The 72,089-nt window shown below is 39.2% G+C and overlaps 3 pseudogenes; 1 reads left to right on the top strand and 2 right to left on the bottom strand.

The window, feature by feature from the left end:
* Nucleotides 1-4,101: 4,101 nt before the first annotated feature.
* On the top strand, nucleotides 4,102-5,211 carry LOC101414240 (GTPase NRas pseudogene; annotated as a pseudogene).
* Nucleotides 5,212-36,584: 31,373 nt separating this feature from the next.
* On the bottom strand, nucleotides 36,585-41,590 carry LOC101415562 (thyroid receptor-interacting protein 11-like; annotated as a pseudogene).
* On the bottom strand, nucleotides 41,589-54,598 carry LOC139436168 (thyroid receptor-interacting protein 11 pseudogene; annotated as a pseudogene).
* Between the last annotated feature and the right edge of the window lie 17,491 nt (nucleotides 54,599-72,089).

Here is a 72,089-nt window from a genome sequence, read left to right as displayed (position 1 = left end):
ACTATCATCTGGAAGTTTGATTTCTGAGGCTTGGAATTTTCAGAATCAGTTTCTGTTTTCTTTGTGTCCAACAGTTCAGTCCTTGGCATCTTTCTCTCATCTAGCATTTTGCGATAAGGTGCAAGGAGAAACCAAGTCACATTCTCTGGGTTTACTTTGAAAAGTTCTTCAGCTAAATGCCCAGGCTCACCATTTTCAAATTCTCCCTTCCATAAAACATCAGGAGTTAATTGTGCTAAGTTCTCTGCCACTTGAAAACATGGATTGCCTTTCTTCTAGTTTTCAATAAGTTTCATCATTTACTTCTAAGGCATCATAAAAAGTCTGTAGTGTCCATATATTGCTATCAACAGTCTCTTCAAAGTGACCTAGGCCTTTTCCATCAAGCATTTCACAATTCTTCTGAAAAATATCCTTTACCCATTTATAAAACTGTTCCAGAATTTTGGTTATTGAAAAAGTACTTCCCCACTCTCAGTACCAGATTCTGTATTAGACAGCCAAATGGGTGCTGATGCAAAATACTAGAAATTGGTTGGTTTTTATAAAGCTATTTGTGGTAGAGGCTTGTAGTTACCAGGCTGTAAAGCATAAGTTACTTCCCTCACTAAAGTCTTTTGCCATGTGTTGGAGCAAGATGGCTGCTGATGTCTGCCAGGGTTCAAGCTTCCTGAGTTCAGGTTTCCTGGGTTCCTCTCTTCCCAGGGCTTGCTTCTCTTTCCTCACAACCAAGCTCCTCTGTGTGCTTACTTCCCAAGGCTCCAGCTCAAAGACTCCAGCATCAAAACTCCAACATCAAAGCTCCAACTCTGTCCTTTGCCCCACCAAGGGGTGGGGGCTCAACACCCTATTGACCCACTCAGTCAAAGTCCTAATCATAACTTAATCACACCCAGGTATAGACCAGTTTATAAACATAATCCAATATCTACTTTTGTAATTCATGAACCATATCAAAGTGCTGCAGATACATACCTCACTGCTGTTAATTATGTGTACAGTGTTGAACTACCATTACCATCATCCATTACCAAAAATTTTCCATCATCCCAAATAGAAACTCTGTACATTTTAAGCCTTAACACAACTCCCTATTCCTTACCCAGTCCCATCCTCTGGTTAACCTATGTTCTAGATTCTAACTCTATTCATTTGCTTATTCTAATAATTTCATATCAATGAGATCACAGAATATTCGTCCTTTTTGTCTGGCCTATTTCACTCAACACAACATTCCATGTTGTCACATATTTCAGAACTTGATTTCTTTTTATGGCTGAATAATAATCCATTGCATGTATGTACCACATTTCATTTGTCCATCAGCTTATGGACACTTAATGGATGCTTCCTTCTTTGACAACTATGAATAATGCCACTATGAACATCAGTGCACAAATATCTGACCAAGTCCCTTTTTTCAATTCTTCCGAGGTATGTTATACTTTGTAGAGGGACTGCCAGGTCATATGGTTATTCTATACTTAACTTTCTGAGGAACTGCCAAACTGTCTTCCACAGTAGCTGAATCATTTTCTAGCACAATGTATGGCTGTTCCTATTTCTCCATATCCTCCCCAACACTTGTGAGTTTCCATTTTTTCATAGTAGGCATTCTTGGGTAGTGTGTGAATTAATATCTCATTGTGGTTTTATTTTGCATTGCCTTAGTTGTTCACGATGTTGGGATCTTTTAATGTATCTTGTTTATATTCTATTTGTGTATGTTCTATGGAGAAATGTCTATTCAAGTCTTTTGCCCTTTTTTAAATTGGGTTTAAAAGTTATTTGCCTTTTTGTTGTTGAGCTGAAAGATTTCTTTATATATTCTGGATATTAAAGCTTTATTATTTATGTTTTTCTTCCCATTGTGTCAGTGGTTTTACTGTCATGATAAAGACCTTTGAGGCAAAGAAGTATTTTTATTTTGATGAGATCCATTTATCTCTTTGTTTCATTTGTTGCTTGTGCCTAAGATACCATTTCAGACCATACAAGGTGCTGAAGATGCTTCCTACATTTTTTTCTGGGCTTTTTATAGTTTTGGTTCTTGTATTTATGTCTTTGATCCATTTTGAGCTGATTTTTGTATATTGTGTGAGTTGAGGGTCCATCTGTATTTCTTTGACCAGAAAAGTACATAATATTGATCTAGTGGTTGCCATGAAAAGCTGATCATTTGCCTAGATGTATTGATGACATAATTTACCTTATTTTTAATTAAATTAATATATTTCAACTTCAGTGGGAACTAGAAGTCACAAATTAATACAAGATTCAAGGATGGCATTCAAACAATATTACTTTCAGTAAACATTTTATAATCTTAAAATGGTTATGTGTTATCTGCATTTTGTACACTCATGGAACTGACTGACAAGAGGCAGGTAGTTTATTGCTAAGATCCTGCAATGACATTGATAGTTTTTATTTGAAAAAGATACATATATACACATACACACATATATATATTCATGCATATTTTAAAATAAAATGAGTATTTATATTATTTTTTGACATTTATGGGTGATGAAATAAAATTACACATCTGTTTCCTTAAACAGTTCTTTTCTTCTTTGAATTTTTAAATCATATGTATTCCTGGGTATATTCAAGAATCTCACATATAAATTTACTGAATATCTGAATCTTTTCTAGATATAGGATTATTGTATCCATTCTCAAATTTGGAAATGGTAGGCTTTAAACTTTCAGTTACCAGGTGACAAAACTCTCCATGTATAATTTTGTATGTCATTGAAGGAATCCACTTTTAAGCATTAAAGGAATGGACCTGGCACCACCATTGTTGTGGAAACAGAGATTTAATACTCGCATATTGAAGGCCAGGACTCAGGAACATTCTTGAGAAGGAAAAATTTATTAATGACCGCCAGGCCCGGGGACTCCTGTCCAAAACCTGAGCCCTGGATAGGATTTCTGGGTCCCTTTTATACAGAAGATGTAGGTGTGGGGGAGTCAAATGGTACTTTTATGAAAAAATGACTTTTCTATGTTAGTATCTTAGAGTTTTAAGTGTTTGCCTGAATACCAGATAGGTTTTGAATTACCATATCCCCCACATTCCAGGTAAGCTTGAACTAACATATGGTCTACATTCCAGGTAAACTTGAATTAACATATTGCCCACCTCCTATCTGGATGTAACTTTGAATACACATTCAGTCTACATCCTTTATGAAAATTAAAGTCTACAGGGTCTGTATTACTTAATTGCCTTTCTAGTAACTAGGTACACTTGGATACAGAATTAGATAATTTTGAATTCATGCACAGGCTTTATTATACCATGTTAACTTTTGCCCTTGATTAATGTGATGTTGCTAATATCTTTGCTTCAGCTAAATTGGTATATGGAAATTCCTTTTAAAGGATTTGCTAGCTGTCCCTATTGGAGTTCAGTTAATACAAAATGACACAGAGGAGAGTTATTATCTCTTCTAAATGCTGAGCTCTTACTACAAACCTAATGACTTTATATTAACTTCTGGCTGTTAAGATTGATTTTAAGATTGTACTTTTAAGTTAGACTTTCTGGAACTTGTCTTGATTTGTACTGTCACTTCTACTTTCAAACTCCTATTAAGCTTTATACTTTTCTGTGTGTTGATGTAATTCTCGAATATGCCTTAGGCTTATGAATGCCACATTTGACTTTTCATCCCTTACCTTCTAAATTACTCAGTTCTCGCCAGTGTATGTTTTTATATGCTGTTTACTTGTTGGAAGAGATAAGTTTAAAGCTCAGTAGGCTGCAGCCTACTTGCCCTAACAATGTGCTCTTCTTTATGTAAAGTGTGCTGCTAACCCACTTAGGCCTGTCTCTTTGAGCCATTTTCTCCTTAGCAGTGAAGGGCTTTTACTGATACTCCACAACATAGGTTGGTTTACCTAACTTAAATGTTTCTCAGGTAGTTCTCTGAAGGAGAGAGCAATAGTCTGTGTGCCTAGAGTAGAGTTTAGCTGTCTAATCTGCTATTTAAAATAGGAACAGGCGGGGCCGGAAGTGCCGCTCCCTGGTGGGGGCTGTTCATGGCGGTTCCGGGGTCTCCAGCACTTTTCCCGGTTGTAGTCCTGAACCCGTCCCAAGCGGAGGCAGTGGAGCTTGAGATTCTTGCTGGTGTGAAATGACTGAGTACAAACTGGTGGTGGTTGGAGCAGGTGGTGTTGGGAAAAGCGCACTGACTAGCTAATACAGAACCACTTTGTAGATGAGTATGATCCCACCATAGAGGATTCTTACCGAAAAAAGGTGGTTATAGATGGTGAAACCTGTCTGCTGGACATTCTGGATACAGCCGGACAAGAGGAGTACAGTGCCATGAGAGACCAGTACATGAGGACAGGCGAAGGTTTCCTCTGTGTGTTTGCCATCAATAATAGCAAATCATTTGCAGATATTAACCTCTACAGAGAGCAGATTAAACGAGTTAAAGATTCAGATGATGTACCTATGGTGCTGGTAGGAAACAGGTGTGATTTGCCAACAAGGACAGTTGACACAAAACAAGCCCATGAACTGGCCAAGAGTTATGGGATTCCATTCATTGAAACCTCAGCCAAGACCAGACAGGGTGTTGAAGAGGCCTTTTACACACTGGTAAGAGAAATACATCAGTATCGAATGAAAAAACTCAACAGCAATGATGATGGGACTCAAGGTTGTATGGGGTTGCCGTGTGTGGTGATGTAACAAGATACTTATAAAGTTCTATCATCAGAAAAGAGCCACTTTCAAGCTGCACTGACGCCTGGTCCTGACTTCCCTGGAGGAGAAGTATCCCTGTTGCTATCTTCAGTCTCACAGAGAAGTTCCTGCTACTTCCCCAACTCTCAGTAGATCAGTACATTATTCTCTCTTTGAGAAGTTCTCAGAATAACTACCTCCTCACTCGGTTGTCTGACCAGACAAATGCACCTCCTCTTACTCCCCAGTATTTTTCTGTCCTGGGAGTTCCTCCTTTCTCCCACCCCACCCCAGGTTTTTCATCTGAAAAGAAATTCATCCTCTGAAACAGAGAACCAAACTGTAGACATGAAATTCTGTTGAAAACAGTGTCTTGAGCTCTAAAGTAGAAACTGCTGGTGACTTTTTTTTTCTTTTTACTGTTGAACTTGGAACTATGTTGGTTTTTGGAGAAATGTCATAAATTACTGTTTTGCAGAGAATATAGTTAATGTTGCTGTTTGGTTTTGTTTGTACGTTGTCAGCTACATTCCCTAAACTGGCACCTGCTCTGTATTCATAAACACAAAAGTGAATGCTGACTTTTGAGTCTATCCTAGTCTTCTCAACTTTCATGTCATTAAATCCAACTTTCATAGCAAAGTGCCTTTTTCCTAGAAAACTTGCTTTACAATAGACTCCCTTTCCAATACTTCAATGGAGTCAGTGTCTCAAAAACCTTTATGAAAATGAATGTCTGAGATATATTTATGATCATTCCATCCTTTGAGGGAAAGCTACATCTGTATGGTAGCAGATGCCATTTCTTACATATATTAAGTAGATTTTCCAGAAGCCTGTTCTTGGCCTCTCCAATGAGAAGGTTGAAACTGGAAATAATTATGAATGATTTCACTTAATTTTTACCTTATCTCCACTTTTTTTTTGGTAAGTTACTACCTATAAAATGTATATTTCTTTCTTCTAGCTTACTGACAAACTTACGTTTGATGAATTTCCACTTGTATTCTAATTTGGGCCACACCAGAGAGCTGTATATTTGCAGATGTTCAGATTTTGTAAAAATTTGGGTGCAGTTTTAATAGATGTGATCAATTATTTTCAACCTGTAAAGCAGTGTACTAACTAAATTTTCACTGTGTATCATGGTATCTTGATGATGTATATAACTATTGTCCTAAGTCTCCTCCTCATCCCATCCTGCGCCCCTCAACCCACATCAACTTGATTAATTATTTCAGTTGAGTAAAGTATGGTGCTAATGAACCAGGGTCATAGTTTCAAAACTTGAATGAGCCAGTTAGCATCACAGAGCGAAATTCTTCCACAGTAGCACAGTGCACCAGTAATTCCAGCTAGTAGTTTTGCCAGATGCATGCTGTTGGCCCTGAAAGGAAAGAGGCCATACCATGACTCAGTATGCTAAGGAGGGTCAGCCTAGAATTCCTTATGAATAAAGTATTTATACTTTCTTTTTAGCCACATAAAAACTCTAAGCCAATAGGTTTTCTCATCAAATATTTTTTTGAGAATGATGATGCCGCAAATCAAAACTAAAATTTTTTTCTTCATACATAATGTTCAATGAAGGATTTAAAATAGGATTTTGATTAGTCTGTGCATTCCAGATAACCAAAGCTACTTGTTGAAAATAAATAGTCTTTGAATTGAAATTGCTGTTTGAAAAATGAATAGAAAATCAATAACAGACTTGGATAACTTTTGATAAAAGAATGATTCTAAAATGACCACTCTTTCTTCTGGTCTTCTAATTCTAAATACTTACTGAGATCCTCCATTTTCTAGTGTGAATCCTCATTTGTTAAGCAAACTTCACATTATCTTGAAATGAATTCAGAAGAGGGGAAGAAACATACTGTGTCCAGAGTATAATAAACAGGGAGTTATGTTCCTCAGTGCTGATTCTGGGAGCTTTCACAGTATTGTCATCACTTGGGAACAAAAGCTCTCTCCTTTGTTTCTTCGCCTTTTGAACATTGCTCTGATGTTTTCCTGAGGCTAGACTGAAGCTTATCACCTCAATGAATCTTCTGTTTTTAAGTGTCCATATTACTGGTAGTTTGATTCTTCCTAAAAAGTCTGTTAAATTTACCATCAAATTAGGAAGGAGATAGTTCCTCATCTCAGGCTCTTGTGCCCATATCTCCTTATAGCTTTCTCAAGTATGTTCTAAGCACAGATGTATCTAAACAGGGCCAAAATTCAGACTTAAAATATTCTTTTATTATCATCTTAAGAAGTTGAGCTTAGGTTTGCGTTTTGGCACAATAATGTGACAAAACTACAGTTCCAAAAAGAGTGGAATAACTTCAGTGTGTTATAAAGAGTGATTTTTTTTTTTTTTTAGAATATGTTTCTGATTGCTGAAAACAATTTTAGGTTACCTCAAAATCTGAAAGTCTCTTTACCCAAGTTAAATGCCTGGCCAGCTGTCATAAATTACATATTCCCTTATATATGTGGTGGTGTTTTTTCTGTTTGTGTGTGTGTGTGTGTGGTTTTTTTTTACAGTTGCAAGTTAAAGAGTGAAAATAAGATGTTCTGTCTGTCTAAGGGCTACCATGACTAATCTGTAAATGAATCTGTCAAGTGCTGTATTTGCTCAAAGCTTACTGTAGAATGTTAACTTGATAATAAAATATCATACTTAGGACAATTAGCACTTTGGGAGTGTAATAGGGAAAATTAATCACAGTTTTATTTTAGTGGGCCCCATAGTCTTTTACCATCTTTATTAAACTGCTGTGAATTTTTCGTCTTGACTTGAAAGCAAGGACAGAGAAACACTTTAAAAGATAAATTTTGGGTTTTTTTTCCATTCTATAGTTTGTGAGCATAATCATAGTTTGTTTCACCTTTACAGTCACGAACACATTAGCTGGCAGCTACAACTGAAAACCAAAAAATGGTGCATTCTGCTTCTTGTAATTCATCCTTGCTAATAAATTGCAGGAAGCAAAAATAATTAGGGAAAATATTTTTTTGGCTGGTTGCTATAAACAAGGGACTTTAATTTTTGTACATTAATTTCCATCTTTGCTAAGTTTCTTTAAGCCATCTAACATACTACAAAATTAGTTTTAAGATATTTTGTTTGCTATAAGAATTGTTTAAAAAATGTTCTCATTATCAGAGTAGTTGTAGAGATATTTCAAAGTATAACATGATTTTTTAAAATATAAGAAGTAATTGTATGAATTCTATTCTGAAGGAGGCTCTCAATGAAAGTTGTTTGACTTTTTTATTTCTGTGCCATCAAATGTAGGTAAAAATACCAGTTGTGCAATTCTGTTTAAATGGGAACAATTAGCCTCCTTGGCCCTAAATAAAAGAGCTGATACTTTAGGTTGACTGTTTTATTGTAAATTAATCCATTCTGGTTTTTTTAATTTCGTTGGATATTTTTCTTATCAAATTTCTACAAAATAAAAACTGGAAGTTCTTTGCTTACTCCTAATTCTTTTTCCCCTGAAGTGCCTTTATTGAAAGTTAATATTAATTTCATACTTTGGATGTATCGTTTGGACATTTTTAAAATATCTGAGTTCCTTATTTTCTCTCAATATAAAATATGTCAAATATGTTAAACTGTAAAAGAAATAAAATAGGAACAGCCTCTTTCTTTTTGACCCTCTCTGTTAAATCTATATTAAAAACAGGTTAAGGGTAATATTTAGGTAGGGTGCACTACTCTAATACAATTATTCTTATGGATTTCTTCTTATTTTTTATGCAGAAGGAAAAAATATATTATTAGCATTTTTGTGTCTATGGTGCTTGATCGTTCTAACCTATGGCCGGGGCACTGGTAGGGCAGAGTTTATCTAGTGTCCTGTCACTCTTTAGCATTCTTAGCATATTGTCAGTCAGTCCCTCTTTGAACATTTCCAGCAACTCAAAACCAAGTACTTCATGGCTCATTCTGGTTTGCTCAGAAGTCATTCAGTATTGTACCCAAATATCTCTCGTTGTATCTTCTCATGGTCCTAATTCTGCCATCTAGCAATACAAACTAAATCCTATTTCTTCTTCTAGTCATATATATCAAGAAATCAGTTACTGAGTACCTACTATGTGCCAGGTGCTGGGCATAGAAGGATACGTGTGCACTGTCCCTGAGTAGAGGGTGATCTTTAAGGCGTTCAAAGTCAGCTTCTCCTGCCAGTCCTTCCTTCTAGTTAAATGCTTCTGTTTTTAATCTGATCCACATGAGATTGTTGTCAATTCCCTCACCTTCTTAGAAGCCCACTTCTCAAAGACAGAGTTAGTCAATTTCTTCTGAAAAAGCATATTCAGACATAACCACAGTGTTTTAGTATGTATCTTCTTTATAGGACAGAGAAAATTGAGTTTTACAAAAATAACCTTTCATAGGGGAGAGATTAGCTTGGTATAACTTGTTCTTAGTGAGCCCGTGTAACCTTCTAATGAGCATGGTAGGATCTTCTAAATAATATTCATGAGCATTTAAATTATTTTATTATGTTAACATACCCAACATAAAATTTCCCATTTTAACCACTTTCAAGTATAGAATTAAGTAGTATTAATTTCATTCACAATATTGTGCTAATAACATCACTACCATCTATTACCAAACCTTTTTCTATCAACCCAAATAGAAATTCTGTACCCATTAAGCATTGACTCCCTATTCCCCTTCCTTCCCATTCACTTTTTATTAACAACAAACTAACAAATCATTTTTTTCTAGAATCCACCACTTCTTTCTTTCTGTGTATCAAAGCAGGACTTAACATTCTTAAATTTTCTATAACTTTTCCTCTTCTGTGTTATTTGGGGGAGGGGGGGTGTAGGAGCTACTCAGATACCTTTTTTCCTTGTTATTTCAACATATTGGGATGTAATTTACTAGGTGTGGAGACAACAGGGTCTTTGTAGTCTTTATAATCTTGATGCTTTGATTTATTGTTTACACATTATACTTTCGTTCCAATTTGAAGGCCATTCTCCTTACCAGGCTAGGTCAATGCAAAATAGGAATCAAGTATTTTTGCCGTTCTGTCCTTGTTCATCTTTCAAATGTCTAACTGTATGACTTTGATTCATTTACTATTTACCTGCTGTCACAATCAGGAAAGTGATCATTGAATGCTGGGTTCAATAGTAGAATCAGTAAATTAAATTTTATCTGTCTCTCAGGCTTTTATCTGCTCTTTGCCAGAGAAATGCTGCATTTCCTTTACATCATTTCCATTTGCAACCAGCTATTTGCTTTTCACAGTTTTATGTTGTAATGTGTTGAACAATTCTGTGTAATTATCTAAACTTTATGTCCCTGATAGTTTTAATTAGCAGATATAAATCTTTAAACTGTGATTTTGCTGATTTGGTTGGAGGAGGAGGAGGAAGATTTAAGGTCATATATAAACTTCAAATAGGTGCTCAGTCCTTTAATTATAGGTTATAGTACAGTGCTACTTGAGAGCAAAAGAAGACAACAAAATTTAAATATGTTATGTTTTTATATATATTTGTCTATACTATATCCAAACTAGACTTGGTGACTTTTTTTCCCACTTTTTTCCCTCACTTTTTTATTTTTTAAAAGATACTTCAATTACGTAAGTGTTACGGAGAATATATAGGGGATTCCCATATGACACACTCCCCGCACCGCCCACATTTTCCCACATAACATTCTTATCAGTGTGGTACATTCATTGCCATTGATAAACACATTTTGCAACATTGCCACTAAGCATGGGTTATAGTTAACATTGTAGTTTGCACTCTCTCCCATTTGACTCTATAGGTATGGCTAAATATGTAATGGCCTGTATCTGTCATTGTAATGTCATTCAGATGATACCCAGGTTCCAAAAATGCTCCCATATTACAACTGTTTTTCCCTCTCCCTAACCCCAGAACATCTGTGGGTCACTGCCTTTACAACAGTGCCATTTCTCCCATTGCTAGACTCACAAGTAGTCTACAGTAGAATACTGGTAAGTTTATTTTAGTCCATAATTGTTTCCCAATTCTGAGTACTCTGGGATGGTGATACCCACTCCACCAAGGATTAATGATAGATATGTGATAAAGCAAATATAGCAAACTTTTCAGTATACTTGAAATTTTTCATAAGCTATATTGGGGAAAATATGAGGAAAAAAGAGGTGAAATAAGATATTCTAAGGATTGGAGAAAAAAATGGTACCTGTAGAAGATAGGTAAAAAGATCCTATAAATGATAAAGGACCATAATGAAGAAAATCAAATTGTTGAAACAGAACAGGTTCAAACAGTTTGTCTCTACTGAGATTAACCTAGAGAGTTGTTTTCATCTAGGATTTCAAATTTACTTACAAATAGTTGCATAAAATATTTTATGATCTCAAAAATTTCCTGTTTTGGTTATTTTCTCTCTACAATTTTAAATTGGACATTTCTCCTTTCTTTCCTTTCCCTTGATTGGTTTAGCCAGTGACTGCTTGTTTTATTATTTTTTTTCAGTGAATTACTTTTAGATTGTGTATTAGTTCTACTTTCAATTTATTACTTTAAAATTTTATCTTGGTTTCCCTTTGTTTTCTTTTTTGTTTCTTTTCCCTTTTTTATTGTCTTTTTAAAAAATATAAATAGATCACGCAAAATTTTGTGTTAAAAATATAAGAGGTTCCCATATATCCCACTCCCCACCCCCCCACCCTACCCATTGCTAGAGTCACAATAATTCTATAGTAGAATACAGTAAGTCCACTCTAATCCATATTTTATTCCTCCATCCTGAGGACCCTGGGATGTTGATGTCCACTCCACTTATAAATTGAGAGGGGGATTAGATCCCTCATGGATAATGAATGGGATTCTCCTGCTTTTGGTTGTAGACTCTTGATTTCCTAGTGTGGTGGTTGACCATCCTCACCTCCTTGTTAGCTACCTGGGTATGTCCAATGAACTGGAGAGTAGGTGTTCCAACTCTGCTGAGGCTCAGGGCCCACTGACACATGGGCAGTCCAGAGATTCAAGTCTCCTGAGCATACACCAACCCCAGCACCAACCACAGGTTCAGTAAAAGTGACAGAGAGGCATGTGTAGAGAGATCACATCTGAGTCCAACTCCATCACACTCAGGAGCACAAATTCCAAAATAGGGCCTGCTGTCATGGCACTGAATTCCAGAGCCATTTGTCATGACATAGCACCTCCTCCTTCTCGCCCTCCCCCTCCTCCTCCTCCTCCTCCTCCCCATTTCTTATTCTCACCTGGAAGCTGGAATCAGGATGCCTCTCTAGCCTAAGGCAAGTATGAAAGACCTGGTTTTATAATCATCTGGATTTTTTCCTCAAAAAGTGAATGATTGCAAAATACAGACCCTTTTCCCTTGCTCCTGAGGTGACCTGCAATTAGAGAAAGAAAACACTGAGAAGGAGGAGGAGGCCTCCAAAAAAGGAGGAGGAGGCCTCCAAAATAGGGCCTGCTGTCATGGCACTGAATTCCAGAGCCATTTGTCATGACATAGGACCTCCCCCTCCCCCTCCTCCCCCTCCTCCTTCTCAGTGTTTTCTTTCTCTAATTGCAGGTCACCTCAGGAGCAAGGGAAAAGGGTCTGTATTTTGCAATCATTCACTTTTTGAGGAAAAAATCTAGATGATTATAAAACCAGGTCTTTCATACTTGCCTTAGGCTAGAGAGGCATCCTGATTCCGGCTTCCAGGTGAGAATAAGAAATGGGATAACCAGGTCCTGAGCCTCAACAGACTCCAGCACCTACAATCTGATTTATTGGACTTATCACACTCAGCTAAGATGGAGTTGAAGAAGGACAATCACCACACCATGGAGCCTAGAGTGATTACAACCGAAAATGGGAGGATTGCATCCAGCATCCATGTGGAATCTGAGCCTCCTCTTGACATAGAGGTGCAATGGACACTACCAATCCAATGTCCACAAAGAAGAGGTGGCATTGGATTGGGAAAAGTGGACATGGTGGACGATGGGTGTGGGGAAAGGCAGGAAGAGATGAGAGGTGGAGGCGTCTTTGGGTCATGGAGCTGCCCTGGATGGTGCCTCAGAGGTAATCACCGGACATTGTAAATCCTCACAGGGCCCACTGGATGGAATGGAGGCGAGTATGGACCATGATGTGGACCATTGTCTATGAGGTGCAGAGGTGCCCAAAGATGTACTTACCAAATCCGATGGATATGTCATGACGATGGGAACGAGTGTTGTTGGGGGGGGAGAGGGGGGTGGGGGGGGTGGGGTTGAATGGGACCTCACATATATATTTTTAATGTAATATTATTACAAAGTCAATAAAAAAATATAAAAAATAAAAAAATAAATAAAAAAAAACAAATCTCAGGAAAAAAAAAAAGAAATGGGGAGGAGGAGGAGGAGGGGAGGGGGAGGGGGAGCGGGAGGGGGAGGGGGAGAAGGAAGTGACTTGTCCACCTTCCCTCCTTCCCTTGGTCCGCAAGTCAACAGTGTCATATAAGTGTTACCACTTAAGTCAGTGGAACATTCCAGAGCTTCATGAAGACGGGAAGATTGGAAAGGAAGAGCTTCTACACAGGAATAAGGAAAGATAACATGGAGGAGTGTGACTGCAGTGTGGTGACAGGGCATAGCTAGCCGTCTGGAGCAATGGGTGCTGAGAGAAGCAGTGCCACCCTGGCCATGAAGCCCTGAGGCTCTGTCCTGGGTTTGGTCCTTTTCAGGGGGACAGGTCAGCGGGACTGTGTGAGCCAGTGTGTGAGGCAATCCAGTAGCGCCTTCACACACATCCTCCAGAAACTATGCTAGGACTTGGATGGTGTTGAGAGGCAACTGGACATAATCTTCTATCAAATGGAAGCAAATTCAGGTTTTATTCCTAATCCCAAGATTTGTATTTGGGTGAAAAACAGAAACTAGAAGTTTGTTCGAGTATATGATCCCTACTGCACATCATTAGGACATGGGAGCATGTGTAGTAAACCTAGAAAACCAGAGGGTTTGAGGATTGGCAGTGATCGACGCATGAAAGATCAGGTTTTTTGGGAAAGATACTCTTAAATAGTAAATCAAGAAAAGAAGACTGCAAACACAAACACTCAAAGGCCATGGTCCTATTACCTCTATTGTAGAATTAAAATATGAAAAGAACAAAGCAGACCTCCATATATGTTTCCCCTACTTTCTGTGTTCACACCCTGTTGCTCAGTCTACAAAGTAGCACATGCAATACAACTGCTCCTGGGAACCCTCTCCCTTTGCATCCTTCAAGTATTATCTACCTAGATTGTCATCCTCATTACTCCTGATGGAGTCACACCACTGATCTGCAAGCCAATCTTTAGGAACACAAACATCTGTAGGAAGTTGTTAGAGATGGTGGCACACCCATCCTTCCTTTCTTCAGTTGAGACCGTGCTTATCACCCAAGATCACCAAGCTCTTTCTCCTGGGATCTCAGGCCTTCCCTGGGCTGTGTGGAGTCAGAGGCCTTCAACAAGACAAATAGTTTGCCAAGGAGAGAGAGGAGGTGAAGCAATCCCTTCTACACTTCTAACTTCCACATTAGCTGGACCATCACAGCACTTGCCTGATCACAAGAATGTGGGCTTTCCCTGTGAATTTCATACTATGTCAAGGCCACAGTCTGTGGTAAAAGAGACCTGCAACCTCCTTGTGTCATGAGACCACTGAGGCTCCTTATAATGAAGAACAGGGATTAGGGTTTCTGCAGTTTGGATACTTCCAGGAATACAAAGGGATGTTCAGTGTCTCTTGCATGGTGTACAATGTACCCATGGCTGACTGTGGGCATAGATAGTGGCTATTGGCATCAGCATTGGGGCCACATGCCTGATTTCATAAATAGGTTCCTGTACTTAGGAGTTGGAAATGTTCGGCTAATTGTCTCTGAACCTCAGTGTTTCTCCATGAGGGTGTGGATGTAGAAAACAAGCCCCAGGTATGGTAGTATTGAGGGTGAGCAAGTAAATATACATGAAGTGTTTAGTGGTGATGGAATATTTTATTTTGAGAAGTTGACACTGGCAATTGTGCTATGTGTGTGAAAAATAACTTCAGGGCAAACATACCCCTATTCCCACCTTCACAATCACACCACGGAGACTCACACATAGAGACCTCCCCCCCACACACACACACACAGGCCCTCACCACCTAAAGGGAACATAGCTGTTTACAAAGACTGTAGAGCATGGCCATTTTCCACATCCCCATTTCTCATTCCCACCTGGAAGCTGGAATCAGGATGCCTCTCTAGCCTAAGGCAAGTATGAAAGACCTGGTTTTATAATCATCTAGATTTTTTCCTCAAAAAGTGAACGATTGCAAAATACAGACCCTTTTCCCTTACTCCTGAGGTGACCTGCAATTAGAGAAAGAAAACACTGAGAATTAAAGGATTATACAGTGTAGTTTTTGCACAGGTCTTTTGCTCTTGGTCCCTTAGAAAAGCAGAAGGGAAACAGTGGATGGGTCAAAGACCCCTTAATTAGACAAGGGCGGGGGGCACAAACTTTTCCTGAATGATACATCTTTGGGAATTAAAATTTTTTCATCCTAAGAGAAAAACCTTTTACTACGGAAAAGGTGCCATACTCGCTGATCTCCTCATCAGTCAGGGATCAGTAAGTAATAGGATCCCAGTGAACATTCCCCTACCAAGGAAATCATAGATATCATCTGTAATTATGTTTGGAGATTTTTATATCTGAACTCACTTAAAAAAAAAAACAACTTTACAGACCATTACATCTCAAAGTAAGATGATCTTCCCCTGGAATTAGATGGAGCCTTGTCATCTGCCCTGTGAAAAGGAGGTTCCTCCAGCAGGCCCTCAGGAGCAGCCAGGAGGACACAGTACAGCTCGCTGGGGTGTTGCTCATGGGTTAGTTGGGGAGCTGCACATGACTTGGGAAGGGGCAAGAAAATATGGAGGCAGAAGGATAATAAGTCTGGAATACTTTTTTGATGAGCCATCATCTTATTTAGAAGAAGAAGAAGAGAAATAAGATTCTTTGGCTGTGTAGCTAAAGGCATCCTAATGAAAAGTGATTCAGCATACAAATGGTACTAAAATACAAGCTTTGATTTACTGACAGAATCCCATCACTCTCCTGCCTATTTTGAAGCTAGACAAATATTGTCTTACTGAACTTTCCAATATCATTTCAAACTCTCCAATTTCAAAGTGCTGCTCTATAGTATTTTTTCTCTTTAAATTTTAAGCAAACTTTTATTTGTGGACTGGATTTAATTCTAGGCAAAATAGTTTATTGTGTTGAGTCACTAATCTTTTTTTATAAAGATAATAATTATAGAGATTTTGATTACACCGATATCTTACCATATTAAAAATAGTGAATTTGACCTTGTAATATTTTTCCTTTCAGTGTTCTTTTTCATTTTTAGGTAAGTGTATTCACTGAGTGATGTGACTGTCCATGATGACACAAACCATCCCACAGTGGGACAGTTAATTAGGAAGGAGGCTCTAAGCTCCACAAGAGAGTTTCAAGAAGGAATGACTACTAGGCTAATGACTAATTGGGACTTTGAGTTCTTATTGATTACTGTCGCTTGAGTGTGTAGCTCACAGATTTAGTCATTTATAGATCTTGAGGTGGTGAAGTTATCCAATAGTTCAAAATGCCACTCTGGGGAAGCAAACTTGGCCCAGCGGATAGGGCATCTGTCTACCACATGGGAGGTCTGTGGTTCAAACCCTGGGTCTCTTTGGCCCGTGTGGAGCTGGCCCATGCGCAGTGCTGATGCGCACAAGGAGTGCTGTGCCATGCAGGGGTGCCCCTGCATAGGGGAGCCCCATGCGCAAGGAGTGCACCCCATAAGGAGAGCTGCCCAGCATGAAAGAAAGTGCAGCCTGCCCAGGAATAGCACCGCACACATGGAGAGCTGACACAGCAAGATGATACAACAAAAAGAAACAAAGATTTCCGTGCCGCTGACAACAACAGAAGCAGACAAAGAAGAACATGCAGCAAATGGATACAGAGAACAGATGACTGGGGTGGGGGGGGGGGGTGCAGGGAGGAAGGGGAGAGAAATAAATAAAATAAACCTTAAAAAAAAAAGTCACCCTGATTCTTGTTTGCTTGGACCATGTGCTGAGCAGTGACTGACTCTTGGCAGAGATTGACCAGCTTACCCTCCTGCTGGTTCACAGCTCTCAGAATCTGTGACCTTGCCAGAAACATGGGAATTTCTATGTGCTTTTGACACTAATCCCTATGTCTAAATATCTGCTGTTTTAATACTAATAACTTTGTCTAATATCTGGTAAAATGCACTGAATGGTAACTTGGATTATGGGACCCCCGAGGCTACCTAATAGAGAAGAGCAGTGTTTAGGAGCCCTGTAAGCTGGGCACTTCCAGGCACACACATGGGTGATGGGCATCCCTTGTGTGGGCACTGATGAGTTGTGGCTGTGAGATTAGTGAAACAGAAGTTCAGCATATCAGCATGTGAGATGCTGTGGCCTTGGTTAAGGTGCAGTTATTATCTGGGAAAAGGGCACAAAGAATGATGATCCAGAAAATAAAAGTGGGTGTACTTGAGATTAAGAGGAACTCAGCATTCTCCTAATTCCTGTTCCATGCCCAAGAGCATGAAGGAGAGGAAGTGGGAGTAACATTGCCAGAGCCAGACAAGTAGAATTTATTAGACAAGTAGGTCAGCAAAAGATATAATAGGACAGTTTAATAAAGAAAAATTGCCTCATTTCTTTAGAGATGATGGCCCCCTGAACCCCATTGTGTTGTGTCTTTCTTTTCACCTCTGTGTTCATACAGGTTCTCCTACAACAAGTGGCACCTGAACAGGGACCTGAATGATGGTGGAATCCAGGGATTTCCAGATGAGCTGGTAAGACAGATGGGCTGTCCCCCATAGCATCAGGGTAATGGGGAATTCCCAGTCACAATGGAATGAATATATACAGTTGTTGCATATGCTTTTAGAAAGTACTGGAATAAAAACTAAATTGAAAATATTTAGAGAATTGTTTGTTTTGTTACAACAATATTGCCCCTGGTTTCAACCTCAGGGATGACATTTGTTGGATGAAAAACAATGGAAACTAGTTTTAAAAACTCTACAAAGAGTGTATCAAGATGGACATGTTATTCCTTTAAAAGTCTGGTCATTAACAAATTCTGTTACATTAGCTTTGCAACCATTATGAAGTGAGACTGAGAATACTGATTCTGATATTACTTCTGATTCTGAGTCTAGTTCTTCTTCAGATACTTCTTCTGATGAGGAAAATAAATTGCTCAATACTGCTGACCCTCCTTGTTTTATTTCTTCACTAAGGATATGCCCTCAGGCACGATATAAATCTTGCAAATGTGAAGAAAGACAAACAGAGACAGTGAATGAACCAAAACCTACTAATAATTATGGGACTTTTGCATTAGATAATAACAAGGAGGAAGAAAAATGGCCTACCCCTCCTCCAAAAGAATATTTTACTGCATTACTTCAACAGGATATGAATACTCCTCCAGGTTATTCCGTTAGAGTAGATCTTGCTCAAGGACAAACAGGGCTTATGAAGGGAATTTCTCAAGTGGCCTGAGAAGGTGGTCTTCATGCAGCTTAATTAATGAATGCTTTTCCTATTAGAGTTACCCAGCAACCACCTGATGCACAGCACCCTCAGGATTGGGTGCAGTTTAATCATGAACCTATCAATTTTAAAGTCATGAAAGAAATGAAAACTGCTGGTGCTAATTCCCCATATACTGTTGGGCTATTACAAGGAATGGCCGAGGCTGATAGATTCCCTCCGTGGGCTTGGGATATGCTTGCATGTACAGTGTTAACTTATGCAGAGTTTTTACGATTTAAAACCTGGTGGTCTGATGAGGCTCAAATTGTGGCTCATCGCAATGCACAACAAAACCCAGGCATACCCATCTCTTTTGAACAATTAACTGGTACAGGGTCTTGGTTTGGAATTCAGCCACAGTTACAATATAATGATATGGCCATAATTCAAATATGTATGTGCTGTTTAAATGCATGGAAGAAAATTTCTGCACCAGGAAAAGTTTCACAATATTTCTCTAAGGCTATTCAGGGAAACTCTGAACTTTATGTTGAGTTTTTAGCACCTTGAAGATGTTATAAATAAAATGGTCACAGAACCTGAAGTAAGAGATATGGTGATGCAAATGTTGGCCTTTGATAATGCTAATGCTGAATGCTAAAAGGCTTTACAACCTATAAGGCAGCAGGAGGAAAAATAGCGGATTATATAAAAGCCTGTCAGGATATTGGTTCAAACATGAATAATATAGCAATGCTTGCTGCATCCATTCATAATAAGCCTAAAAATAATAAGACTGGCTTGCTTTAAATGTGGTAAACAAGGACATTTTCAGAATGAATGTCCTCGGCCTGATATGTACCATACCTTTGCATTTAAAAAACTTTCTTCAAAATTGTGTCCCATTTGTTTTAAGGGCTTTCATTGAGCCAATGAATATAAATCCAAATTTTGTAAAGATGGCAGTCCTATTCAGTCAGGAAGCTTTTACATGGGCCCTCCACAGGGCCTGAGAACAAACAATTTGGGAAACTCTCTGAGGAAAACTTACCCAGTCAGCAATGGCCTGTTACATGCAACTCAATCAGACAATTAACTGCAGCTACACGTAGTAGGGCTGCTGTTGACATTCCTGCTGCAGAAACTAGACTCATTTCTCCAGCTTTAGGGGTGCAATTAATTAGTACACAAATTTTTGGTCCTATACCTAAAGGATCAGTGGGTTTATTGTTAGGAAGACGTAGTTTAACACAAAAGGGAATATTTGTTCATACTGGAGTGATTGATGAAGATTACACAGGAGAAATTAAAGTTATACTATCCACTTTACAAAATTATCACATTGAAACAGGAGCTAAAATAGCTCAACTACTTGTGCTACCTTATAAAAAAACCTTTGAATCATGATCCTATTGTTAGAATTGGAGGCTTCGGGTCTATTGAAAAAAAACATATATTGGCAAGCATTTATAGGGGATGAGTGACCTGAAATATCTATTCTCATTAACAATAAACCTTTTATTGGGCTTGTTGATACTGGAGCAGATGTATCTATAATTGCTAAAAGATTTTGGCCAAAATGATGATTGATTGTTACAAGTATCTTCTGTTTTCACAGGGGTAGGCACCATATCAGATGTATATCAGAGTACAGAAATATTACCTGTTGTGGGACCTGATGGACAAAACAGCACTCTGCAACCTTTTGTTGTTGATGTTGCTCTTAATTTATGGGGAAGAGATTTATTCTCTCAATGGGGTACTACTCTTTCTGTACCCTCCCCATCTCCAAAGTTGGATGCAGTATTAACTCAAGACATTCATCTACGTGGAGACAGAACAGGTTTAGGATATTCTTTAAACTCATAGGGGCTATTGCCACTTCACACTTGGCATTACAACTGGAATGACTAACTGAAACACCTATGTGGGTAGAGCAATGGCCCCTAACCAAAGAAAAATTAAAAGCTTTGCAAACTATAGTGCAAGAACAATTACAATTAGGACATATCGAAAGCTCAGTTAGCCCTTGGAATTCACCTGTATCTGTTATAAAGAAAAAAATCTGGCCCATGGCAAATGTTCACTGACTTGCAAGCTGTTAACAAAGTGATGAAACCTGTGAGCCCTTTGCAACCAGGATTACCTTCTCCCACCATTGTTCCTTGAAATTGGCCTATCATAGTAATAGATCTGAAAGATTCTTTTTTTAACAATTCCTCTGCATACACAAGATAAAGAGAAATTTGCCTTTACTATACCAGTACCTAATAACCACAAACCCACACCTAGATATCAATAGACTGTGTTACTGCAAGGTATGAGGAATAGCCCTACACTTTGTCAGTTTTATGTAAATATACCATTAGATAAACTGAGAAATCAATATCCGTCAATTTACATTATACATTATATGGATGATATTCTATTTGTCCATAATAATAAATATTAAATTCTATGTATTTAAAATATACTGAATTATTAAAAAGCTTTGGGTTATCTGTAGCAGAAGATAAAATACAAAAAACTACTCCTGTTAAATATCTTGGATATAAGCTAGAAGATATTGCTGTCCACCCTCTTAAATTATCTATTCACTGAGATACCTTACACACACTGAATGATTTCCAAAAATTGCTAGGAGATATAAACTGGTTAATCCTTCTTTAGGAATACGTAACTCTATTGGTATGGACCATTGACCATGAGGTGCAGCGGTGCTCAGAGATGTATTCACCAAATGCAATGAACGTCTCATGATGATGAAGGAGGTTGTTGTTAAGGGCAGAGGAGTGGGGTGAGGGGGGTGGGGGTTATATGGGGACCTCATTTTTTTTAATGTAACATTAAAAAAATAAAGAGAAAAAAAAAAACCTATTTGATACCTTGATACCTTAAAAGGAGAGTCAAACCTAGACAGCCCATGAACTTTTAAGTGCAGCAGCAAAAAAGGAATTATGATTAGTAGAATCGAAACTTAATCAATCAACAGTAAAGCGAATAGAACAGGATCAACCCGTTACATTAATCATACTGCTAACTGTGCATACACCTACAGAAATAATTTGACAACCCAAAGATATAGTAGAATGGATATATTTACCTCACAAAGATCAGAAAAAATTTTTCACTTATACTGATGAAATTAGTACTTTTCTAGGAAAAGGTCGCTGGTGAATTAAACAATTACTGGCTAAGGATCCAGAAAAAATTATCATTCCCTTGGAAACAAAAGTATCTACTGAATTATGGCAAAACAATTTATTATGGCAGGCTGCTTTTTCTAATTTTATTGGGATACTTGATACACATTTACCATCAAATAAATTTCTATCATTTTTTCAAAACACAGCTTTTGTCATCATTGTAATAGTGATGTGGGCTATGGGTAGAAGGCTCTTTGTCTCTTCAGAGATAACCTAAGCTGTTTGACTTGTGGGTGTGGAAGGTAAGAGGCTGCAGTCCTGCCCTTAGTGACAATGGCAATGACTCCAGTCCCAGGAAACAGTTTAACAGTGCAAGGTCTATAAACTTTAAGTATGTAGGGGAAATGCAAACCAAATATGCTAAAAACTTATCTAGAATGTCTGGAGTCCATGCTAAAAGCTTACCTAAGATGTGGAAGATATATATGCTAATTCAAGCCTATTGAGAACTGAAACAAAGGGACCATTTGGCCTTTCCTCTCTGTATAAAAGAAATTTAAAAATCTTGTTGGGGGCTCGGGATTGAAACAGAAAGCTCCCGAGTCCGGCCAGCCATCAATAAACCATTTTTCCTTCTCAAAATCATTCCTGAGTCCTGGCCTCTCTATATGCAAATAATTGAACCTCTCTCAAATTCTACAGCAATAGTATGGGAGCAACCAATAAAAAATGCTAGTATATATTTTGCTGATGGAAATGGAAAGGGGAAAGGTGGATATTATGGGCCCACTAGAAAAATTATTGATACTAAACAAACCTCACCCTAAAAAGCAGAGGTGTCAGCTGTTATTCAGTTACTTTCTGATATACATGAACCCATTAATATAGTAGCTGATTCTGCCAATGTTTGCTATACTGTCAAACATATTGAAACTGCTTATCTTTCTGAAAGTTTGGAGACTGATTTATTTTTTGGCTAAATTACAAAATCTTATTCATACTCAGTCACAACCCATTTATATTACACATATCTGATCACATTCTACTCTCCCTGTACCACTGGTTCATGGAAATAAATAATATTGTAGATTCTTTAATTGGAAATGTTTTACAAGATGTGCTTCATTTTCATCATATGACACAAATGATAAAGGCTTAGAGGCATGCTTTCCTTCACTCATTACAGAACAAGCAAAATATATCATCCATCAGTGTTCTCAATGTAATCAACATACTCATCCCTCATTAAATGAAGGTGTTAATCCACAAGGTTTAAGTAGTGGTCAGTTATGGCAAATGGTCACTCATTTTCCTCTTTTGGCAGATTAGCATATATACCCACGTAAGTGTAGATACATGTAGTGGATTTACTTGGGCTTCTGCTATGACAGGAGAAACTGCAAAACATGTTATTCATCATTGTCTTGCCACTATGGCTATTATGGGTGTGCCTAATAAGATTTAAACTGGTCCTGCATATACTAGTAAGTCATTTCCTAGTTTCTGTAAAGCATGGAATATCCAACATAGTACAGGAATTCCCTTTAATCCCCAAGGACAAGCTACTGTAGAAAGAACTAATGGTATTTTAAGAAACTATTTATATAAATTTTTAAATAAAAAAGGGAAATGAAGGGACATCCCCCATAGACATAACAGAGATGGGTTTAATTAATGATTTTCAGCCAGCAGTTATATTAAGCAAAGCCCTTTGCACTCTGAACATTCTTAACATTCAGGCTAACACTCATACATCAGCAGCTGAATGATTCTGGGGAGGAAAATCAGGACATTGTAAAAATCTTCAACAACTGATATAAGAAGCTTTTAGATAATACATGGTACCCTGCTATGGTAAAAACGTGGGGTCGATGGTTTGCTGTTGTTATTACAGAGGATAGAGAAGAATGTTGGATACCTTCCAGTCACATTAAGCCTTGTGATTGCTCTGCATAAAGAAAGTACAAATGAAAATTTTACATATTGGGCCTACACTCCAAATCCTCCCTTATTGGAAGCTCTTACATGGGCAGATACTTCTTATCCTGTATATCTCAATGATTTGGGTTTTCTGGGACCTATTGATCATCGTTTACCATTACATCCCAAAGAGGAAGGGCAAACTTTAGAAAATGCTACATTTCCTTTTATACATCATCCTTCATGTATCGACCCTTCCCCTTGCTTCATGCCCCACAATAGAAGTTTAATTACTATTGAAGATACTGCATTATTTGTCATTACTTACTTAACTGTACCATTTACTAATATCAGTTGGCTTAATCATTCTTGTGAGTCATCTCTAACATCTGCAGTCAATGACTGGGTTTATTGTCATGGTATTAATGCAGTTCAGTCTTTTAATGATTCATCTGGAATAGTATGGGATCGGGCCCCTGTGGGAGCTCAGATACCAACCAGACTGAATATCTCTTGAGACATTGGTACCAATAATACTACCATCATTACCACTGCTTCAAAAATATATCCTTGGATAACTGTGGAAAATATATCAGCCAGCAGTTATAAAATAAAATTTATTTTATTTTATTTGGGAAAATATATCCCTCAACCTTGGGATGATTCTGTTAATGTCACTCAACACAACTTATGGAAGTGACTTTTTGGCTTTACAACCTATTTTAGTGCATAAAGGATATCATAATGACTAATCAAGTAAAATTGGGAAAAGGAGAGGAAAAGTTTTTGGTGGCGTGTGTTGTGTTAGGGATCCTTTGGTTTTTGTGACTGGTACAATGAAAGGTTTCAATGCTCTAACTTTTCTCTCAGAACTGGTGTGTCTTCTAGTAGCTGGATGTTGCAGAATGAAACCATCTTGTTAGCCCACCAACGATGACAAATATGGTTACCAGTTCAAATTCCAAGACCTTGGCAGCTTAATCCTGAATCACAAATATTATGGAATTTTAAAAATCATTATAAAAAGGACTAAATGATTTGTAGGATTGTTGAGTACAGGAATTATTGGATTGATTGGGATTATTACTGCTGCTTCTGTTGCTGAAGTAGCTTTGCATAGTTCTATTAATACAAAAGAATATGTAAACATTTGGCACAAAAATGCAAGTGAAATGCTGTAGTCAAACTAAAGTAGATTTATAATTAAGTAATTGTGTTAATGACTTAGAAAATGATTTTATACATCTAGGAGATACTGTATATAATCAACTGAGGCAAACACTGAATTTGATTGGAATGAATCAAATTTTTGCATCACTCCCTTGACTTATAGTAACAATGAATATAATTGGACTGAAGTGCAAAATAACATTTTAGGATATAGACATATTTTAACTCCAGATATTCTAAAATTACAAAAACAAGCTTTAGAGATGTCTCAGAATACTTTAAATATTCTATCTTCTGACTTTGAGGATGAATTAACCACTAATCTAAATAAATTGAATCCTTTGCATTGGTGGAGTGATACAATATTCCAAACTCCCTCTCTGGTGATGATTGGAGGACTCCTATTATCTGTGAGTCTCATTATTATGTACAACTCCATAAAAAAGTGGCTGTGAGCACATCTACAGTCCTTACAACTGATCCAGGCTGGTTTGACACAAAAGTACTCCTAAAATAATAAGAGCTCGGCTGGTAGTCAAAGACGGGTAAGACTTTCAGAGGAAAGCAACCTAAGACAGGCACAGTCACTTGATTAAATAAAAAAGGGGGGAATTGTGAGATGCTGTGGCCTTGGTTAAGGCACAGTTATTATCTGGGAAAAGGGCACGAAGAATGATGATCTGGAAAATAAAAGTGGGTGTACCTGAGATTAAGAGGAACTCAGCATTCTCCTAATTCCTGTTCCATGCCCAAGAGCATGAAGGAGAGGAAGTGGGAGTGACAATCATTGCCAGAGCCAGACAAGGAGAATTTATTAAGTAGGTCAGCAAAAGATATAAAAAGACAGTTTAATAAAGAAAAATTGCCTCATTTCTTTAGAGATGATGGCCCCTGAACCCCATTGTGTTGGGTCTTTCTTTTCACATCCACGTTCATACAGATTCTCCTACAGCATCAGCACATGGGTCACATGATTGGGTTCACATTTTGGCTCTTTTCCTTAGGGACTTGAAATCTTGGGTCACTAATCTGTGGACCTCAGAATCCCCGTGTAAAGGATGGGGAGAGTAAACATAGCCCCAGGAATGATTGTGGTGAGGATTTTAGGAGTTAATATTTGCAGTGTTTGCAGTGGTCATCAGATTATTTTTGAGAAAGGGTGCAATGGCAATTGGCCAGTGTTATGTTGGACACATCTCTTGGGGAAACAGACACACTCACTCCCTCTCCCTCCACCACATTCACAGTCACACCACATAGACTCCCACATACACATCCCCTGATCCCCATACACACAAATCCATGGCCCTAAAGGGAACACAGCTACTTTCAGCACATGCCCATGGTCCTTCCCCTGGAAAATCACTTTCTTTAACCACACCTCCATCCTTATTCTTACCAAGAGCTGGAACCATGGGGAACTCTACTGTATTTTCTGAAAGTAATAATGAAACTAACTTTCTTTTGGTCCATGTTTTTATGGTATATATTTATTCAAATCCTAATTTTTACCTTTTGATGGATTTAAACTTAAAATGGCTTTTTAAAAATAGCATATTGTTGGAATAAATGTCTGATGCTACAAAGAACAGTATTAATGTTCAGTTTTTTAAGCTTTCTTGCTTCCTTGTTTTTATAAGAGTACAGGAAAATGTTCTCAGATTTCTATATGATCAAGCTTAGCAGTAACCTTTCTGTAAAAGCTGAAAACTGGAAACTTTCCAAATTTCTAGAGATGACTAATCACATTGTGCTGTAAGTAAACATTGGAAAACTCAGCATCAAAATCAATGACTGTCTCATACCCATTAAAGATTGTGCAAATTGGAACAGTAATTCTGAGAGGTAGAAACTTAAAAGTACCCACTCTACAATTCAATTTGCATAAACTCTGGAAGATGAAGACTAAAAAAAAAATAGTATCAGTAGATGCCTGACAGAGTGTGAGGGGTGAATGCTTTTGAGGAATGAAGTAAATATAAGAAGAAATTTTGGAGGCTGGTGGATTTGTTCACGATCTTGCTTGTGGCTATAATTAATGGGCACAAACATAAGTTGTTACTTACCAAAATGGAAACAATAAATGTTTGCAGTTTTTTGCATGTAAATTATGCTTCAGTAGGGCTGTTGCAAAATAGCACAGATGTATTTTTACAGAAGAAGTAATAGAAAGGTAATGATGTGAAATACCAGGGACTCCTACAAATTCAGCTACATGAAACCTGGTAATATATGTATGTCCTTTATGTTAATCTTAGAATGCCACAAACTGGTTTTCTGAAAACCTCAGAATGTCATAGTCCTGTTGCTGGTTCAGGGAAGCAGTTGTGTCAAGGATGAGGAGCACAGGCCCAGACCCTAGGGCTTTCACCAGATCTGAGCTCTTGGGCACATCTCACAACTCCCCTATGCTTGTGTTTGGAGATTGACATCTGTAAAATGGAGGGAAAATTGCCACCTACTTCACATGTTTTGTGGGCTTTTGTTTAAAAAAATACAAAGAGTATCATATTAACCATCAAGATGTTAAATACTTTTAAAAAATATAATTTACTTCCAGAATCTGTATCATATATTATGCTCCTTCTAATAGTTTGTACATTAAATTGCTTTCCTGCTCTTTGATTTACCCTAAAATTTTTGTTGAATCTAGACCTGTTGCCTAAGACAGTAGACATTGTTGTAGTTCTTTTCTTTACTTGTAATTTTTGTTATAATTGATTCTTCCTGCTTTGCTCCGATCACACCCTCCCTTCTCTTAGGCCTATATTGTGGGAGTTCCATGTAAGAAGAGCTGACTTGGTTTACTTTCACCATGCCTACATGAGATTAATTTTTTTCTGCTCTGGGCACCAAAGTGTTAGTTGCTACTACTGATGCCTTGTTTTTTTCTGCCTTTTAGGCTTGGGATCTTTCACTTGCACTCTTTGCAGAGAGCATTCCCCCTTCAGCTCTCCCAGCTGAAAGCTGCCCTCCTATTTGCTTGCTGGCTGTCCTGTGGGGGAGGCTGGGTCTGGGGTGCCTTCTTTGACCTTCTTTCTGAGCCTAACTCCAGGCAGGCCTTGAGCACCTGGGGCTGGGGCATGGCTGGCCACATGTCCCTGTCCCTCCACCTCAGAGGCAGTTTTGGGATTACTGTGAATTCTTGCTTCTGAGGGTAGCATGCTGTTTTTCCCATCTCTTCCTTCCAGCAGTTGGAATGGTTTTCCCTCTACCAGTGTCTTTTCTGACTCATTTTGGCCCCTTCCCTGGAGATAAGGCTTTTATTCCTGGGGGAAGACAGAGGTGGTGCCTAGAGCATTTTGGTAGTAGAATCTCTTCCTTTCCCTATTTCTATAGGATTTCACCTGTTGGATACAGATTGTGGTGGTTTCCCTTTTCTGATGAGTTTTTCCATCTGTAGTGAGTAGGGGAGGTGGGTGTCTGTGCATTTTAGCAGCAGCTGCTGTTCCTCTCCCCCAGACAGCATCACCACAGGAAGGTGGGGGCCCTTTTGTGGATTCTCCCGAGCCCTGGAGGAAAACTCTGCAACACTGTAGAAATCCATCTGCACATCAGGTGTTTGGAAACTCCACTTATGCCTTGACCACATCCTGTCTTTTGAAATTGATGGCATTGTCTAGTTTGGTCTTTTGGTAAGGTATATCCCCAACTGTGGGCATCTCCCCCAGGCAGGCTAAGGTTTGGGTCCAGTTTCTCCCTGCAGGTATCTGCTTCTCTCCAGCTTACAAGTTTGTTGTTTGTCCAGTGACTTTATTTACCTGATGTGTTGAACTGCAGTTTGTCCAGTTTTTGTTCTTGTTTTGTTGTAGGAATAATATAGTCCCTTTTTTCAGAGTATCAGTCTTCTTTCTAACAGCTAGAAACTAGAAACAGTCCTACTATATATCAGCAGGTGAGTAGATAAATGCATTGGTGTATATGCATACATCATAATACTAGGAATACTGCTCAGCATTAGAATAATGCTTGAAATTCACAACAACATAGATTATACTGAACAAATTATACTGAATGAAGAAGGTAAAGAAATAAAAGCACATACATTATGATTCAATTTATATAAATTCTGGAAGATGCAAACTAATCCAGTGTAACTTAAAGTAGATTGGTTCTTACCTGGGGACACAATGGGAACTTGGAAGAGGTAGGAGGGAGGAATTACAAAAGGACAAGAGAACACTTATAGGGTTGTTGGATTTGCACACTCTTGATTATGGTGCTGGTTGCATGAGTATATGCTTAAAGAACTTAAGTACATAAAGAATTTAACAATTTAAATATATGCTGTTAATCAAATATCAATTATCCCTCAATAATCTGTTTTTAAAAGGTAGACATATTGGTGAGGAATTAGATATGGAGACATAAATAAGAACTCATGATATGTCAGACTCCAGCATAAAAGTTCCTGAACCCTGGTCCTCTACACATTATTCTGGTAAACACTAGAATTCACCCACAACAACACTTTTTTTTTTTTAAAGATTTATTTTTTTTTACTTAATTCTCCCCCTCCCCCAGTTGTCTGTTCTCTTGTGTCTATTTGCTGCGTCTTGTTTCTTTTGTCCGCTTCTGTTGTCGTCAGCGGCACGGGAAGTGTGGGCAGTGCCATTCCTGGGCAGGCTGCACTTTCTTTCGCGCTGAGTGGCTCTCCTTATGGGGTGCACTCCTTGCGTGTGGGGCTCCCCTACGCGGGGGACACCCCTTCGTGGCAGGGCACTCATTGCGCGCATCAGCACTGTGCCTGGGCCAGCCCTACACAGGTCAAGGAGGCCCGGGGTTTGAACCGCGGACCTCCCATGTGGTAGACGGACGCCCTAACCACTGGGCCAAGTCCGCTTCCCACAACACAATCAGTTCTAACTGCACAAAGGCAGCTGTGGAGGGTGTAAACCTCACTAGATTTGTCACACTCTGTCCTGGAGATGGTTCAGGGAGAAGTCTAGTGGTAGATATGGGCTCACATATACCATAGGCATGCCACTCAATTCCTCTATTAAACTTTTTGTAGTTTTATGTCTTTGAAGTAGAGGTAATATTGATACTTATTTCCATGTTTAGTGTGCTTTTGTGAAAATGAAATAAAATGATTGGTATGAGTTTTAGCTCAGCACAACCATATAATAAGAAATCACATTTTCCTGAATGATACCATGGCCAATGCCACTAGGACACTCATATCTGCTCTGTGCACTTTCCCTATTGAAGGCTTCACCCCCACACCATGCTATATGATAGGAAGAAAGTAAAACTGGGCCCCTACCAAAGCTGATTAAAACCAGCCCAGCCCTGACCCTGCAACTCTGGGACAGGAGCCCCAGCCCTGCAATTCTGAGGTGTTCACCTTCATTGATGGGAACTGAAAAGAGACAATTCACCATGGAGTTTGAGCTTAGCTTGATCTATAATATGGCAAGTTTAAAAGAAATTTTCTGGATAAAAATAAATACATTGATTATGTGACTGCATTGTGAGAGAGGAAGATTGACATTGTGTGACAGTTTAATGAAGATGTTCAATGTTGGGGTACAGATGGTAGAGTCTGGGGGAGACTTGGGTAAGGCCTGGGGGTCTCCGAGACTCTCCTAGAAATCCTATCAATTCTCCAGTAACTACAAGGTGGGCTGTTTCCAACAGAGTTGCTTGAGAGGTCTGGAGTGATGAAATGAAGATATACTATGTAGACTCTGTGAAGGGCAAGCCCATCATGCCAAAGAAAAATGCCTAGAGCATACTGTGTCTGCAAATGGACAGTCTGAGAGCTGAGGATATGACCTTGTTTTCTGAGTGAGAACAAGTGAAGAGAGGTAGTGTGAGCCCAGAGTCAAATCTCCCCTGCAGAATGGCTTCCAGAGGATGCTCATGGCCCCACAGTGCCAGAATCATGTGCAAAGGCAGGAGAGGTTCCCTTTTATCATCTGGAGTACGCTCTAAGGGTCTGTGTTTCTCCTGTCCCGGTGGACAGCTGTTCATACTAGTAAAATTGACCCTGTGGATACCTGGAGGGTCCAGCAGCTGAGAGCAGAGTGAGCAGCTTTGATGACCAAGGGTTCTGTTTGAACCAAAGGAGCCTTTCAAGGGGCTGCAGATGCTGGCTAGCTACAGTGGCCATACTGACCCCCAATTGTAGCTCACCTATTCATGTCCAGAATGCCTGCCAAGGACAGTTCCAGCTGCCACCTACATCCATCAGCCTGTATGATCAAAACCAAAGAATGTATGCTGTGTAGACCTACATTAGAGAAGAATCAGACCCATAGCTCTACAGGACCAGAAGGACTGACTGCAAGGGGCTCTCAGTAATACAAAACACAGAGTTCAGGACTAGGGTGTGCAGGAGGAAGTCAAGAAAATTCAACTGAGGTCAAAGGGAAGGTGAGAGGAGGGTTGAGACCGCTGAACCAAGATGCAGTACAGGGCAGGTGAAGGGGAACTCAGGATCATTGAGTCCAGGGATATGAACTTGGGTGAGGTGGAGGGAGAGGTCTGGACCACTGAGACCAGGGACCAGGACCAGAGATAAGTGCAGGGGAGCTCAACACTACTGTGTGCCAAGGACAGGACCTGGGACAGGTGGAGGGAAAGTTTGGAACCACGGAGCCCAGCCTTTAGAGCCAAGGCAGGTGCAGGGGGAACTCAGCAACATGGGCCCAAGGCCCAGGATTGGCTCAGTACAAGGGGAGATCAGGAAGACCAAGGCCAAGGCAAGGTGCAGGAGAAACTGAGGACCATGGAGCCAAGGGGCAGAAAGAGAGTAGGTGGAAGCCAGAAGCACTCATCCCAGGGTTGGAATTTTGAATATCCACTGGGGAGATGGCATCAAATTACAACTTATTGTTTTTTAGGCATACTTGTGCAGCATCTGAGTTTTTGTTGGAAATTTAGGAACTATTATGAAGAAACATAAGGTCCTGTCCTTTAATAAAATCATCCAATTACTAATGGGATAAAAGACACAAAACCACAATCACACTTACGCCAATGTACACATAGATAAACATGTAAGAATAGAGACACTAGTGTCCATAAAACACAAGTTCACTGCCATAAGCACTAACAGAATCACACACTAACCCACACTCAGACACACACAGGAACAACCACAACCTAACACATATAGTAAGATTCATGTACACTACTACACCCAAATTAATACACACTAGCTCACACAATAGTAAACATAGGTGCACACACTGACTCACACATCAGCACCCAGAGAGTAAGACATATCTACTCACATGCTAATGGGAACACATGCAAATATATATACAATAACATGCATGGTGTACACATTGACACAAAGTACCACACACAGATTAGCATCTGCAAACATATTTGTACATATTAGAAAGGAATATTGTGTTGGTAAGATGCTAAAGCATGTTCTGGAAGGGGGTTCCTGTCTTTGTGCTTGGCGCTAATGGTGCACTTGGGCCTTCACTACCAGTAAGAGGAACTCTTAGTCCTTAAGCGCAAGTCACACTGATGAGAAAGCCATTTCCCACAGGGCAGGCGGGGCAAGGTGCTGGCAGTTAGAGCATGCTGGACTTCACACACACATCTCCGAGGAGGTCTGGCCTCTCTGTGAGGCCTCTCAGTTAAGCGCAGCCTTCAGAACTTGTGGCTGTGCAGCATGCATAAGGAATGGGACATGATCTTTTTGCTGATCTATTGGCATTACAATACACTATGACAGGGAGCTTGACATCACATTTATATTTAAAATATGAACTCAGGGAAAAATAATATGCTAATGAATGATTAGTATATGCTTGAAATATTAAGAGAAATTTCTAAATTTAATGGTATCATGAATGCAGTTTAGAAGAAAAAATCATACATTATTATTCTGCTGTTTTTATCTTTTATATCTACTATACATTTTTGAGACCTGCATGTTTGTGTGTGTAACAAGCATGACACAAATTTAATGGTCTTTGCATAGAATCATATTTTATAAGGGTCTTTAAGTGTGTGAGCCTGTTCCTTGATGCCACATGAGATAGTGAAAAGAAGGCAAGGTCCTTGGATGATGCACCTATGTCCATGTCAGGATTACCCATTTCCTCCTTTTCCCTGAGAACATGAGCATCTATGTGGTGGTAGGTGGTTACAATTTGGTCTGGGAATTCTCAGACTTGAGCTGAGAGAAAGACCTTTACAGAGACAGTAAATGTACATTCTGTTCACACTTGCTGGCACATTCGGAAGAAGGAGAAAATATCCCACGTACGTATATCACTTATAATATATGCAAATGTATATATGTATGTTCATACAGAGGGAATAACAATAAAAATATGTTCTCAGCTTGAAACTTGGATACATCTTAGTGGTACCTAGAACTGATGAACTTGAATGCAGACTTTTGCTAGGTGGTTATTTAATAATATTAATTTAATTAAAAGGGAAAATATATAAGCCAGATATTCAGTCTCCCACTTTGGTGGCAGAGTTTGGGAATTAAGGACAATATCTGGAGCCAGGTGATAATCATGGAAGCCTGGGAGAGAAGGTTGTGTGATGGAAGGGGAAAGACAGAGGGGCCTAGCTGCATGGGGTAAGCCAGGAACTTACCCTAGAGACCATGGGGCTATCGGATAAATATTTTGTAGTTTCCTTAAAAAAGCATGAGACAATGAATTCTGTAGCTTGGGCATGAGAACATAATTTTCTTGAAGGAATTGGACCAGTATCTGAGTAAAGACTTGAAAGATATATGAAGATTCTTAACAATGGAAGTGGTTTCTAAAATTACAAATAAATTCTGTTAATGGTAGAAGAGCATGGTATACAGAATTACTTTGGGGAGGACAAAGCACAGGGCATTGTGAGAGGATGGAAGGACTGGAAAGTGTACCCTTGGAGGATGTGCTGATTCACCAGATCTCCATGGGAATAGATACTCAGTTGTGGAGTGCTGTGTAATCAAAGCTACCCATAGAGCGAAGGCCTATTATGAAGACCTACAGGCTGAGACCACGGACTCACCAATGATTAAATTCATGCCCACCAGTGGGAAGTCATTGACAGTCACAGTTCCAGAGGTTCCTGGTAGAGAGGAGAAGCAGAGATTTCATGAGAAATCCAGATCCAGAAACATGGGTCTGTTCTTTGAGTGTTTTCATCCAAGATGTGCCAGGAAAGGAAGCTCCGTGGAGACAAGCACCTTCAAGGTGAACCTGAATGGTGCTGATGCTTCAGTATTTAATGCACAGTGTAGCAGTTTCATATTGCTTATGAATTCCAAAAATAGATATTGGATATGTTTGTAAACTGGTCTGTTGGAGATTTCATTTTACTTGATTAAATTATGATTAGGGCTTTGATTGGGCCGTGTCAGTAGGGCACCCTGCCCATCAAGGGACAGGGATTCACAGAGAAGAGACATGACAAAGGACAGAGTTTTGGATACTGGAACCCTAGGAATTAAACACACTGGAGAAGAACACAGAGGAATAGAGATGGCTCCTTAGACATGGCAGAGGCCCTGGGAAGAGAGACAAGCCATTCTCCTGATAGTTTGCAGGTACAGAGACTAGAGCCCTGATCCCAGAGTGAAATGAGCTCCATGAGAGAGACCAGAGTTATCCCAGCCTACAACTGATAATGGAAGAAGCTGGGATCACAGAGCCTCAAAAGAAAGAAGAAGCCTGAACCCTTGTAGATGTTGGCAGCCATCTTGCTCCAACACTTGGCAACAGACTTTAGTGAGGAAAGAACTTGTCCTTTATGTCTTGGTAACTGTGGGCTTCTACCCCAAATAAATATCCTTTATAAAAGCCAATAGATTCTGTGTTTTTTTTTTTTTACATTAGCACCCCTTTGACTGAGCAATACATACATCTAACTTTCTATTTCATATTGAGAAATGAGCCATGGATGGGTGTTTCTAAACATGATGTACCTGAACCAGCCCAAGTGCCATTTAATTCAGCTCCCCAGGGTGTGTCTATTTGGTGAGTGCTTTGTCCCTCAGTGGAGATGATTCACCAGCCAGAGATTTCCCAGAAGTCATTTGGACAGAAATAATTTTCTGAGTTGATCTTCATGCTTTAAGTTCTCCTTATCTCACAGGACTAACTCCACTGTCCTCACTGAGTACCAACCATGATTAGGTTATGAAACATGAAAATCCCTTAGAAGAGCTGTCTCTGTGTTAAAGGATGCCTTCACTGTTATTAAAATTGTAGCATTAGGAAGTTTTAAGGGTGTGAAAAATACCACCATAGGAAATGTAAAAGTGATTGTGTGATATCAAACCACCTTTCTGTAAAAAAAAGTGTGTAAATATTTATCATAAAATTGCTAATATTTTCTAGGATCTGAACCAGTAATACTACCAGAATGAAGATGTTTTGAGGCAAGCATTAGTGATAATAACAAACAAAAGTCATTTTGTTGTGCAGTCATTTTGCTACTTTTTCTATCGAGGTATTCCATGTTTCTACCTTGAAGAAATTGTAAAGAAAAAATAGTTTTTATTCTGATCAAATACATGCCATTTTATTTGAATGCTGGGACTGTGTCACTAATATTTGATCTATCTAGCATTCTGATGTTTCAGTTTCAAATCTTTGCCTTCCAGACTTTTGGAAATCATTTACACTGAAATAAAAGTCTGGGTATATTTTCATTCTCTGAACGAATCTTTGCAAAATAACTTTACATTGTATGACAGCAGAATGCAACTTGCTTGCTTCTGGAAGTGGAGTGCTGGATAAAACACATTCCTTCTCAGGGGCTCAGAATCAAATTTAGCTTATAAAAATATAGTGTCATGATCTATAGGATGGGGGGGTCAAAGAAGGGAAAGTCTTCTTTGCATGAAAGAAGAGAAAGACAGTACTTAAGAGTTAATAAATCATGAAATATGGAGAAGGAAAAAAAAATATCAGGTGAAACATTACCAGCTAATAGTAAATGATTGATTAATAAACCTCATAGCTAGAATTCTCAGAAACCTTTAGGAAAAAATGTCCACAACTTGACCAGGATCAGTGCCATGCAGAAATTTGAGTTAAACGGCTCAAGCTAACACCAGGATGTTGGAATTACCTGTGAGAATACCAGAAGTGCAAGAGGCTGTTTACCTTCTAAGCAACCCCTATGTTCTGTACATGACTTTTCTGTAACCTAAAACTTCTTTAAAGACAAAATGAAAAAAATAAGACACTGGGGGTATAAACTGAAGAAAATGCCACTGTTCATACAAGACAACAGATCTCATGGTGATGAAAGCAATAATGTCAAAATTTTTTAAAAATATTTTTTCATTTTTTATTATTCCAAATTTTTCTTAATTTTATTTAAATTTTGTATTTCATTTCTTATTCTTAAAACTATCATTATTTAATTTTCTTATTGTATTTTGTTACTTTGGTGGCTTCATTTTTTAAGTAGTTTCAGAGAAAGAAGGGTTACAACCATGATGGGGGGGAGGGTCATTGGTGTGGGGTGTCAATGAGGGGATCTCAATGAGGGGTGTCATAGGTGGATCTGGAGGGGTGGCATGTGGGAATGGGGGAAGGGAATTGAGGGGCACTGAGGAGCAGACAAGGGTTATGACATCAACAAGACTGTCATATCTTTCTGTAGCTAAAGTAGATGGTGTCTTGATGGAGAGGGTGGTGGCAATGGCCTTGCCATCACTGGGTTGGGGCCCAGGGGTAGGGGAGCACAGGAGTGCAGAGTCAGGACAGAGAGGAAGGACCATGGGTTTGGGATCCTAGTGCTAATTCTGAAGGGAGCAGTTTCAGAAGCATATTCTTATATCTGCTTGCCTGGGCTTCCATCAAGGTACCGAATATATTCATCAGAGTGAAAAGTTGATGTGGCATGTTCTTAGGAGAGGAAACACTGGACCCTGCCAGTAATTCTGCCTGACAATCACTCTCCCACCCCACCTATCCTCCTTAACCTGTAGCTTGGATTTCATCACCCTTGTCCAGCAGTGGGAGCCAGAACAGAATACTCAGGAATTCTCCCTGACACATTTAATTAAATCATGTAAGTCATAATTTTTATTTAGGATAAAAACTTACAGTGAAATGTCCAAATCAAAACACCAGCAAAGATGCTTTCTTGCCAATATCAGGTACTGGGGATCCTCAGGTTCTGTCACAGAGCAAAGATGGCTGCCTATCTCTGCCAAGATCTCTGCCTTCCTCTCCAGAGACCACTGTCTCCTGGAGCTCTGCTGTGGGCAACTAGGCATAGGGCTTGTCTCTTATAAATAATGACACCATTTTTCCTTCCAGATATTCTACCTTTGTCTTCCATTCACCTACAAGCTGATTTTGCTTTTCTAGTTCAGCAGAATACATTGCTTTTTCCTCTTGCTGGAAATGCTCTAGTACCACCTGCAGGTTGGCTAGTGATAGAGCATACTGGTCTACTTGTTCTTGTGAGATGGAAAGCTGATGTGCAGTTTCATCCCTCTGCATGGAGACTGCATTCAGCTGGGCCTGCAATGATCCTCCCTGCCTGCACACTGGCTTGATGACTTGCATTCATCACTGCATTAGAGGATGAAAGTAGCTTCTCCTTCAATGCTGTGACTTCCTTTCTTAGGCTAGTCTCCCTACCTTCTGCAGCCAAAGCTTCAGGAGTAGAAGAGTCTTCTGATTCTAAAACATGGTCATGCAGGCTCTCTAGCTCCTGGGTTAATTGTAATTCCTTGTTATGGAAATGCTATACCTCATTCTGTAGGGCACTGATTTCCATTTATTTCTGTTTCAGGGCCAACATGACTTGGTCTCTGTCCTGTTGAAACACATCTGCCTTCTCTTAATGTGGGCTATGGGTAGGAGACTGTACGTCTCTTCATAGATAACATATGGGTCCTGGAGCTGTGGGTGTGGGACAGTGAGAGGCTGCAGCACTACCCTTGGTGATCATGGCAACAACCTCAGTTGTGGGAGGCAAATTAGCAATGCAAACACTATATACATACCAATCAGTCCAGGGAAAGCTTAAGTGGACTTGGACTTGGCCTCAAATGGGGAAACATAATATAGCCTGCATGAATTCAAAATTATCTAATTCTGTGTCCAAGTGTGCCTAGAAATTCAATTAAGTAATATAGGTTCTTTAAACTTTGAATGTTCAGAAAATATGTGTATTCCATCCAGATGGAATGTGTGCAATATGTTAATTCAAAACCTATCTGGTACTCAGACAAGCACTTAACTAACAAAGTCATTTTCCTTCATAAAAGCACCATTTGACTCCCCATCCTGTATAAAAGGAACTTAAAAATCTTGTTGGAGGCTCGGAGTTTGGAACAGAAAGCTCCCGAGTCCAACTGGCCATAAATAAATCTTTTTTTTCCTTCCCAAAAGTATTCCTAAATCCTGGTCTTTCTATACACAAATAATTAAACCTCCCTCAACTTCTACAACACTCTTGCATTGACTTAACTGCATTTAAAAGCTCGTTTAACTCCCCAGTCTTGCCCTGTTCATTTTCTTTCAATAGTTGCTCAAAAGCAAGTCTTCTCCTTCATTGCCTGGCATTCAAACTCCTTTTCTTGCAGCATCATAGGAAACTTTGTATTATTTTGTAATGCTTGATATTTTGTTTCCTTTACCCTGGATGTTTCTACAGTTTTTTCCATTTTCCACTTTTAGCTTATAAATGTCCATTTCTAAAATTAATATCCTCTACTTCAGGTTTATCACTGCCTGCCTCAAATTTTCATTTTCCTTCATTGTTAGTGTAGTTTTCATTTAAACAAACTAACTGATCACTTTTAGATTTGATTAAGAGTTCTTTTTCTTTAAGTAACTTTTGTAAAACATCTCGTTTCTCCTTTATCTGCTTAATTTCTGAAATATTTTGTTTATTCTTTTCTTTTAGCTCTGAGGTGGCAGGAATTGAGTCAGATAATCTGTGATTATTTTCCTGTAGAGTTCTAATTGTTGCATCTTTTTTCTGCAGTGATTTTCTTAATGCTTCTATCTCTTGTTTAAGTAATTTAGAAGACTCACTCAGTATGTCAGACTTAACTGCTCCAAGAGATTCTGCTGACTGTGAAACTAATGATGGACCAGAGGAGAGCTGTGGTAAAATAATATCGGGTTTTCCTAAAAGAAGGTCCGTGATGTTGCAAAGCTGCACTATGATGTGCTGAACTTGTGCTAATTCCTGACCAACATTTTTGAGTTTGATTTCATTCTGCTCGTAACCTTGGATTAGGCCAGTACAACCTACCTTGTAATTTAGAATTATTATCACTGTCAACCAAAACCTGGACCTGAATTTGCGAAGTTCGTCCTGAATTTGGGCTGACTTATGCTGCATATTTTGTACTGTGGTCATCGCTTGCTGTTTCCACTCTTCCATTTTCTTTACTTGTTGTTTTAAGTTATCACATTCCTGTCAAGCTCCTCAAGGTGATTGCTATTAAACATCATCCTGGCTGTATGGAGCCGAAGAGATTCCTGCATGAAGAGCTTGTATTTCCAAATCTTCCTGCTGGATTATCTGAGTGAGTTTACCAAACTCATCTTTGGACAGCTCATCAGTTTTGTTAAAGATATATTCTTTTCATTTAGAAATTTAATCTCCATTTCTTTTCTTTTTTTTTTTTTTTTGGTCTCTATTTTTTTAATCTTACATTAAAAAAATGAGATCCCTATATGCCCCCACCCCTCATCCCACTCCTCCTCCGTAACAACATCCATTTCTTTTTCTTTTATCCCTTTTAATCTTTCAGTGTCAGCTTTAGAAAAATTGTCCTTTTCACTTCCATTTTTTATATGAAGACTCTGAACTTTTGTTTCTAGAAAAGTTTCAGAATTCTTAATTTGAATATCCCATCTTCCATCATGCAACTGAGTTCTGACTTATTTGATTGTTTTTTGCAAATTCCTTATATTCCTCATCTTTCTCTAAAAAGAGCTGGATATGTTTGGCATTCATTTACTTATGCTGGTATTTAAACTCATCCATTTCCTTTTTCTACTCCTTTAAAGACTGAAGTAGTTGCATCTTACTCTGATTTTTATCTTTGATGGTCTTTTGATGATGTTTTCTTTCCTCTTCAAGATCATCCTTTATTATATTCAGTTGAGATTCCTGTGTCATAATAATATCTGGATATTTGGGCTCAGCCACAGGTGCAGCTCTACTCTGCTGTTCCCTAAGTCATTCCAGCGACTCTTACAGATGATTATTTTTTTCTTTCATGGATGCAAGACTTCTTTCTTTTTCCTCCATGGAAAAAAATTTCATTTTTCTTTAAGACTTCAATACATTTATCTAATTCCTCCTGGAGCTCTGAATTTCTTCCTTTAAGTTTTTCAATAGAAATTTCTTTCTCTTTTATAAGTTGGGCCAATTGCTTCTGCTCTTTTAAACTAGATGACAAAATTTCTTTAGTTAGTTTATGATCTGAATCCATCTGCTCAATATTCTTTTCAAGTTCTGATATTTCAAAGTCCTTCTCTTGACTGAGTTTAATGAAATGCTCATGTTCCTGCTGTAAGGCCAAGCTAGTCAGGTTGCATACATTACACAGTTCTCCAATGGTTTACTCATATTTGTTTGCTTCATCCAACAGCCTCTTTTTGACCTGATGCAATTCTGCTTCTAACTGTCCTCTTTTCATTCTTAAAACCTCCATAATGGCATTTTTCACTGGAGAAATCTCATTGTTTTCAGTAATGGATTCTTTCAACTGATGTCTTACATCTTCACATGCTAAAACCAACTTTTTATATTCCTTTTTAACATCAAAAGCAAGTTTCTTAAAATTTTCATTGAGCGCTTCCAATTCTGAAAGATTTTGCTTTAAGTTTCTAACTTCAACTTCCCTTTCTTTAAGTAAATTATCCTTAAAATTACTGCTGTAGTTTTGTTTGAGACTGAGTTAACTCATTCTTGACTCTAGGAATCTCCTCCTTATTTTGTCTAATAGTCCCTTAAGTTGATCATTGTCCTTCTGAATATTTATATTATTGTTTTGTGCGTTTTTTTAGCTGATTTACTACATCTTTTTTTATAGTTTTTTAAAAGATTTATTTATTTCCCTCCCCCTGCCACCCCTACATTATCTTCTCTCTGTGCCCATTTGCTGTGTGTCCTTCTGTGTCTGCTTGTATTCTCATTAGTTGGCTCCAGGAACTGATCCTGGGACCTTCTGGAGTGGGAGATAGGCAATCATTCTCTTGTGCCATCTCAACTCCCTGTACTGCTATGTCTCTTATTGTCTCTCCTCTGTGTCTCTTATGTCATTTTGCTACACCATCTCCCTGCATTGGCTGGCACTCCTGCAAGGGGTGGCACTCCTGTGCAGGGGTACTCCCATGTAGGGCGGCATTCCCATGTGGGGTGGCATTCCTGCATGGGCCAGCACACTGTGTGGGCCAGCTTGCCTTCATAAAGAGGCCCTGGGTATCAAACCCTGGACCTCCTATATGTTAAAAGGGAGTTCAACTGCTTGAGCCACATCCATTTCCCACTAAATCTTCTGATTTATCCTCAAGCTTCTGCTGGGTTGAATGCATGTTTAGGATAAGTTCACTTTGAACTAACCTTTCATTCTGTACATCTAATTCTTTAGTAATGTTCATTTTATCAACTTCAGGTTGACAAATTCTCTTTTTCTCATTATCCAGATCTTGTTTTAATTTACTGATGATGCTTTCTCCTTCATTTTGTTTTTCTGACAGTTGATCTTTCATCAAAATTGTGTGCTTTGTTGCTTCTTGTTTTTCAGTTCTTCTTCATTACCAGTATTTCCTTTTCAGTAATGCTGATTGAGTTCTTCTTCCTTTGCTTCCAAAGTAACTCTCAAGTAATTTGATTCTGAATCCAAACCATACCTCTTGTAGCTGTACTTTAAACAACTTCAAATTCATTGTTCAATTTTAAAAGTGATATTTGAAGTTCTTCCTTTTCTTGACCCGGGAGTGATTTCTCTTTTTCTAAAGCTTGGATATACTTTTTAAGTTTCAAATTTTCTTCAGTGAGGATGTTATCCTGGTTTAAACTATTCAGTCTCATTATTTCATTTTCAGCCTTAGTCACAGCTTGTTGTAGTCTGAATGCTTCTCCCATTGCAGACTTCACTTTGATTAGAACTATTTGTTCCTTGTGTCTGAGCAATATGCCTCCAATGGCCAACTTCAGACTCAAGTCTTGAAGCTTCATTTGACAATCTGTTTATTTCTTGTTGTGACCAAATAATGTGACCAAAGTCCATGTCATCACCATAGAAAGCTGAAACATGATGACTCATACCATAACCAAATGAAGGTAACAGAGTGTTTCCTGATACACCACCAGCTCTTGAGTGGTCTGGCTGAGCTGCTGACTGCAGGTTCTGCATGTGATCCTGTAGCACCATCTGTCCTGCTTTAGTATGGCTGATCTCTACCTCTTTCTGTTGTAATTGATTTTGGTAACTTGTAGATTGCTGCTTTGCTTGGAGCTCTGAAGCTTCATGCTTCTCTTCTAGATCTGTACAATATTTAAGTCTCTCATTCTCTGATCTTAAAATTGAATGAATGGATTCAATTTCCTCTCTCCTAGAGTTAGGTAAAGCTGTTCCACATCCTCCATGCCCTCCATCAGCTTACCTTTTGGAAAGTTTAGCATCTGTCCAGTGATGGAAACCAGGCTGCCCCTCACTCAACCCAGAGATTGACCCAAGCTGGAGCCAAGGTCACCAAGTCAGGATGAGATTGCTGTGGGTCAAAGAACTACATGGTGCACCCTGAGAAGTGCCCAATGTCCTCGGAAGAACCCACCAAGTGTCCTGAACTGCTGACTAGACTGTACTAGTCTGAATGTAAACAGGATTCCATAACACAGTGAGGGGTTGCTAGGCAACCCATCATTGGGGGCACCCACCAATGCTTCACTATGCCCAGAAACACAAAGACCTGGCCCAGGACTTGACCACAGGCCTCCACCAGTGACAGAGTCAGCTCCTTGAAGCCTCTGCTCATTTCCATGACATCCCACTGTCCAAGTGGGCCACTTCTTCCTCTGCTTTAATGATTTCCCCAGTTCCTTGGGCAACTTCTGCCAACTCAACACAGGTGCAGGGACACCTGCCCCAAAAGTGGCAATGGATTATTGGAGTGTAATTTTATGACACTTAATATTTAGGTTTTCCCCCCTACATTTTAACCTATCTGGGACAATGGATATGCTTCATACTTATTTCTCTTAGAACAATATTTAATGTTTTTTATTCTAAAAATAATTGTGTACATTTTGGAAAGCAGAAAATGAAAGAAATGGAAAAACAATTCATTTCTAATTTTTAAAAATATATGTTCAATTCTTAATTTTTAGAACTACACAGTCTCAGGCCACATCCCAGATCTACTGATTCAGAATCAATATTTTAAAAAGATCCCTGGGTGTTATAGCTCATTGAAGTGTTAGAAGTGCTGATCTACAAAAATTGTAAGGATTTTTAAGATGCAACATTTTAATTATGCTATTTATTGAACATCTTATTTTAATACTCTGCCTAATACAACATATGCATTTTCTCATTTAATTCTTGCCACAAGGTATTCTAGGTCTCTTGCCTTTCCTTATGAATTTTAAAATAAATCAATTTTAAAATATATCAATTTCTACAAAAAAAATTTTCAGTGCAATTTTCATTACAGCAGTTAAATTCTTAAGATTAATTCCAAGTAAACTGACATAAAAATCAAGATTTCTGACCTATGAAAAAGGTGTATCTCTCTATTTGCCTAGGTACTCTATTTTTTTAATCCCCTCCCCCCTTTGTGGCTTGTTTGCTGTCTGCTCTCTGTGTCCATTTGCTGTCCATTCTTCTGTGTGTATTTATTGTTTATTTCCGCCCCCTTGTGGCTTGCTTGTTGTCTGCTGTCTGTGTGCATTCACTGCACACTCTTATGTGATTTTACTTGACTCTCTTTTTATTTTTTGTTGCATCTCCTTGCTGAGTTGGCTCTCCACAGTGCCTGTGGGCCCGGGCACTGTGGTGCTTGCTGGCCAGCCACATTCCATTGCGCCCAGGCCGGTGGCTCTCCGCAGTGAGCGGGTGAGCCTGCCTTTACAAGGAGGACCCAGGACATGAACCCAGAGCATCCCATATGGTAGATGGGAGCCCAACTGATTGAGCCACAGCCGCTTCCCTATACTCAATAATTTTTTTTAAATTTAGGTACTCTCTTATTTCTCACAGCAATACTTTACACTTAATAATTTTTAAAAAATCTTTTCATTAGAGATTTGTGCATTTACAGAACAATCATACATAAAAAGGATTCCCAAAAACCACCCCATCGCTAACACCTTGCATTGGTGTGGAATATTTTTTACAATTGATGATAGTACTTTTTTTGTAATTGTACTATTTTTTAAACAGTTGCTAGTTCATTACAATTAAGGAAAGATTATTAAAATGGTATATCTCCCCCAGTGAATCAGATTTAGGCAAATTTATAGACTTGGTCGACAGCCCCTATTATTTTTGAGACATTGGCATAGTTCTTCATGATACTGCAGTGACATATAAAAGCCGTAATACATTTTGACAAAACCTATAAAATTGTGTGGGCAAAATGTAAAATATAATGTAAACTATTGACCACACTTAGTAGCAATGCTTCAATATGTGTTCATCAATTTTAACAAATGTACCACACTAATGAAAGATGTTAATTAGGAAAAGTGTGACAGTGGGAGGTTTAGGGTATTTGGGAATCCCCCATATTTTTTTATGTAACATTTATATAATCTAAAGTTCTTTAGAAATAAAGAAAAAAATAGTACTATTAACGATTTCAATATTCTTATACATGTACCAATGACTACAATAAGGTTTGCTGTGTTATACTGTCCTGTGTCTTATCATTTCATTTTTATTCTAGTAACACATATAACCTGATGTGTCCCTTTTTAACATTTTCCTATATAATTCAGTGCTGTTAATTACACACAAAAGAAGGTGCTACCATCACCACCATGTATTTCCAAACCTTTACAATCAACCTAAAGAGAAATTTTATACAAATTAAGCACCTACTCCTCCATTTTATAATATGGTGTGATATTGTGGTCATTTTTCATTCTTTTGCTTATTAATAGTCAGTTCTTCCAGCACCACACAAGAGACTATTCTTTCCTAATTAAGTGGACTTGGCAACCTTGTAAAAATCAATTGTCCATAGATATGAGGGTCTTTTTCTGAACATTCATTTGTATTCCATTGCTCAATATATCTATTGTTATGAGAGTTTTATGCTATTTTGGCCACTGTAACTTTGTAATCTATAAAATCAGGATATTGGAGTAATCCAGATTAATTCCTCTTGTTCAAGATAGCTTTGTCTCTTTGGGGACCCTTGTTCTTCCAAATAAATTTGATAATTAGTATTTTCTATTTCTGCAAAATAGGCTATTGAATTTTGATTGGGATTGTATTGTGTGTGCAAAAAATTTGGGAGAGTAGGTGTTGCAACTTCGCAACTACTATATCCCTCTTATATGGCTACCTCTTAGCCATATAAACTTACTTGTATTTACCATTTCCCCCTTTTATTCAAGATCTTTTTATACTTGCATCACCAGCTGGGGATTGGTAGTTATCCCTTGGCACCAGGGAGGCTCATCCTGGGAGTCATGTCCCACACTGTGGGGAAGGTAATACATTTACATGCTGACTTTGCCTTTGAGAGTGGCCACATTTGAGCAACATGGAGGTTCTCAGGAGGTAACTTTTAGGCACCCTGCAGCTCTAGGTCTAGTTGTATCATTGATGAGGAGACAGTGGCCACAGTAGTTGCTCCACTGAGGCTCAAGGCCTAGCTGGCACATGGGCAGTCTGGAGATTCAAGTCTCCTGAGTATACACCACTAATTCTTTTTCTTTTAAGTTGATCATGAGGGTCCTGATCTGTAAAAGAAAAATCAAATGCAATAATTTTCAGTAAAGTAGGACCATACAATCATGTTAGGCTAAATAAATTTTCCATTAGAATTTTGTAGTTGTAGGAGAAAAGGGGTTAAATATTTATTTCAGTTATTCTCAACTTGACCTGACATTAATTACACTATCAAATGTTGGTGAGCTTGCTGGCAAACAACATGTAGCCAGAATGGCCACTAAGCATACACAATGGCTATCACAAAAGGCACCTCCCTTCTTCCTAGCCAGCTTCCCGCCAGAGAAGCCTGCGCGTGCCAACTTCAAAACTACCTCATCCCATCAAGTAGCTGCTTCATATTATCCCAGTCCCCTTAGCCTGTCTATAATTGACACGTCACCTCAAGCCCCCACCCCTGCCGATATAAGCTGTACCACTTCCCCAATAAACCAGACCTGTGCCACAAGCCTGCATCTCCAGGGTGGTTACTGTGTGTTTAACCTGGCTGTGTGATACCGGGGCCCTGTCGTCACTCACCAAGGTGAAAGTCGTCCAGCTAACGTCCTGGCCAGCCGTATAGCTAATGGCCCCAGGGGCATGCCCACAATCAAAGATCCTGGGACTAAACTGAATATAAATTAAGAGTCTACTTTTTTTCCAATAAAAGTATTATGATATATACAAACTCACAGTTATTTCAATTATAGTTTGTTTTTAATGATATAAAAATTGTTGTTGCTTTACTGGGAATAACATTTCTTTCCTATGGTCTTGAAATAAAACATCAATTCTTACATTTTAAATTTTTTACTTAAGTACCTTCTAAGAGCTACTTGTGAGTGAAAATAAAAAAAATAACTTGCCCATCGGAATCACCAATAGAGCACATGAAATGAGGATCATGAAATGAGCATAAACATGCTCTAAGTTAGCAGGTGCTGGTATATAAATGAAAAAGGTCAAAGTTTAACAAACAGCTCTCTGGAGAACAAAGCCCTGAGTTGGAGTTGATTTACCTGGTGTAAATACTCCCAGTATGACAACACTGAATGGGAAGAGATTTGCAACATGAGTTCTTGTGAGCTGGTAGAGTTTGGCTCTAGGATACACCTAAAGATAGAGTTGGGGAGGATTTCCTAGGGAGGAGCATGGTGGATAAGCCTGGACACACAGGTACAGCCAGAAGCCCTGGCCCAGGGCAGAATACCTAGTGGTCAGGATACCACAATCCTGACAAGGAACATCTCATGTAAACCAGCACCATGTCAGGTTGACAGAGATGGCACACAACATTTGAGGGTGGAGATGGAGACTGAAGAAAAATAATTATTATAAAAGTCTTGTGTTATATTTAAACCATGTCTGCATAACCTTGGTGGTATGTCCGCTGATTAAGAACATAGTCTACTTTGTGCCACAGCTGTCAGCGTCACTGCCAGCACAAGGCTCTCCAGCCTCTGTTCGAATAGATCCTGAACCACAATTTTTTGTGTGGCAATTCTTTTTATAAAATTCTTGTTAGATTTCTCTGTGTTGCCTACAACAACCTATCAAAATTATTGTGAAAAATTGATATTGAATAATGTATATGAAATTTGTAGAAATGTTGTATTAAGGCAAGGTGTTTTTATAATAGATAAGAACTTGTTTCTCTCGAATTCCTATGCAAGGGCTTTAATGTGACCCTCCATAATTAGATAGAATATGTCTAGTGTGTCTCCATATTGTAGTTCTTCAAGGCAGCTTTTACATATCATCTAAGTTTTCTTAATTTTTTAAACAGCCTCCACAATGCTTCTTACCACAGAGCTTTGGGTGGCCACTTGAACAAGTGTGCCTAACATGTGAAATCTAATTTATAGCTTCTAGGTGTGCTGAACAATAAAGGCAATTTCTTCCCTTCTCCTGGACACTTACTTTCAGCCCACGTAAACAGTGTGAACTCCCATTATTTTGCTTAAGCAATCATAGCATGCTTATCTTACCCTGAAAATATAGCCATCTAAAACTTTAACAAGTATTAAACTCCATCTCTTTCATCTAACAGACTTTGCACACCCATTACCCCAGTTTGTGTCACTGTCAAATAAGACACCATGTTTTGAAAACAATGGGAAAATATCACTATTATTTCTTGAATGACAATCCTCATCTTTCTTTCTCTTTTTTTAAAAAGATTTATTTATTTCTCTCCACCCCCCCCCCCATGGTTGTCTGTTCTCTGTGTCTATTTGCTGCATCATCTTCTTTGTCCGCTTCTGTTGTCAGTGGCACGGGAATCTGTGTTTCTTTTTTGTTACGTCATCTTGTTGTGTCAGCTCTCCGTGTGAGTGGCACCATTCTTAGGCAGGCTGCACTTTCTTTCACACTGGGCAGCTCTCCTTATGGGGCACACTCCTTGCACGTGGGGCTCCCCTACACAGGGGACACCCCTGCATGGCACGGCACTCCTTGCGTACATCAGCACTGCGCATGGGCCAGCTCCACATGGGTCAAGGAGGCCCAGGGTTTGAACCATGGACCTCCCATATGGTAGGCGGATACCCTAACCACTGGGCCAAGTCTGCTTCCCTCTTTCTCTTGATATACTTCACAAGTCATATCTATAAAATCTATTGCTGTCTTGAACTTGCCAAGAAGCAATTACTACTCTTAATAAAAGCATGTAAAATTATCATCCTGTTCATAATTAGTGTATTTCATCTCTTGCCCATTAACCCTGGATTTTTGGATAGTATTTTTCTAATTCATTCACAAGAGTTAGTCAATATTATGGACTTGTTAAGTATAGTTAGCTGATGCACCAATGCTTATACACAAATATCTTCTAATTAAGCTGCCCCTTGAGATGATTTTACAAAATATTAGTGGTAAAAAATTTGGTCTTTGTATATGGAATTTGTTGTTTGTTTTTAAAATCTGAGGTTCTGTTCAAAAAAGGCAAATTAAAATTCTCCTTACTGGTGTCTATTCAGAAAGTGTGTGCTTGACTTTAGTGATTTTAAAAAGTATAAGTCATGGGTTTTTATCATCTGAAGTAAACTCATTTGGAACCAACACAATAAAATATTGGCAGGTGTATCTATATTATCCACTAAGAACAGCAAACAGAGGACTTTCCTTGTTTATTTTCTAGTTTCTTTAAGAATATCTTTCCTCTTTGCATACCCTTCTAGTCTATGTAGATACTTGACAATTTTATACTTTGTGGTTTATTTCTCTTTGTAAGTGGTAATACTACAATAAAAACTTTTGCCTTGTTGAGAAGGTTACACTACTGATCAGTTTTGTTGAGGACTATACACTAGTAATTTTTAAAGCAGTGTGTGTGACAAAAAAAGACACAAAATGTAAGTAGATCATACTTTTCATATATGTGGTTGTGTGCATGAGTGTATGTGTGTAAGTGTATGACTGTGTTCTTTTTTTAGAAGAACAATGAATACACAGTTTTAAAAAATACTGGACATTCATATCCCAAGATGTTAACATGGTTGTAAATTTAGGTTGTTTTGTTTTTTCCACTGTACTTTTATTTTTTTTAAAGATTTATTTTTTACTTATTCCCTCCCCCCCCTCCCCGAGTTGTCTGCTCTCTGTGTTCATTTGCTGTGTGTTCTTCTGTGACTGCTTTTATCCTTTAACAGGGGCACCAGGAATCTGTGTTTCTTTTTGTTTCTTCATCTTGTTGTGTCAGCTCTCCGTGTGTGTGGCACCATTCCTGGGCAGGTTGCACTTTCTTTTGCGCTGGGTGGCTCTCCTTACAGGGCACACTCCTTGGGCATGGGTCTCCCCCATGTGGGGGACACCCCTGCATGGCATGGCACTCCCTGCATGCATCAGCACTGTGCATGGGCCAGCTCCACACGGGTCAAGGAGGCCCAGGGTTTGAACCACAGACCTCCCATGTGGTAGGCAGCCACCCTGTTCATTGGGCCAAGTCTGCTTCCCTGATATGGTTATGAATTCCAAAAATAGATATTGATGAAAAACAAAAAACACCCATCTAACACAAACATTTCCAGAGAATGGAAATGAGAATGACCAGTTACATACTGTTCTATGAAGTAAACATAATCTTCATACCCAAACCTAACAAGGACATTACAAAACAGGATAATTACAGGTCCATCTCTCAAATATTAATAGCAAATTCCAAGCTAAGTATTGGAATTTCAGCAATATGACTTATTTGATCAATTTTCACACCAATGTATGATAAAATCTCTAATCAAACTAGAAATTGAAAGGAAAATTCTAAATCTGGTACAGGGTATCTACTAGAATGAGCAGCTTGCATCATATATAATGGTGAGAAAAGAGTGCAAATGATATGTTGCATTTATATAATCTAGAAAACACAAGGCAATCTGTAGTGATGGGAAGTAGCTCTGTGGATGGGGCAGGGGTGGACAGGAACAAAGGGACTGCCAAGGGGCACAATGAGATTTTTGGTGGTCGTATTATAGATACATTCATTATTTGATTGTGAGGAGGGTTATATGGGCATCAAGTTGTACACTTTAAGCATAGTTTATTGTATGTAAATTATACTTCATAAAGCTATCAAAAACAGATCATGGAGAACCAGCAAGATGATGGTGGAGTAAGGAGCTCCTAGAGTCACTTCCTGCAACAGGGCAGTTAGTAAACACCCAGAGCTATCTGGAGCTAGCTGAAGCACCTCTTTGGGAGCTCCAGGAGGCCAGAAGAGCATCCTGCCATGTCCTTGAAGGAATGGAAAGAGGAGACTGCCCACCTGCAGAAAAGACTCATAAGTAAAGTGCTCCACACCCCAGAGGCCAGTGCCCAACCTCCACTGGAGGCACAAGCCACCTCGGGAGCTGTTCTGTGGCTGGAATTGAAAGCTCCACTTCCCAAAAATGGGGGAGGAAGAGACAGTTGGGCACCAACTTCAGTTACTGAGGAGTAAATTTGGCAGGCTAAAGTATAATTCTTAGAACAGCTAAAGTTTGACCTGTCCAGGTCAGAAAGAGTCTGGGAGCCTCCATCTTAACTCTGCACCAGGCACAAGGGTAAAGGGGCAGACTGAAGATCGCAGTGCTGGTGGGAACTGGCTTCTTTCCATCCAGATCAGATTGCAAATCTAGCCTAGGCCCCAGCCCCACCTCCAATAGGTAGGAAGTTGCAGGGACCTGCACCAGCCTCTACAGGAAATTATAAGCCAAACTGTGAAGGCTGGTGACAATCCCAATCTGGCAGCATGAGCTGCCCCAGGAGCTATTCTGTGGCTGGAATTGGAAGCTCCATTTCCCAGAAAACAGGAAGGAGCAGACAGTTGGTTGTTGATTTTGGCTACTGATTGGTAGACTCAGCTGGCTAAGCTATAAACCTGGGAACAGCTGGGGTGTTAACCTCTCCAAGTTAGAAAGAGGCATTGGCTCACATATTGACTCTGCCCCCAGCCTGAGGTAAGCCTGGCTGACTGAAAATCACAGTGACAGTAGGAATTGGTTTCTTTCATCCAGATCAGCCTGTAGCCCTAGGCTATGTGTCAGCCCCATCTCTGGCAGGGATGAGGCTGGTGGGCCCCCCACACACACACACTAGCCTATCCAGGTAACTGCAGGTACCTGTGGCTGGCATGAACTGAAAATTGGAAGTCTACCAGGACAACTGTGGTCATCTTGGACCCACATGGCATAGATTGCTGCCTATATCTGCAGCTCCATCTATGCCCCAGGCAGGGAGCAAAGGAGTGTGAAGCTTCATCAGTCTCTCTGGGCAACTACAGTCTAGGTCTGCATGACTTGTATTATTCACACAGCTGTGACTCTGTCCCTACCCCTGGCAAAGGAGAAAGTTCAGAGAAGACTCATTGGTCCCTGGCACAATGAGTGCAGCTTCAGCTTCCGCAGCTTATAGCACCAATTACAACCTTGACTCTTACTGCACAACCAGCAAAGAAGGAAGGGCAGGAAACCCTAAACTAAAAAGAAAAACTGCACCCAGAAAAAATACTCTAGTAAGCCAGATGCCAAGACACTAACAAAAAATTACAATCCACGCCAAGAAACAGAAAGCTATGGTCCAGTTAAAGGAGCAAGATAAGCCTCCAGATGACATAAAGGAGTTGAGACAACCAATCATAGATGTTCAAACAAATCTTCTTAATAAATTCAATGAGATGCCTAAAGAGATTAAGGAAGTGGACTTGGCCCAGTGGTTAGGGCATCCATCTACCACATGGGAGGTCTGCGGTTCAAACCCTGGGCCTCCTTGACCCATGTAGACCTGGTCCATGCACAGTGCTGATGCATGCAAGGAGTGTCATGCCATGCAGGGTGTCCCCCATGTAGGGGAACCCCATGCGCAAGAGTGTGCCCCATAAGGACAGCCGCCCAGTGTGAAAGAAAGTGCAGCCTGCCCAAGAATGGTGCCGCACACACAGAGAGCTGACATAACAAGATGATGCAACAAAAAGAAACAGATTCCCATGCCACTGACAACAACAGAAGCGGACAAAGAACACGCAGCAAAATGACACAGAACAGACAACTGGGGGGGGGGAGGGGAGGGAAATAAATAAATAAATCTTAAAAAAAAAAGACATTGGATGAGCACAGAGAAGAATTTGAAACCATACATAGAAAAACAGCAGATCTTAAGAGAATGAAAGGTGCAATAAATGAATTTTAAAAAACATTGGAATCATATCATAGCAGATTTGAAGAGGCAGAAGAAAGGATTGATGGGAAATGGATGTGGCTCAACCAATTGGGCTCCCTTCTATCATATAGTAGGTCCAGGCTTTAATGCTTAGGGCCTCCTGGTGAGGGCAAGCTGGCCCACATGGAGTGCCTGCCCATGTAGGAATGCAGCCCCATGCAGGAGTGCCACCCTGCATGGGAATGCTGCCTCTCTTGGGAAAGCTGCCCTGCACAGGAGTGCTGGCTGACACAGAGAGCTGGCACAGCAAGATGATGCAACAAGATACACAGAGTAAAGAAAGTAAGATGACATCAGAGAACAGGGAGCTGAGGTGGCACAAGAAAGTAGTCACCTCTCTTCCACTATGGAAGGTGCCAGGATCAGTTCCTGGAGCTGCCTAATGAGAATACAAGCAGACATAGAAGATCATACAGCAAATGGACACAGAGCAGACAACAGGGGGTACAAGGGGAAGGGGGAGAAATAAAATAAATCTTTAAAAAAAAAGAAAGGATTGGTGAGCTTGAAGAAATGGCCTCTGAAAGTGAACATACAAAAGAACAGATGAAGAAAAGAATGGAAAAAATAAACAAGGTCTCAGGGGACTAAATGATAGCAAAAGACATGCAAACATATGTGTCATGGATGTCCCAGAAGGAGAAGAGAAGGGAAAAGGGGCAGAAGGAATATTGGAAGAAATAATGGTAGAAAATTTCCCAACCCTATTGAAGGACATAAATATCCATGTCCAAGAAGCACAATGTACTCCTATCCAAAAAAATCTGGATACATCACCTCTGAGACACATAATCATCAGAATGTCAAATGCCAAAGACAGAGAGAGAATTCTGAGAACAGCAAGAGAAAAGCAATACATTACATTTAAGGGATACCCAATAAGATCAAGTGCTGATTTCTCCCCAGAAACTATGGAGGCAAGAAGACAGTGGTCTGATATATTTAAGATACTACAAGAAAAAACTTCCATCCAAGAATCTTATATCCAGCAAGACTGTTTTTTCAAAAATGAGGGTGAGATTAGAATATTCACAGAAACTGAGAGAATTTCTAAGCAGGGAACCAGATTTTCAGAAATACTGAAGGGTGTGCTAGAGCCTGAAAAAAAAAAGACAGGAGAAAGGGGCCTGGAAGAGAGTCTAGAAATGAAGATTATATCAATAAAAGTAACTAAAAGTGTCAAGAGTGAAGAAAATAAAATATGACAGATAAAACTCAAATAGGAATAAACTTAGCCAATGATGTAAAGCACTTGTATTCAGAAAACTGCAAGTCAGTGTTAAAAGAAATTTTAAAAGGCCTAAATAATGGGAAGAACTTTCCATGCTCATGGATTGAAAGACTAAATATCATTAAGATGTCAATTCTCCTCAAATTGATATACAGATTCAATGCAATCCCAGTAAAAATTCCACCAGCATTTTTTAAAAAATTGAAAACACGATCATCAAATTTATTTGGAAAGGTACGGGTTCCTGAATAGCCAGAAACATCTTAAAAAGGAAGTGCAAACCCTCATCTCCAGACTTTAAAATCATATTACCTAGCTATAGTGGTAAAAACAGCATAGTACTGGCATAAAGACAGACACATAGACTAATGGAACCAAACTGATGGTTTGGAAACAAATCCTCACATGTCTGGTCAAGTGAATTTTGACTGGCCTGTCAAACCCACACAGATCAGGCAGAACAATCTATTTAACAAATGATGCTAAAAGAATTGAATGTGCATAGTCAAAAGAAGGAAAGAGGATCCCTATCTTTCACTTTATCCATAAATTAACTCAAAATGGATTAAAAAAACCTCAAAATAAAGCAAGAACTGTAAAACTTCTAGACAAAATTGTAGGAAAATACCTTCAAGACCTGGTGTTATGTGGTGGATTCTTAAAAGAGATAAGAGGAGGATTGAGATGGGCTACTGATGTTTAATGTATATAGAAGTTTTAATTAGCTTTACTGTAAAAGTGGAAATATATAGAGTGGATGGTAACACATAGTGAATAACAGCTAGTTTATAAATGCGGATGTGGCTGAAAATGGTTGTCTAGGTATGTAAATGCCATTTGAGAGAATGCTAGAGAATAATCTAGGAACTAAATAGCACAGTAAATCAAGAGGTGTATTGTTGTGAGAAACTGGCTTACCTCTTCCCAATTTGTTGCACTTGTCCCCAGTTATTGTAAATGTTGCTGTGCTGATGAAGAACAGCTGCTTTGAAGTTCCTAATAAATACAATGCAAAAACTAGGATTGAGGGTCTCAGTTCCAGAAGTTGTGAGCCCCCTGGTTCCATCCTTGGTTCCTCTCTCATGTTTCTCTTTGTCCATTATTTCTGTATATTCTGCATTGCATTCCCTTCAAGCAAACCTATTGCTGAGCTGGATCTCAGCAACTGTGCCCAACATGGGGCCTAAAGGGAAGAAGTCTCACTTGGAGCAAAACTAAAAGGTGGTGTAATGGCATAAAGCCCCGAGTGGTACAGGAAACCTTCCAAGTCCTTGGTAAGTAAGGACATTCTCAGGTGTTTGCAGGGTTATGATGGGAAACAGAGACAGTTCAACAAAATATTGCCCATATGTCTATCTCTTGAAACACCTTCTCAAAGCAAGAGGAGCTATGGTCACTGGAGCCTTGTATTTTGGAACTCTTACAGGTTATATTGCTTATGGTTCCTAGCAATAGGAAGTTTAGAATTAGGAGACTGGGAAAAAGTGGGAAAGATTTAGAAAAATTACCTGTATGAGGTGTTCTGCTCCCTGTTACTATTTGGCCCATTTTGATTATAATTAAATCTGTTTTAGAACCCTGGCAAATGGAAGAGGATGAAGATAGAGAACATGAGGAAATTCCTCCCATTGTCTTGCCTTCAGCCTGCTCATTAACTGACTTTAGAAAATCAGTATCTCCTCCACTGACTCCCTCTCCTTCTCCCCCTCTCATATCTGGAGATGCTTAGCCAAAGTTGTCCACTCTACAACAGGGCATCTTACAGGCTAGAAGGGAGGGTGATTTGGAGGCATTTCAAATGGCCTTTCCAGTTAACATACAAGAAAGAATAGTTCCCAGAGTTGATCCTCAAAACCTGAATGGAGTTTATGAGTTTACCCACAAACCTTTCCCATTTAAAATATTGGAAGTGTTAAAAGCAGCAGTACAACAGGATGGTCCAAATTCTCCTTTTACCTATGGTGAAGTGCAGGGGCTTCCTGAAGGCTCTAGGCTGATTCTGGCTGATTGGTCTGCCTCAGCACGCATCACCCTAGGGCCTGGAGAGATTTTACAATTCAAAACCTGGTGGACAGATCATGCAGAGACTCGGCTGCTCACAGTAGAGCCCATAATAACCCCATTTCCTTGGACCATTTAGTGGGGGTGGGGAACTGGGCAGCAGTAGATCAGCAATTAGTGATGAATGATTAAGCTATCACACATGTTCCACACTGTTGTTTAAGAGCCTGGGAAAAGATTGAGGTTAAAGGCCAGCCTTCAGTGTCATTCCAAAAAATACTACAGGGACCTAAAACCCTACCCTGACTTTATTGCTCAGTTACAAGAGACTATCAAAAAACCGGTCAGTAACTTAGAGGCTGCAGATAATATTCTGCAGTTAATGGTTTATGAAAATGCTGATCAGAATGGTCAGAAAGCTATAGGAATTACGAATGGTAAAGTGGATTTGACTGGATATATTAAATTGTGCCAGGATTTAGGGATGGGGGGGGGGGTCAACATGCTACAGTGATGATGATGTGGGCTATGGGTGGAAGGCTCTTTGTCTCTTCAGAGATAACTAAGTTGTTTGACTTGTGGGTGTGGAACGGTAAGAGGCTGCAGTCCTGCCCTTAGGGACGGTGACAGCAGGCTCCAGTCCCAGGAAATGTTTAACAAAGCAAGGGCTATAAACTTTAAGTATTTAGGGGAAATGCAGAAACCAAGGCTTATCTAAAATGTCTGGAGTCCTTGCTAAAAGCTTACCTAAGATGTGAAAGAGATATATGCTAATTGAAGCCTATTGAGAACTGAAACAAAGGGACCATTTGGCCTTTCCTCTCTGTATAAAAGACGTTTGAAAATCTTGTTCAGGGCTCGGGATTCAAACAGAAAGCTCCCGAGTCCGGCCGGCCGTCAATAAACCATTTTCCTTCTCAAAATCATTCCTGAGTCCTGGCCTCTCTATACTCAAATAATTGAATCTCTCTTAAATTCCACAACATTAATGGCAACCACGAAGGGATAAAAATGAAGGCCAGAGACGGTAGCATTTTGCTGCCCCTTCCAAATCCCCGAGGAAGCCGGGAGGACTCGGGTGAACCCCAAATCTGGGCGCCCCTGGATTAAATTTAATCCAGAAAAGATGTGGGCTCCACCAGAATCTTCCTGACAAAATCAAGGGGCAATGGAAGGTCTGAAGAGAAAGATTCTGGGAACGAAAAAGAGCTCCGAACAGGGAAGAAGGTAAGACTCCCCGGGTGAGCAGAGTCTGGAAGGCCCTAGCTTTAATTGCTAGGAAGGGGAGGCTGATCACCTCCCGAGAGAACCCTAGTAGCCCCAGAAGGCTGGGGGGAAGCCGTTCTCTCTAGGCTTGGGAAAAGGAGGAAAACCGGGGAAAGGCCCTGGTGTTTTGGGTTTGTCTAACTGCATGTTAGAATCTGGTACTGGTCTTATATCCACTAAAGGAGTGGAGTCTGGATTTTAATAGGAAGGGTATTTATAGGTTCGAGTCCTAATATCCTGGAAATTGGTCTAGATTAAGGAAAACAAAACTTGGTTACAGGAAAATGGATCGGCTTGTGGAGCTTGGTCTGGGTGTAAAGTTTAAACAGTGGAAAAGTCTAGCTGAAATCTTTTGTTATGGTGCTAATTTGTGAATGAATTTGCTTTATACCAAATGTTTAAGTGTTCTGAGGTTTGTGATGGCTGTGGGGGCAGCCGTGGTGAAAATAAATATATAACTTGTGGGTCAGATTAGTGACCTTTGTGCTTCTGTCTGTGTCAGCTCAATGTTAGTGTCGGAGTTGTGTCCTTATGTAAAGTAGAATTACAGCTGAGCTGGAGCCCTCCCTTGCCATTGGCAAGGGAGTGAAATGATTCTGGGGCAAAAGCTGAGGAGTCTGGATGTTTGCGGAGTCTAGATGTTTGTGCATGCTCTGCTGTCTTGTCTCTGGTCTGGCCCTTTGCCGGGGCTTGGAGGCCATCTGTGTCCGCGCCAAGCACCCAAGTCTGTTGGGAATGTCCCAGTCAGGGCGGCTGGGTTCCTGGGAGAGTTGCCAAATTTGAGTAGGTTCTGTCTGCCCATTTTGGCTGAAAGCTGGAAAGGGGGGAGCGGCTTGCCCCTTTCCAGTGAGTCCACCCTTCTATTCATAAGCCGCATTCCTGTTTGTTGTGCACCCGACTGCCTGGAAGGGGGGGAAGTGAAGGAGGTGAAAAGCAGAATCAGAATAAATGCAGTAAAGTTCCCTCCTTAGGGTGTCAAAGCCAAAATACGTTTGCATTCTGCTCAGGTTCTTAGAAGGTATTGTAGTAACCTTAAGTGAGAGAATGTGTTCTGTGAAGGTAAAATCTGTCTTAAGGGTATAAATATAAAAGTTTTACAAAGCATTGTTTAAGGTATTTAAGTGGCTAATTGCAGAAAGTCATTATTTAACAAAACTGAATTGATAATAATAATAATAAAAGGCAATTTTATAACAAACTTATTCGGCAGCCAATCTCCCCTGCCAACTTGCTTCCAAAAAAACTGTTTCTGGTATTACATGCTACTAAGTATTTAAAGTGAAGAAAAGTTCATTATTTTAACAAACTTGTTTAGTATTAATGGCAATTATATGTTGTAAGAAGTTTGCCTGGTAACTCAGTATGTGGGATATATGGAATGTGTTTTTATTGTTAAGGAAACAGAAGATGATTTTGTCCTAAGATAAAATGATTGATTATTGGAAAGAGTAGAGTGTGGGACAGAACCTGAATGAATACTGAAAGTGTAGAAGGTTTGTGGAAGGGAAATTTTTATGATTAAATTGAGTAAGATCAATATATAAAGAAAATCATTTATCAATAGCTTCTTGTGCTTTAACCTCATCATATCCTCAATGTTTGAAGAAGAGTCTTACCTCTTTTAAAAGAACATTTTATCAAATCCTGAAAAGTAGCCTTTTATTTCAAACTAACTGCAAGAGATTTATTCTTTCACTTTAAAGGAAAAATTAAAGTAATGGTTAAGTTCATTTAATATGTTATAAGTTGAATGAAAGGTATTTAAAGGTGTTATAAAATTAATAGGTTTTAAAAAATTAATAAAAACTGTAACTAAGAGTTAAAATCATTTATAAATGCATTTATATTGTAAAACAGTGGAAAGACAATAACTGAGATTATAGCTGGGTGAATTTAGCCTGAAACTATTATTTAAGTGTAAATTCTACACTAACCTTTCCTTTGTTTATGGTTGCTTCAGGCCTAACCTCGCCCTTTGCCTTTGCCTGTGGTTATTTCATAATTGAGAAGAGCTGGGACATCACTGTCTCCTCTTCTGGTATTAGTAACCCTTTCTCTCATGAATTCAAGTGTAAACTAAATAAATTGCTGCCTGATAGAATAAGGTTAAATGGCCACTGGAGTTTTATTATCTCCAAAATCAAAAAGGGGGGTGGAGGGGGAGAAGTCTCCTGCCTTGACGGTCAGTGTTCCTAAGAGTGGCAATTCATGAGAGAAAGCAGTCTGTCTCCCTGAGGCTTCAAATAGCCTCAGTAAATATATATAAAACTAATCTTGTTGCTTATCCAAAATCCTGCTAATTTCAAGGTAAAATATAAAGTTCTAAAACAATGGTGCTAAGGCATTGAGAACATTTTGGTTATTACAATCCATTAAGTAAGAAAGAAAATTCTTGTGGTAAACTGCATGGTCATAGTGCAAATTAAGAAGAGTTTCAAAAGTCTTTGAAAAGTTTAAAAGTAACTAAAGTCATGTTGTTGTGTCAAACTATTCATGTCTGCCTATTTGCTCAAATTGTTAAAAATTAAATATGCAGTTATATTTATAAATATTCTTAAAGCCCAAATTGAACTAAGCAGGATGGAAAAGTCATAGAAATCTGATTATGGAAACAATTGGGAAAGGGCCTCCTCTTTGCAAGAGCTTTTAAGGCAAGACTAGGTGTGGCAGATTAAACCTATCTACTAGGCTAGGGAATTAAGAATCAGTTTGCCTGGTAATTTCCCAGTTTAAACCTTTGTCAGCCATAAATTGGAAAAAAAAACAAAACAAAACAAAGATTAGGTTAATTTTTACAGAAGAAAAATGTTGATGTAAACCGGCGGCCTGCTGCCTCAGTCTCCCACTCCCGGGTTGGACAGCAGTGGAGGAGACCAGTTTAGGCCAGTCCTATGGGCAGTGGAAGGATGCCCAAGAAGGAGCTAACTAAGTCGGTGCCATTTCAGCACTAAATTCTATTCCTTATTTGAAAAAGGGGGGAGCAGGTAAAAACTAAAATGGTTGGAATGTGATAGAGGAAGCAGTTAAATCAAACTTTTGCGTGGGAAAGTTAAATCTCAGATAAGCTGTAACTTCTGAAGTATCCAATCTATGGAAAAACAGGAAGAGCTTGCATGCTAGGCTTAGGGGTATAAATTGTGTCATTTTTCTTTGTTCGGGGCACCAGCCATATCTGGCTCTGCGCCCCTTCTTGCAAGATTGAGAATAAAGTATTTTCTTTTCCACAATCTGGTGAGCCTTATTTTCTTCCAGAAGATTTCTTTCCAACAAAATAAGGTAATTAGTGGCTCTATTAACAAATTTCAGTAAGTAAAGGAAAGTCCATAAAAACTATGGAGAGATCTTTCCTGGGTTATGATTTTAAAAAAATTAAGTAATTGTGTAATGTGTTTTGAAACCTGGAAGTCAGTATGCATGTGTTTTAAAACCTGGTAGTCAGTTATGCTTTTAAATTAATAATTTTCATAACTTAAAGAAAAGAAGTTTTTAGCTTCCTGTAAGGGAAAAAGAGAACATTCCTTGCATAAACTATTATGGTTTCAATTTTATTTAACTTGAGTGTAATCTCCCATAGTTAATTTATAAACTAAATTAACATATGTACAAAATCTTTACAGTAATGAAAATTGTAAGTGAAAATTGTAAGTTCACATTGGTGAAATTAGGCTAAAGGGAAAAGATTGTAGATATGCTCTCTTAAATAGAGAGTAAATTTCTTTCATTGGTAATTGTAATTTAGTAAGTTTATTTAAACATGAGGTGTCTAGTCAATGCGGTTATAGTCAATTATAAAGAGTTTGTAAAACATCTTCCAAACTGAAAATGTTTAAATAATTCTAGTTGTAGAAGTCATTGTTAACTAAAGAAACTTAGATTGGTATTGGTAGCAGAAATAACTTCATGATAATAAACCTGTCTGAAGGCCACTGCAAAATACACATTTAAGTAAATGGTAATAAAAAGTTGTCTTGATTCTATTGGAAATATTCTGTTTTCATTCTAACAATGAAAAGTATTTTTCCTCTATTACTAAAGTAAAGTACCTACTGTTATCTTCATAGTAAAATTGTGTAAGTAAATAGTCATTTGATATATGTATTGCGTTAAGTTGTTTAAAATATATATAAAACAAGGAATAAACTTTAACATTGTCAAACTCTTGTGCATTCGAACCAGGCCTTGTATACATTACAGGTGGCCTCTCCATGTGAGTTATTGGCTAGGCTGGTCACTGACCCCTCAATTAAAAAAATGTGCTATATCAGTCTCTGGTTCTGCTCCTGAAGTTGATGGAAACTATATTGCAGTTTCAAGCTCCTGCAGCCAATAATGACTCGGTACAGCCAAGTGTACAATGGATATCGCCTCCAGACTGGCACTGTTCCATGGTGCCAGAGAGCACTATGCACCAGGCTAGTAGAATACTGGAAAATCTCTGGAATACTGGAAAATCTCTGGAATACTGGAAGGATGCTGCAACTTGCTCACTGCGTTGAAGAACATGCTGAGTGGAGCCATGATACCAGGAGACTGTAAGTAAAACTTGAGCACAATTGGCATTATGGCCTGCTCTCATGGAGAGATAACATGTAAAGTATTACAAACCTGAAACTCAAAACTAATAATGGCAACTCTGAATCCTTATGCATTAAGTAATACATTAGTTAATATTAAGTGCTGTACTTTTATCCTGTACTAAATATATGCCTAATAATTGTAATGTTATCTTTTCTATTTTGGATCAAGTGCAGAAGTATATTAGACATGTTAAATTCCTGGTAAAATCATTTTCTAAACAGTTAATAACATGTCTATAGAATAAGGTGGCAGTCTCAGCCAGTCTCAGTTAGCAAAAGTGAGGCTTGCTTGCTGATGGTGAGTCACCTATTGAACAAGTCAAAATTGCTAGAAATTGTACAATGAAAACCAAGGTGTAAAAATCTTTATTCTGTAGTTCTGATCACTCCCACAGGTGAAAACTAAGAGTATTTCCAAATTAGTGTTCTAATCCTGAGTGAAGCCAGTTGCCCAAGGAGTGCCAGTTCACCAGGAGCATCTGACAGAGCGAATGAGTGTCAATCATTGAACAGCTTGGAATGTGTCTTCAGACAAAGCTAAGTGTCTGTTGCAATTTCTCTCTAAAGATGGATAACTTAAAAAAGAATATATATGCTGTTCCCACCAGCTTTTAAGGAATGCCATCTTTATAGGCATCTAATCTTGTCTATCTCTGTAATCCAATGTGTCCTCTTTAAAAAAACGGGTATTCCAAATTTTTAATTAAGTTTGTTTCTTTCAGAGTGAACATCTTATTAACCATATGAAAACTTCATCCAACTTCGTACAGAATGCCAGATCCATCTTCCTCCAGTTAGAATAAATTAAAGAGTTCTACACCTTATTAGGCAATGACTACAGCCCATGGCCAGCAGGAAGCAGTTACAGAAAAGAGATCGTCTCCCTTCAGCACCCCTTTTAAATTAAAGGTGTAAACTCTTTAAGAGTAAAATAAAAGTAATAGATGGATCTGGAACCTGACTGGAAATCCACGTGAGTGCCAGAGGCAGCAGAATAACTGCGGGAGGCCCCTGCCCAAGATTCTGCTGTCCAGAATGAAAAGTTCTAAACTTCTAAAAACGGTCCTTGATGCTGTACTAAAGACTGATAAATAATCAGTCAAGACAACAAAAAGTCATCCACCTCATAGCTACAACAATAATTATGCCAAAGCTTAGCAAGTAAACTTTGACAAAGGGGGGGAATGATGTGGGCTATGGGTGGAAGGCTCTTTGTCTCTTCAGAGATAACTAAGTTGTTTGACTTGTGGGTGTGGAACGGTAAGAGGCTGCAGTCCTGCCCTTAGGGACGGTGACAGCAGGCTCCAGTCCCAGGAAATGTTTAACAAAGCAAGGGCTATAAACTTTAAGTATTTAGGGGAAATGCAGAAACCAAGGCTTATCTAAAATGTCTGGAGTCCTTGCTAAAAGCTTACCTAAGATGTGAAAGAGATATATGCTAATTGAAGCCTATTGAGAACTGAAACAAAGGGACCATTTGGCCTTTCCTCTCTGTATAAAAGACGTTTGAAAATCTTGTTCAGGGCTCGGGATTCAAACAGAAAGCTCCCGAGTCCGGCCGGCTGTCAATAAACCATTTTCCTTCTCAAAATCATTCCTGAGTCCTGGCCTCTCTATACTCAAATAATTGAATCTCTCTTAAATTCCACAACAATGACTCAGGTTATGGCAGGGATGAAAATCAATAAGAGGTTTTCTGGAAAATGCTTTAATTGTGGAAAAACTGGTCATGTGAAAAAAAGATTGTTGGAAATGGTCTGAGGGGAAAAACGTCATTCAGACAGAATATTTCAACTTGGAAATGATCTGAACTGTGTCCCCACTATGGTAAAGGATATCATTGGTCTAACCTATGTCGGTCTAAACACCAAGAACGACACCCCTTTGTCAGGAAACTTCCAACGGGGCCTGCTCCCAGCCCTGCTCCAAAAGGGGGTTTTTGTGGTTCAGTAGAGCAACCCCAGCATTCCCCAACACTCCACAGTATCCTGGATTTTTACCCCACCACAGCAGGAAGTGCAGCCATAGATATCCCTACAGCTGAACCTGTTATCTTGCTTCCAGGGGATACCCGGTCTGTGTAAAAATGGGAATAAAGGGAACTTTACCAATTGGCTTTGTCAGACTTCTCCTCTGGAGAAGCAGTCTTACCTCACAGGGAGTTAGAGTACACACAGGAATAATTGATTGTGACTATCAAGGAGAGATTTAAGTTATCATGTCCACAGTTCCTTGGAAAGATGATACATAGGACAATTGTTGTTTGCTTATGTTTCAATAGGAGCTAATAAGAAAGTTCAAGGGAAAGATAGTTTTGGAAGTACAGGAATGACAGTATTCTTGACTGAAAAAATTTTAGAATCTCATCCTGTTTGTGAAGTAACCATCCAGAACAAATGCTTTAAAGGACTTATTGATACTGGAGCTGGCATTTCTGTCATTAGTTCTAACCATTGGCCCTCTGCTTGCCCATTACAAGATATATCTATTTCTGTTCTGAGACTTGGCACTCCCAGAAGTTTGAAACACAGTGTGCAGATATTTCAGTGTCTGGGACCTGATGGGCAACCTGCCACCTGCAGCCATATGTGGCAGACTTACCTATTAATCTTTGGAGATGTGATCAATTAGAACAGTGGTAGGCTGAAATTTATATTCTCCAGGAGGGCCAATATAGTAAACAAAGTCAACAATTAATGAGGAAACAAGGACATGTTCCAGGATTAGGGTTGGGTAAACTCCACCAGGGAATTGTTAAACCAGTCAATCCCACAGCTGATGGTAATCATGCAGGATTAGGATATTCACCTTTTCCATAATGGTCATGCTCAGTCTAGCCTCCTTGGATCACCCAAATCCATCCCTGTCAAGTGGACTACAACTTCTCTGGTTTGAGTTGAAGAGTGGCCATTAACTCAAGACAAACTGGAGGCACTTCATAAATTAGTTAAGGAACAGTTAGATAAGGGGCATATTGAAGAATCTTTTAGTCCTTGGAACTCTCTGTTGTTTCCTATTAAGAAAAAAATCAGGCAAATGGAGGCTTTTAACAGACCTCTGAGCAGTAAATGCAGTCATTCAACCTATGGGTGCACTGCAGCCAGGTTTACCCACACCAGCTATGATCCCTCATAGCTGGCCATCTGGTGTTATTGATTTAAAGGATTGTTTCTTTACAATACCTTTGGCTTCCCAAGACTGAGAGAAATTTGCATTCTCAGTGCCTTCTTTCAATAACAAAGAACCCATGAAAGGGTTTCAGTGGAAATATCTTCCTCACAGAAGCTTAGTAGCCCTACTATATGTCAAAATTTTGTGGCTAAAGGTTTAGATCCAGTCAGAATGGCTTTTCCTTCCTGTTACATTATACATTATATTGATGGTATATTTTGTGGTGCTACCTCTTCCCAGACTTTAGTTTTAACATATCTGTCCTTAGAAAAGAACTCAACTACAGCAGGTTTAAAACTTGCCCCTGAGAAAATTCAAAAGCTTACTCTTGTTTCTTATCTCGGGACTATTGTTGATAAAATTACAGGTAAGCCTCAGAAAGTTCAGATTCATAGAGACTCTACTAAAACTTTGAATTATTTGCAAAAATTATTAGGAGACATATGAACTGTCTAATCTTTTTTCTTTATTATGAGGAAATCCTCAAACAGCCCCTGAGTTCTGAGAAAGAAATGCTAACTAAAATGTTATAAGGTTTATTTTGTCCTAATATAAATTTTAAAAGTTAAGCGAATATTGAAACAGGTAAAAGTTTTGTGGGAATGCTAACTGAAATTTAAGGTGTCTTTTGTCTTAAAATAAAATGGTTAGTTTTGTAAAATCAGAAAATGGAGACATGCGGGACAGAACTAGTATGCATATAGCAAGTTGTAAAAGTATTGTGATAGTATTCAGTGAGTTATGTGTTTTGTAAAAGTAAAATGAACCTGAATGAAAACAAAAAGTACAAAAACTGTGTGAAAAGGTCAGCAATGGACTTTTGCAGTTCTTCCTTTGTGGGAAGCTGCCTCTGGCACAGGTGTTGTATTGGCCATCTTGTTGCTAAGCGCTATTTTTAGATACTAACCCGGTTAAGTTTTCTTTCCCCACCCTTGCTAAAGCAATTAAGTTTCTATTCTTATGCCACTCCCCGGGGCTCCAATTGGGCAGTCCCTAAAGAGCACAGAAAGTCTTTCCGCGGACATTGCCAAATAACCATCTGCACGTGCGTGTGCCACGAGAATCAATCTAGTTAACCAATCATTTACTGACACGTGTTGTCAGTGTGTACCACCTCCTTCATCCCTGGCTATAAGAACCCCTGACTGACCCTCAATGAACGAGGCTTGATCAGAATCCTGTCTTGCCTCCATTCTTTGTGTCTCTTGTCCCTTTTTCATTCCCACTCCCTCCCTCAGGTCTCGGTTCGACTGATCCACGGGTCAGGTCATTCCTTAAGGCTTTCTGCCCTGGCCTGATGGCAATGAATTTGGCTGCATAGAAGAAATCTGTGACAGTGACCCTACTAAGAAGCATCAGAGACAACAGTATCTTAAGGGCCTGGGATAGGCAAACAATTGGGACAAGCTGTAAGGTCCCTGCTACTCTATCAAATTCTTAACTGTCATTTGGTTGGGTAAGACAAAACTATACCATCTACTGTATTTGATAAAGTACAATGTTTTCTCATGTTAATAGAATTGGTAATATTGTTGGAATACTAAAAATCTTTTATCCCTTACAAAGACGTGTTAATTAGGAAAGGTCCTTCATGAGAGTAGGAGGACTTCCAGCAGCCTGCTTTAAAATAATAAAAAAAAGAAGGGGAAGGTGGATATAGACTTAGCCTGTGAATTGGCTGTGGTCAGCACCAGTATGGGCTTTGGGTGGGGTTTGTGGCAAAGGCAATATTCTAATTGAGTACCCCTTAGGTTTTAGTCATAAATGTGGGAAGAGGCCAAAAGTGCAATATAAAAAGCAATTGTGTGTAGCATAGCAACTCCTGCTAAAGTGAAAGATCTAACCCAATAGTGTCTGGGCTCTCTGAAGACTACAGAGATTCCTATTCATGGGTGAATTGCAAATACTAAAAGCAAAACAAAAACAATGGACTGTTGTGAATTACCCTCTATGGGGGAGAGATCTGTAGAAGAACATCTGGGATGCCTACCAGCAGTGACAGGTAATTGTCTGTCATGTCCCTGCCCACTCCTCTAACATCCCTGTCTCTGGACTGTTGAGGCAGATGCCTCATGAAGATATAGAGCCATACAATTGACACCTGAGAATGAAGCAGAGTGGCTCCACTGGAAAAGTAAACATCATGAATACCAGACCTTGTGGTGCCTAGCGCAGCAGTTCCCACTGCCTGCTATTCACCAACAGCTTGTGGCCTTAATGCTCACCTCAGTGAGGTGACATCAGCACCCTCCTGCTCTTGGAAGGGGCAAGATATGCTTTCACTGCTACAGACACTGCAATGGGACTCTTATAACAGGTCAGCTGTTGTTTTCTGCCTGGAAAAAGAGTCCTTACAATGATGGACTAAGTTTAAATTCAACACTGAGTTGTGGCACCAGGTCCAGTGAAGATGCTAAGAGCAGGACCAAGGAAGGCACTGACATTATGTGATAAACTTCCAGCTGTCCTGATGTGGGCTATGGGTGGGAGGCTCTTTGTCTCTTAAGAGATAACCTAAGCTGTCTGACTTGTGGGTGTGAGACATAAGAGGCTGCAGTCCTGCCCTTGGTGACCATGGCAATGACTCCAGTCCCAGGAAACAGTTTAACAATGCAAGGTCTATAAACTTTATTCAGGGGAAATGCAAATCAAATATGCTAAAAGCTTATCTAGAATGTCTGAAGTTCATGCTAAAAGCTTACCTAAGATGTGGAAGATATATATGCTAATTCAAGCCTATTGAGAACTGAAACAAAAGGACCATTTAACCTTTCCTCTCTGTATAAAAGAAACTTGAAAGTCTTGTTCAGGGCTCGGGTTTGCAACAGGAAGCTCCCAAGTCTGGCCGGCCATCAATAAACCATTTTTCCTTCTCAAAATCATTCCTGAGTCCTGGCCTCTCTATATGCAAATAACTGAAACTCTCTCAAATTCTACAACAGTCCCACAGTCCCAAATGGGGAAGTAACAATAAGTTGTCATTGCCTATGCCTCAAACTATACAAATTGGGGAAAGTGGGGTCATTTTTGATCGAGTATTGGCCTGTATAACCTTGCTGGTAGGAAATCTTAAGCCCATGAGAAATAAGTCATTGCTAGTTGGAAGTTTGTATAATCTGCTGTAGTTATGGATTATGTATAAAATGCTGTTCTAAACTTGGAAGAAAAATTACAAAATGTAATGATGGCTGGAATTGCTGATGGACTATAGTCACTAAACCCTATGACTTGGGGGAAAAGTCAGGGAGGAGGTATTCTGGGAGAAATGTTGCTTGTTTGTCTTTGTTATTTTCAAACTTAGTCCGCAGAAGTACGCAATGAGCCCTTTGGGGGTATGAAGCAGCAAGAAACCACGGAATCTGCCTTTGTTGCTTTACAAAACAAAAAGGGGGAATGTTGTGGGAAGCTGGCTTACCTGTTCCCTATTTGTTGCACTTGTCCCCAATTAATGTAAATGTTGCCATGCTGATGAGAAACAGTTGCTTTAGAGTTCCTAATAAATATGATGTGGAAACTAGGGTAAGGCCCTCAGTTCCAGAAGCTGTGAGCCCCCTGGTTCCATCCCTGGTTCCTCTCTTGTGTTTCTCTGTCTGTTATTTCTGTAAGTTCTGCTTCATCTTCACTTCAAGCAAACAATTCCTGAACTGGATCTCAGCAGTAGATGAGAATTGTGTTTGATTGGTACAGATGCAAGAGTGTCCTTTGTTAACTAAAGCAAATGTATATCATTATTGCAGGGTGTTGGGAATGTGGAGAAGCATGGGAAAATTACAGCTAGAGTGACCTATGTACTGTGGTTAGCAGTCATAATATAATATTCTTACATGTATGTGAAAGATGCACTGTGTTGATAATGAGGCAGTATGAAAAATGTGAGCCAAATGTACACTATGGACATGGTAACAATCAGATGATATTATCTTATCTGTAATGAACTTTCCACCAAAATGTGGTGTGTTGATGTAGGGTTATTGTTTGGGAATTCTGCACATATGCATGACTGCTTTACAAGTATACAACTTCTGTCATAAAAAAAAAATTTAAACAATATCTGTACATCAGCTACAGCAAATATAATATGAACATGTAAAAAGATCACTGCTGGGGAGGGGACAAAGTGTTTGAAATTGGATATGTGGGAGTACCGTATGTTGTATATGTGAATTACTGTGCTCTAAAACTTTTGTGAAGACAAACTTAATAATTACAAGGAAAAAAAAGAAAGGATGTAGACACTAAGGAAGAAATGGAAGAAATTGCCTTGCCACTGTACACACAGGGCAACACCTACAGCAAGGATGACAGACAAAATGTCAAAAACAAAACTTTCATTTTTTCATTTTTTGATACCCCAATTTATTTTTAATTTTTCTAAATTAGTGTGTATTCTGTATCTAACCTTTAAACCCAACACTATGTTCCATTTTACTATTAATGGAATCTGGCAATATATGAGGCTTCATTTTTTAAGAAGTTTTGGACCACAGAGGGGTTCAACTATGGCAGGGGAGGAACACTGGTGTGGGGTGTTATTAATGGGGGGCACATGGTTGGGAGGGAGTTCTCCAGGGCATGTATACAGGGTACATAAAAATGTTTGGATATTTTCATAGTGGTTACAGCTAAAAATGACAACTGAGGGAGTGCCGAGTTCCTAGCCAGCAGAGCTCTGTCACATTCCCCAATGGAACAGCAACAATCCCCCAAGTGCAATGACAAAGACCAATAAAGAAGGATGGCCCAGTTTTGAGCCCTTGATACTGATGACTATGCTTATGAGCATGTGCACCTGAAATATGAAGTAGGCATAGAGCTGCAGGGTGCCTAAGAGTTACCTCCTGAGAGCCTCCACGTTGCTCAAATGTGGCCATTCTCTAAGCTAAACTCAGCATGTAAATGCATCACATTCCCCCCAGGGTGGGACATGACTCCCAGGGATGAGCCTCCCTGGGACTGAAGGATTACTACCAAGCACCAGCTGGTGATGTAACTAGAAAAAGACTTTGAATAAAAGGGTCAACTTAGACCAGCAGAATATCTCAGCGTACATGTAATATCAGGTGTTAAAAACTGCTTTTTTACCTTGAATAAAAGGGGGAAATGGAAAGGACAAATGAGTTTATACGGCTATGAGTCTCCAAAAAAGTCAGTAGGTCATCAGAGGGGTCATTCTTACACAGGCCTCAGCAGGGTCCCAGAGACAGCCAAAGTAGGTAGAAGCCCAGGTACTGGTTTTCCTGAGGGCTACAGAGACCCTCAGGTTCTACGGTCATGGCAGATGGCTCTGGAGTTCAGTGCCATGTCAGTTGGTCCTACTTTGGAGTTTGTGTTCCTGAGTGTGATGGAGTTGGACTCAGATATGACCTTTCCACACATGCCTCTTCTGTCACTTTTACTGAACTTGTGGTTGGTGCTGGGGTTGGTGTGTACTCAGGAGACCCAAATCTCTGGACTATCCATGTGACAGCCAGGTCCTGAGCCTCAGCTGACTTGCAACTCCTACCCTCCAGTTTATTGGACTTACCCTGGCCAGCTAACAGGGAGGTGGTGAAGGTCAACCACCACACCAGGGAGCCAAGAGTGCCTACTACTCCAAGCAGGAAAATTGCATACATCATCCATGTGGAATCTAAGCCCCTCTCAATATAGAGATGGAGTGGACATCACCATCCCAGGGCCCACAGGATGGAGGAATAGAGTATGGATAAGAGTGGACTTATTGATATTCTACTATGGAATTATTGTGATTAGTAATGGAAGAAATTGTAGCATTGTGTGGAGAAAGTGGCCATGGTAGCTGCTGAGGGTAGGGAGAGGGAAGAAGAGATATGATGTGGGGGCATTTTCAAGACTTGGAGTTGTCCTGGGTGGTACTGCAGGGACAGATGCTGGACATTGTATATCCTGCCATGGCTCACTCGGTGGACTGGGGGAGAGTGTAAACCACGATGTAAACCATTATCCATGTGGTGCAACAGTGCTCCAAAATGTATTCACAAAATGCAAATGAATGTCCCATGATGATGAAAGAGGTTGTTGATGTGGGAGGAGTGGGATGAGGTGGGTGGGGGGTATATGGGGACCCCTCATATTTTTTAATGTAACATTTAAAAACAATAGAGAAAATAATAATAATAGGTGGGTTGGGGTAAAAACACACTACATATAAGGTAAGGACTATGATTAGTAGTAAGCTTTTGACAATATTCTTTCATAATTTGTAACAAACATCTTATGACAATGCAAGGTGTTGGTGGAGGGTTGATGTATGCGTCCCCTGTATGATGTTATGTATATTTGCTTTGTAAGTTCATAGATTTTACTATACACTTAATTATGTTCATATATAAATGATAGAAAAATAATAATATGGTTGGTTGGGGGAAAATACTTTGGTTAGTAGTAATATTTTGACAATGCTCTTTAATACTTAGTTAAAAAGGTTTAACAACAATGTAAGTTACTGGTGGTAGGTTGAGTTATGAGTCCTGTATGTTATATATGTTTGTTTTGTAAGTTCACAACTATTATCATACACTTTATTGTTTGTGTGTGAGTGTTTCAATTAACTAAAAACAAACAGGCCATGTCCCCTAGTGTCAGACTCACTGGGTATGCCCTGGTTCTTCCCCTTATGACCTTTGTATCCCCATCTTCCTATGTGTAAAATGGAAATATTAATAACATCTCCTTCACAGGCCTGTTATGAAGATTCTATGAGTTGTATACATATAGCACTCAGAACACTGCCCAGTACGGAGTAATTGTGGTGTAGCCGTGCGAGAGTGCAGATGGGGTTTTAGTTAGCTGGGTTTCCTTCCAGCTGTCTTTTATTTCAATTTGCACAAATATGGTAATACCAATTTCTAGATTGTGAGGGCACCATGTGTAGAAGTTTCTACTGATTCTACAGAATGAAGTACACAAAATCCTACATATCTGTTCATATAGTAAAATAATATATTGTAACTCTACCTTATTTAAAATATAGATCTAGAATTGCAATGAATCACAGCAGTGTGAGTAACATATTTGGCAATTAATGAAAAGATTTTTATGAATAATTTTCACCTATGTGATGAAGACAAAATGTTTTTGTGTGGATTGGAGTCAAGGAAAACATGCAAATAATTAGGAGAAACACATTTTAAATGCAATTCCAAAGTTCTGTTTCACAATTTAATTTAGGCAAGCAGAGTCAACTTTTGCAGGTGGATTCTACCATAAGCCACAAAACTCATTTATTTTGCAGTTACTGAACTTCTGTTTATTCAGACATACCAGTTTCTTTATAATGATGTTTTGCATTATTGCTCAGTTTCTTGCCAAATGAGAAAATATTTATGAAACAAAATTCACATTTAATTCTATGTGGCAAGATATCAGTGACATAGAAAACTGTTACACACCCAAAAGTTTAATATATTCACCATGAGAATTTTATGAGTTAGCAAAAAAGAAAAGGAAAAAGAAAAGAAAATTTAAAAAGATGACCACAAAGAATTATCTGCCAAAATAAGAAATTGAAGGATGTGGGGCAGCTAAAATGTTTTAAAAATTTGTCTGTGATAGGAATTTTTACCCAAGCCTTTTTTCCTGAAGAAAGGCACAATGACACAGTGAAAAAGACATGGTATTCTATATTGCATATAGAATGCTAACATTCACTTGTTTTGGATATATATGTCTTATGCAAATATCTCTGTATAAAGTATTTCTATGTGGGAAAAGAAACCAATTAACCAAGAAAAGCAGTGATCTGGT

This window comes from Dasypus novemcinctus, chromosome 10 (genome assembly GCF_030445035.2).
Source record: "Dasypus novemcinctus isolate mDasNov1 chromosome 10, mDasNov1.1.hap2, whole genome shotgun sequence".
Classification (NCBI taxonomy): Eukaryota; Metazoa; Chordata; class Mammalia; order Cingulata; family Dasypodidae; genus Dasypus; species Dasypus novemcinctus.
The sequence above is the reverse complement of the archived record's forward strand: the minus strand, read 5'-3'. Positions and strand labels throughout refer to the sequence as shown.